This window comes from Schistocerca nitens, chromosome 3 (genome assembly GCF_023898315.1).
Source record: "Schistocerca nitens isolate TAMUIC-IGC-003100 chromosome 3, iqSchNite1.1, whole genome shotgun sequence".
In the NCBI taxonomy this organism is placed as follows: domain Eukaryota; kingdom Metazoa; phylum Arthropoda; class Insecta; order Orthoptera; family Acrididae; genus Schistocerca; species Schistocerca nitens.
The window spans coordinates 557,692,903-557,764,991 of NC_064616.1; positions in this window are offsets into that span (position 1 = coordinate 557,692,903).

Sequence of the window (72,089 nt, forward strand, 5' to 3'; positions counted from 1 at the left end):
CTTTCCGTTAATAATGATACGAGTTGTAGTGAATAATCATAACGCTCAGTTGCATTTGAAGCTTTAGTCGAAGGAAGGAAAGAAGGCTTGGTGAATTCCAGCAGGACAATGCGACACCCCATACGTCCAGAATATCTACAGAATGGCTCCAGGAACACTCTTCTGAGTTTAAACGTTCCCGCAGGTCACAAAACTCCCCAGACGTGAACATCATTGAGAATATATGGGATGCCTTGCAACGTGCTGTTCAGAGGAGATCTCCATCCCCTCCTACTCTTACAGATTTATGGACAGCCGTGCAGGATTCATGATGTCAACTGCCTCCAGCACTACTTCAGACATTAGTCGAGTCAATGCCACGTCGTGTTGCTTGGGTCGTCGATAGGTAAACAGGTACAGAGCTTTAATAGCTTTCGGAATGAGCTTCCTTTTGCAAGTTCATAGGAAAAACAGTAGTCTACTGAGCACAATGTAGGGAGACTGGTTTGTGCATGTGAGTGAGTCTGTGTCTGTTCGAGTGCATGTTTTTCCTATAACCCTCAGAAACGAAGTTCATTCCGAAATGTACCAAAGCTCTGTATCTTTTGTTTGTGTACCTATAGACGACGCAGCGATTCTGCCTTTCGGTGAGTCGTCTCCTATATCCCCTCAGTACTCGATTTTTACTTGCGAACTCGTGTATTCGTTCTAATTTCTATGTTTATACCGTCATTCTGTACCTAACACCAGGACTCGAGTGACAAGTTTTCTGTTAAATGAGTAGCGGGCGGATACTTGCGAATTGAGTCTCCGAGCGTTAATGAGACGGGGAGTCGGAAATGACGTCATAGGTCTCGCTGGTGAATTAAATGTAGTATACAGTGCTCATTTCTTATCTCTACAGCCGTGCGCAGTGGAGCACTGGGTTACCTCATGTTACGCGTTTCTGGCCTACGTATGTGTCCAGAAGCGAAGCCTTGTCATACTAGAAACTGGCCGAGCGAGTATGAAGAATGCCCGTTGCAACCCGGCAGGATGTGTCTTCGACTGGTGCTTAGGTCGAGAGCTACTCCAGGCCAGGTCATCGAGTCTTGTCTGCAACTTGCCGCTACCTCCGCTAGCGGCGCGTACACTAAATGGCGCTGGGGCTCCAACTGCAGCTTACCAGCTGCGGCTTCCTCCAGGATGTCACCGACCGTTCCTGGGCGTCACCGAAGGGTCGTAGGTTCACATTCTGTGCCCGAGTGTGTCTACCGCCTCACCTACTCCGAGTTGCAGGCTGACCATCGCATTCGCGCTCTGCTATGGGGCGCCTGATGTAGCCACCCATCTTATAATTTTGAGATCCATGAAAGCACATGCGTATCCCTGTATGAAGTAGTATGCGGCTGGAAAATGCCGTCGCCATTTGAGATAATTAAACACAAAGTGAGGAAGAATGGGCAGCCAGTGTGAAATTTCACAAGGATGTTATGAGAGGTATGGAATCACTTTAAGAAAGCCACTACTAAGGCCCTTGGCTGTCAGGAGCGAAAAAGATAGTGCAATGCAAAACTACTGGAGTAACGTGCAGAGCAACTGTTGATGTTAACTAGACTGTACACTTCAAATGAGAAAATAATGAGATATGTCACCTGGCCTCAAAATGTTTAAATGACGTCTCCGGTGAAAGTTAGGCTACAGCTTCCGACGCATACAACGGTTGTACACGTCGAACATGTACATTCTTTTCAGGGTGCGCCGGATGCATTACCACCGTTAATGTTCTCAGTCTCAGAGGGAAGCGATAGTATGAGGAAGGGAAGACACCCCATACCCGTGCAAGCTATGAGCGCATTACTATATTTTTTAAGGCTGTGGAAGTGATAGTGTATTGAGAATTATTGAGAGTTTATTAAGTGTATTTCTTTTTGTTTATCTCATGTCGTATACCGCAGTAATGAGAGTGTGGGGAGTGGATATTGTACAAGTAATGATGGGTCTTAAATTATTTAAATTCATTCTTATATGAGGAGTTTCATTTTCGCGTCTTTGCTTGAGATGTAGGTTTGCGAATTACAACGTGTGGGTGGATTTCATTTTTGTGGTAGTTTAATGATAATTTCCGGGGGAAATCATGTTTGCTGTTTACTTGAGTTGTTGTATCATCTTCGTATAGCAATTGGTGCGATCGTTGTGTGCTTTTCCAGGACAGTCAGTTGACAGGGTGGAGTTTGATCACTTTATTATGTGCATACCGTGTGCGTAATGTAGCTCCATGTATTTTTAGATGGTAGATTAAGGCCGAGGATATGGGAGTGGTAAGGGCTTCACTGCTCCGGGTGACAGTACCAGCAAGACCCAGGAACAGAAGAGATGCTAGTGTGTCCAGCAGAACTACTGCGTAGTATTCATCAAAATATTATAAAATATATATCAATAAAAGTCCTTTATTGTTGTGAAATAATTAGTACAGACTATATGAATTACGGTAATTTGATGGCTGGACACGGAGTTATAATTTTTAATTATATTTGTGCTAGAATAGCTAAAATTATGTTCCATAAGAGTGAAAAATATTTAATAATGCAGCTGAGATTGCCAGTTGCAGATATTTGAAAGTCAGATACAACGCTTGTTCTGTTTGAATTTTACAAATTGTCTATACAGAGTAAAAGCGAGTGAAGAAACGCATGTAGCATTCAAAAATGCCGTCTCAGAAACACATGAGGGATGTGTTGGATGTGAAAGAGATAATTTAACACAACATTGGCCAAGAAAAATACAGCCAAAAATTTAATTATGAAAATTAGGAACTAATGAAATTATGTGCTCGGTTTCATAGAAATTATAAAAGCCCCAAGTACCTGCTGTTGCCAATTGTATTTTCAGACAAGCAAAAGGATTGAGAAACATTGATAAAACGTAGAATGCAGTGAAAAGATATCAGGACGTCTACTTGTCAGCTCTCTACACTCAGATATTACTTCCGTAAAACACTAATGCGTAAAACGCTCATAATTTAGCGAAGGTATGGACAACATTTAAGATCACAAATATGTCTCAAATGTATGACAAACATGTGTTTAATAAACAAGCCAGCAGATAATCTGTTAGGCAGTCGCCACACAAGGGTAAAGAAAATAAAAAAAATCGGTATACACTGCTGATGAAAATGTAGTGAGTGCTAATTTTTCTTCTGAAGACTAATCTGTCGTTTGTTCTCATAGTATAGGCTATTATGTAAAGCATAATCACAATTATTGTACAGGTAATCAAAGTACCTACACTGAAAACAGGAAGCCAAGGAATTACTGTTTTGTCTGTTCTGGTCGTAGAAAATATGCAGATGAGAATACACATTGACGGTTGTGACTATTGCAGCGCCATGAATTATACATGTGACTGAAATTGACATTATACCGTAGACCGAGTACATGACACTATGTAACTGATTAAAATTATAGCGCTGGACATGATGTTTAATTTTAATGGAGAATGATGCAAATATTTCACGTGCAAGACGTATATCTACAGGAACTTGACAAAAATATGGAAACACTTCAAGAAATACATGCTTCAACGTATACGGAGATGCTAGCCACGCCTATTGTATTTGACCACGAACGGCAACTATGCAATGTCATCATTACGTTGCAAATGTCATTCGTGGTCAGTACAGTGATTTGTGTAGTTTTTTGTGCATGATATTGGAGCTAAGTGAATTAGAACGTGAGCAAACTGTTGCGCGCGTATGATGAGTGCTCTCGTAGCCAAGCACGCCGAAGTGTTTGGTATTTTAAGTGGCACAGCATCGAAGATTTGTACCGCGTACAGGAAAAGCGAAAAACATCCGCTAAGTGACAATGTGGACGATGGTGTGTGTTGAGTGATCATGGCAGACGGTCATGCAAGACGACTGTAACTCAAGATAAGGAGGCGAGGGGGAGAGGACAGCCAGAGGGAAGGGGAGAGGGAGTAAAGGTATTAAGTGCTGCAGTCAGAGGCTATGATCGTCATCGTGTGGAATCAGCGAGGTTCTGCATATAGTCCTGTACAATATCCCTACACAACGGTTATGTACGAAACCACAAAGCGTCAAAATTGATAGTTGGAGGGGGGGGGCGGGGAGTGGGGGGTGGAACAGAAAATTGTGAACAACCGTATTCAAGATGTGTTCGATGAGTGACTTTTTAAGTTAACTTGTGAGCCATGGAGGCAATTACACCCTGTCGTATTTCAATGAAGACTTGATATTCCGTGCTACAGTGGAAAGATATTGTAGTGCTGAAGCACGCAATGTAGAAGAGGCAGTACCATGACTTTCAAAGATTCCTTGGAACAGAAGTGACGGTTCAAACGAACCTCGGTAAATAAGTGTCGTGATCACATTTTGTACCAAATGATGTTTAAATCCATGAAACTTGGACATTTTCTGTTACTTAGCTTAAAAATGTAGACTGCCATATTCTGGTCACCACGCTAGTGTTTAATACCCCCATTTCGCCCGCTACAGAGGCGTCTAACCCTCAAGTTAAATAGGTCCACACTAGCTGTAATACTCCAGCCTCGAGTCAACACTACGGAGGAAGCTGTACGTTCCGTTGGGAACGTATCAGCACCAGATTCAACACTGTATTCCGTGTCGTAAACATTACTAATATTTGTAACAATTTCGTGATAATATCGGATTAAAACGATCGACGTCGACAATGCCGCAAGGTACTGAGTGCTTTATTTATGTATTTTTAAGCTTCTCTTTAAAACAAAAGTGCTTATGTAGAATGTAAGTAAAATTTTAAATATACTATGTTCGTACTAACCAATGTAGGTGTAAAGCAAGATACAAATACAAGTAATACAGAACAGATATTCCAACTAAAAACGAAAATATAGGCTTTGACGCCAATTGTATTGTATACATACGTGCCATTACTACAAACAAAACTATTTTCAAAGTGTGAGGAGATGTCCACTTGAATATTTCTTTCTGTAATAAGTTGCTTAAAGATATGAACTTTTCCAAATGCTCGCCGGAAGTCAGCTTTCGAGAAAGGACGTTCACAAGACACTGTTGAATAAATTAATACTGGCCCGTTCACATACTCCAGGGGCAACTGTCTTCATGTTCTCCCATTCTGCTACAGGATTTGATTTCAGAAGTTTCACTGAGTCTTGAAACTACGAGAATATCATTGATGACTCATAACGCCTCCCGTTTTCCAGGCAATCGTGCAGTCCATAATATATCCCTAAAATCAAATGTTTTTACATCAAGTTCCTCGAATTCGCTTGCAGATTTTCTCTAACAGTAAAACTTTTTAATTTACTAGTTGCTCCGGCACATGTAACAAGATTCTCAAAACATATTCTCTTCAGTCATGACAAGAATTGTACTCATCGTAATTCTGGATTTTTCTACTATAAATCATAATTGCTTCGACTTTTCGGCTACCAACAGTTCTTTACATCTTAACTAGTAGCACTGTCAGATGAGCATTCGGCCAACTCGCCGTTCAAAACATTTTCGATAATGTCACTACTGAGACTTCGACAGTAACGTACTCAAGTGACTCAAGAAATACAACAGGTTGTCAATGCATTAGATAACAAGAAGAAATAACATTTTCAGGAGAAAGATCAGACTGTCAGTTCTCATCATAGTTAGGAATATTTCGATTTTATAACAGATTGAATTACAGCTCCTCTTCACAGGTAGGATTGTTTTCTGAATTTGACTGTCGATTCGAGCTTTACTCGGCTTGCTCTGATATGCTGACATTGTTTTATGCACTTGCCGCTTGTTGCTGGCTTTTGACACTACTGTAGCAACAACAGCATGAGTCATGGCAGCAGTTGTAATTAAATTTTAAAGTGCTGGCGGAGCAGTTTATGTGTTGGTTTGCAAATTTTTTTCGCACCTGCACCAGTGTTACCCTCATTGTCTGTTTTGATACCAATAATTTTGTCTTGTTGAGTATCTCAGTAATTCAAAGTCCCTATCACTATTCTTTGAAACAAGTCCGCAGTGTCATTTGGGAACTTTTTTGCTGCTGTGTTAATATACATTATGTTGGTGTCTTCAATCAAATGTGCTACAATTCCCAAGAGGTGAAGAGATGAATACAATAAGCAGTTTCAAGTGGATGTTGGTTGCAGCAACTATTAGGAGAAGAGAAGCAGCGCATAGGATAGACTAGTGCCGGCCGGTGTGGCCGTGCGGTTCTAGGCGCTTCAGTCTGGAACCGCGTGACCGCTACGGTCGCAGGTTCGAATCCTGCCTCGGGCATGGATGTGTGTGATGTCCTTAGGTTAGTTAGGTTCAAGTAGTTATAAGTTCTAGGGGACTGATGACCACAGATGTTAAGTCCCGTAGTGCTCAGAACCTTTTGTTTTTTATAGACTAGCATGGACAGTTCCTTCATACTAGTCTTTGGACGGAAGACCAAAACAACAAGAGAACGATGAGTAACACCAAATACGACATGTTACTTTCCTCAACCCTCAAACCAACATGGCGACTGTACTACGACGACTCTCAGGAATGCCGGCCGAAGTGGCCGTGCGGTTAAAGGCGCTGCAGTCTGGAACCACGAGACCGCTACGGTCGCAGGTTCGAATCCTGCCTCGGGCATGGATGTTTGTGATGTCCTTAGGTTAGTTAGGTTTAACTAGTTCTAAGTTCTAGGGGACTAATGACCTGAGCAGTTGAGTCCCATAGTGCTCAGAGCCATTTGAGCCAACTCTCAGGAATAATAATGTTTTTGGACAACATACTACGTGGAGTGAAGATCAGTTTCCAATCGTAGACGCAAATTTGTATCTTTGCACCGAAGTGAAACACTACTTTAAGAAACAAAAATAGTATGGTGCTATTTTTCTATAACAGTACAAAACACAAAAGTGTCTCATTTATTGTGTTTAATATTCGTACGAAAGTGAAACAGTACGTTAAAGAAATAAAAAATTATCTATATTAGGTATTAAAAATATGTGAAAATTTGTTCATTGCCGAAACACGACTGTGCTACGGTCTTTGCACCCACTTTGGTTCAAGAGAAAATGTACCCCCAAATTAAGTGTCACAGTGTTATTTCTACGCCTAAGCTGTTTAAATGATGAGGGCACAGCATATGCAGTGATTGGAGCTTTCCTCTGCGTTACTGGAATCCGCACAACGCCGGACACCTCACTTGCCTGCCGCACATAGCTTTCTGATAAAAGACCTAGCTGTGTGGAGGCAAGTAAAGAATATGCATTGCACACAATCAAGTGCAGACGTTACGAAAATGCCACCAGTACATGACGAGCATGATATCACGCCGCCCCCACACCTTATCGACCACTGACTTAGCTCTAGTCGTATTTGTGCGCCAAGTGGGAGCTATAGAGAACCAAATAGTTGACTCTGGGGTACAGTACATACTTATTGGCTAATTCGTTTTACGGGCTGTGACTAGAAGAATAAAATATCAGTGTGTTGGCTTGGAAGTTCGTTTCTATTTCCAAGAAAGGGGTGCAGCAGTTCTTACATTCAGCAGGTATAATGTATTTGAAAAATTATCGTCTTTTCGATAAAAGTTTCTTCATATGTCAAAATTTTATAGTGCCAGAAATTCAGCTTCTCAGAGAAGCTGCCTGTGGATAGAACTCAGCTTCTTGCTTTAGAGGGGAGAAACTTACTGAAGTGAACTCAATCGTTTCTTTATTTTGGTTTGTACCATTGTATAGAGAGAAATTAAAATATTTTAGAATAATGTCAATGAAAATCTAATATTTTTTACATAAATATCGGCCCATACAATGTCTGTAGATTAATTTCATTCAACTGTTACCCATTCTGGATTTGGAACACTGCGATTGTCTTGTTAAAGGTTTGAGGAATTACTGCAACCAATCGCCGTTTCCACATACAGTGCTCACTTTTTCGTGTCTGTATTTGCCACAGCTGCACGACCCCTACAATACTCCATACTGAATTGTACCATCTGATGATGAATCGCCAGGCGATTAGAAACTGGTCACGAATAAATAACAATTCAAGAAAAAACGGCAACTGGTTGCAGTAATTCCTGAAACCGTTAATTTCATTCAGTTGCGTAATCAAGAACCAAATAGATAATGGAAACAAAATATCCTTATTCGCATTATATTGGCCATAATATTTGTTTTCAATATTTGTAAAGATGCTGTGGACGAACAGAAAGTTTCTCTTTCGGAATCAATTGTGGCCTCATCCCATGCGCCTTCGGAGTAAATCGAGCCGTCTCGTAGACAGCTTTGCACTAGAACATTGACAGCTGCCCTCTTTATCCCACATCTGACCGATAGCATCAGGTTTCGTTCCCTGTGATGATGGTTTTCAGAAACAACGAATAGTGGTGGCCCATTCAGTGAACTTTTTAAAAGTTACTTCTCTAGTTCCTGCTCATAAGTGTGTTTGCACATCACAAATCGTCAATAGTCTTCTAACCAATAATATGATAAGAACCCGAAGTCGATATCGTCCTTGCTGATCTTCAGACGTCCGCTTATATTTTGATACCATCTGTTACTCTTTCACGATGCGGTCTTTCGTCATGCTTGCTGATAGTCGAACCGGTCGTGCACCATGATCAACAGTTCCCCTCTGTTTCTAGAGGCGTCTGAACTGATCTTAAACGCATATACTGCTTACGGCAGCTATTCTGTACATTAGCACCGAAATATGTTTATGTGTCGTCAGTCCCCGAAATATGTAACAAACCTTTACCATTATGCTTTTTTCGATTACTCTGCTGCACGAGTCGACACCCATCACATTCGACTGACCGCAAGAGATAAATGTGTTTCAGTTTAGTGACGTAACTTCGTGCTTCTTGATACAACATTCCAGACGAATATACATGTAACATTTTAATATAATTTGCCGTTTAGAAGCATTTTGTATTTATTTTGATCTCCACAGCTTGCTTCGCAATTCATACTACAGACTTTCAGGGTTCGTAGAGGTGACTTAGTAGGTAAGCTGCTCCGCGTGGCGCCCCTACTGTTCGTTGCTGAAGGTGTATCCGAGACGCATACTTTCACGGTCCACAAACACTGAGACGTGTCTGTGAAGACCACTGTCAACCCACCTTTTTCCCGATTGAAGTGTCTACATCTACATCTACATGATCACTTCGCAATTCACAATTAAGTGCCTGGCGGAGGGTTCATCGAAACGCTACCTTTCCACTCGCGAAGAGTGCACGGAAAAAACGTACACTTAAATCTTTCCGTGCGAGCTCTGATTTCTCTTATTTTGTTATGATGATCATTTCTCCCTATCTAGGGAGGCGCCAAGAAAATATTTTCATACTCTGAGAAGAAGGTTGGCAACTGAAATTTCATGAGAAGATGCTACCGCAGCGAAAAACGCCTTTGTTTTAATGACTGCAAACCCAATTCGTGTATCATATCTCTCCCTTACTTCGCAATAATACAAAACGAGGTCTCTTTCTTTGAACTTTTTCGATATCCTCAGTCAGTTCTATCTTATGCAGAGCCCACACCGCATAGCAAAACCCCAGAAGAGGGCGGACAAGCGTAGTGCAAGCAGTCTCTTTAGTACACCTGTTACATTTTCTAAGTGTTCTGCCAATAAATCCCAGTCTTCGGTTTCTTTATCCCACAATATTATCTACGTGGTCGTTCCAACACAGATTATTCGTAATTGTAGTTTCTAAGAGTTTAGTTGAGTTGACAGTCTTTAGAATTGTTGGATTTATGGTGTAACTGAAATTTAACTGATTCTTTTTAGTGCTCATGTGGATGACTTCATACAGATATCTTGTCTAAATCATTTTGAAATGCGTTTTGGTCATCTGACGATTTTACATGCCAGTAAATGACTGCAGCATCTGCAAATAATCTAAGTGGACTCCTAAGATCGTTTTTTAGATCATGAATAACAATGGGCCTATAACCCTTCCTTGTGGAACGCCACATATTACTTCTGCTTTAAGAACTGTGACCTTTCTGACAAGAAATCACGAATTCAGTCACAAAACTGAGACGACAATCCATAGACACGTAATTCGCTGTACCGGTAATGGGGAAAAAAGGGGGCATTCGAATAACCCCCCACATTCTCCGTTATTTCTTTAAACCGGAATGAAGATAAGCGAAAGTATGTGCTATTGATTAGCAAAACGCTGTCAAAAAAAACAAAAACTAGTTCAAAAGCTGAGCAAGATATTCTCTCCTCAGCAGTTTAAAAGAGTTACTATATTTTCAGAGAAATGACGCAAATGTCTTTCTGCATCGAGGTCTTGCAAGATTATTTTTATCTATTTGTCTAACGTAAACAAGTATCGCACATGTTCAACGAACACTTACGACTGTATATTCAGAGGTCTGTTGTCCGCGGAATTACTTTCTAAGAAGAAAACTTCTGCTGTTATTGTACTCTTGGCTCTCGCAACAAGTATTATCTTTTAATTTCTCCTCAGAAACGAAGGAAAATTTCTTTAAGTTCTGTAACGATATGGAAGAAGCACGTTCTAAGAAAATATTTTCGAATTTTTTTTTTCCATAGGCTCTCGTTCTACCTACAGTTACTGACTTTCATTTGATAGCAGATTACAGATTTATTTTGTACTCAATACGTCAATGATTTTAGTTACTGAGCTGTTAATCGTTGTGTTCTCATCATTACAAATTTTTTGTGGAAGTAAAACCATAGGAGACGAGACGGAACCGTCTGACCTAGTGCCGACGAGTGTAATCCAGTGGAGCCGGGAAAATTAGATTGAGCAGGACCAGATGTAAAATTGCAGGGATGTCTTCCCAAATGAGAATCGAGTGCCGCAGCGCTGCTCTACTTCGCTTCTTATCGAAGTAGGGATCTTAATGAGAGGGTACGTTCTACGAAAAAGACGACTGGCTGACAAAAATATACGGAAGAAACTCCTTATCATCCATTAATCGTAGCTGTCATGATTTCTCTTTAAAAGTAAAGTCGTTTGTCTCTGTAAATTACTGTCCTCCAGCTTTCTTCCTCAGGGCACCACATCTCCGCGTGGTACTGCTAAAGTATGAGTTCCTCGATGTGACGTGATTTTCCCCGCCCAGCTTTTTAATGCACGAAGTTGGCTGTTGTAGTTCGTTACTTCTGTTGATGTCGTTTTAAAACAGACCCGAAGTAAGCAACATTTTAGAGTTCACGTTCTTTACGTATGTTTTTCTCGTAAACTTACCAATAACTCTAGAAATTATTGACTAAATTATATTTTATCACAGAAATAATCACATTCCTCTCTGTGAAGTAGAACGCGTATTGAAATACAATTTAACTTGATTGTTATGTATAAGATAGTTGCGTTATCCTATAGCTATTCAGGACGCTCGGCTTAAATTGTTTTGTTCATGTTCACGTCAATCACGATTATAGTTTTTAGTATCAATATGTCACGTAATAAATTGTGACATTCATTTCAACATCTCATTTATGTTCAAGTTTTGAACATGCCTTAATATGAATATGTAGGACTTTTCTAGTTACATGACGTTACCTGACATCTGAAGCGATGGTACCATTTGGACGGATTTTATCCATGACTTAAAAATGGTTCAAATGGCTCTGAGCACTATGGGACTTAACTTCTGAGGTCATCAGCCCCCTAGAACTTAGAACTACTTAAACCTAACTAACCTAAGGACATGACACACATCCATGCCTGAGGCAGGATTCGAACCTGCGGCCGTAGCAGTCTCGCAGTTCCGGACTGAAGCGCCTAGAACCGCACGGCCACCGCGGCCGGCGGAGCTCTGTTACTTGGACCAGAGTAACAGAATCCCTGACGGGACTTCAGTAATTCTACAACGTAAGTATAAAAGACAACGTCGCAAATGGCACGACAGTGTTTAGAGTATCGTACTTAGCGAGGTAGTATCGCGTGACGGATACGGTCAGTGCGGTATTGAGTGTGTGTCTGTAATTTCTCCGATATCAGTCACATTACGTAAGAATGTCGACGCTACTGCAGCTCGATATAAACAGGAAACTCTGTTGTCGTACGCTATGTAGACAATACAATTTCAGTCAGGTTAAGCTAACAAAACCTCTTAACTTCTGAAATTGTGTCTAGTCCACAAATATGTTACTAAGTTTATTATATTCATTTTGAAGCTATATCCGTAGACTTAATTCAGGTAGACAGCATTAAACGAAATTCGATTGACAGAAGCTTTCAATGGGTAACGCACCAACAAAGGGAAATGAAAGTCAATTTGCTTCATTTCAGAATATTAGCGTCTGATAGATAGCGTAAATGGCTTGTTAGTTTATTTGTGAGAATTCAGACGGATATAGTTTATCTGTCTGAACATCAGTGAACTGTAGGGGTAAAAATCGTGTAGTAAGTGGCTAAAATTCGCTGCATATTCACGTATGCTTAGTATGAATTAAGGAGGAGTTGTAACAATAATAAAAATGTATAGAAATGCAATAATATGGACAGCAAGAAAGGAGATATTCCTCAACACAATTTTAAATTACAATTAATACACCTTAAGGATCGAAATAAATTATTCATGTTACTCAAGTTTTGAATTTACGTGTAAATGGATGAGTAGGGACCCCGGCTTCCTCACGTTCACCGTTGGTGTATTTAGAACTTGACAGACTCCAAAATATTCCAATTATAACTGCAGAGCACTACGTCTTCCAGAAGGCGCTGGAACAGATAAAGACCTGATTTGAGTAACAGATCTGTCTTACAAAGGCGTTTCAGCCCGCTGAACAACTCAACTATTTACGAACAACGGTCCAAAACCGTCATCAAACAATTTTTTTCCAACACAGGTATGAGACAGTGCCTTTATCCTGTGGGGCACCAGTGTAAGTGAAAGTTGTGAATTATCTGATACCGTATCAAAAACAGGCGCATTAGGTTTAAGGCTATTGCGTCACAATATCCGCATTAGTCAAGGAAGTTTTTTGGAGAAACTTTATAGAAATTTTGGAGAATGTTTGGCCGACAGACATCTTTGCTTAGCTTGCTTATTGTGTACAGTGAAACGAATTCCAGTTACTCTTGAGATGAGATGCCGCACTGGAAGTCCGGAATAACGGCATTTGGAGGTGTCATAACTACGCTTTTCAGTGATCCCACCTGTTAGTGAGTGTTGATCTTGAATCATTTGCATCAGTAAGCCACATCTTAAATTGGTTGGGTTGGTGAGAGAATACGTTTAGGTGACAATAAAAGGACGTTTTTCGGGTATGAAGCTTTAATGTAAGTTTTGAATTCCTTCTGGAACTAAAATTTGGGTTCCCTGTCTCTCCACTGTCTCATTAACGCAATTTTTAAAGTAAGCGTAGTAAGTAAACATTATGAATGATCATTTATGTGATTTAATACCGAGGAATGATAGCCCATTCTTCTTCAATAGCCGAAATCAGAGAACCTGGTAATGTTGGACGCACGGATCTGGAGTGCAGACGACGTTCTAATTCATCCCGAAGGTGTTCCTTTGGATTTAGGTAAGGATACTAGGTTGGACAGTCCATTTCAGGGATGTTATTGGCCACAAACGATTGCCTCACACATGCTGCTTTACGACGGGGTGCATTGTCACGCTGCTACAAACAACCGTCGTCTTCGAACTGTCCCTCTAATGTAAGCAGAACACAATGATGTAGAATGTGTTCATATCTCTCCGCATTTAGGATTTTCTTAACGCTACAAGGAGACCACACGGTAAACACGAAAAGAGTCCCGATACCGTAATACCACTTTCTCCGTGCTATGCGGACGCCGATAACCTTGCTGTTTAACGCCCTAACCCACAAATTTTCGTCATCACCATTATCATCGTCCGTACTTGACTGTTGGTGCTAAACATAATGGCAGCTAACTTTCGCTAGGCGTTCGCCACACCCAAACCCATACACTGGATGCCAGAGAGTATAACGTGATTTCTCACTCAAAATCCTCCGTTCTCAGTCAACCACTGTCCCGTGGCGTCACTCTTACACCCCTCGAGCATCGCTTAGCACTGATATATAAATGTGTGACTTATGAGGAGCTGCTTAACCATTTGTACCTCGTTCTTTTTAACTCACGACGCACAGTCATTGTCCTAATAGGACTACTGGTAGCATTTTGGAATTCACACTGATTTCTTCCGCTCGTTTCATGCGATTTTTTGCAGCCATCCCCCGCAATACTCGACAGCACCTCTCCACCTGTTCATAAGGTCTGCCTGGTCCTAGTTTATCTATGGCTGCTGCTCCGCGTTTACCCTTAACCATCACGTCACCAAAAGTCAAATTGGGCAGCTTTAGAAAGACTGGATGTCCCTGATGGACATACTACTCAGGTAACATCCAATGATTAGTCCAGGTTCGAAGTCACTGAGCTCCGCTGACCGATCGATTCTACTGTTACTACTTCTGTATTGACAAAACCTAACTCCCACCTCCTGCTATACTGGCGGTCCCACCTTTCGTGTCATGTAGTAGTTAGCTCCATATTAAATAGTGGCATCCGGATGCTTTTGATCAGATAGTGCCAGTCCAGAAATAAAGGGCATCTATAGCACTGCGTGTCCTCATACGCGTATATTTTCCGTAATTATTTCAGACATTTTAACCACACTGAGTTTGATATATTCTTATAATGTATTTATAAGTACGTGATAAAAGAGCAAATTATGTTGTAATACCCTTTTCTCACTTTCACGCTGGTGTACTACCTATTTATATGAAAAGCGAAGATGGATCTGCTTGGTTACACGATAGTGAGCACTACATCCCCAGCATTTATCGGACAGCTTTGGAAAAAATACAGAACGAATCACTAAAACCCAATTACTTCCTACACGTTTATTGTTATACAGAAATATTTTGTGGTAAATCATGACGGTAGTTTTACATTACTAAGGCAAAAAGTTTATCTTTAAGATAACCTTTAACTTAATGTAACGGTTAACAGATATTTACTTCTCAGGATAGGTCGGTGAATATTTTTACCATAGGAATAAAATACGCCTTGAAGGAAAACAACATACGTGAAACAGTCGCAGTGCAGAGACGAGCTCCTTTGTATGCACGTTCCTGATAAGAATGACAAGCGATAATAATCTCTTTAAGCGAGTTAATGAGTTGCTTGGTACAAACGATCATGTACACATTGTTTCAAAGTTTTCATTTCCGACATCACATTTTCGTAACATGCATATCTGTTACTTGACAACGAAGTTTTGTAACTCCTGCCAACTGCTGCACTGGCAGAAAACTTTGTTACGTCAGAAGAATACCATTCATAAAATGCTCTTTAGGTAGTTAATGTTATGTTATATTCATTTCCGTCAAATATTTTGGTGGAAGTGAATTCACCTACGAATTTTCGCAGTTATATGTCTCTTCATTCTTGTGGATGTTTTTGCGGAAGCAATCTCACAGATACGTTGTCCAGGAAGTGGATCCCAGATGGCTGGATGGAGGTCTTGTTGTGTATACGATGTCTCGTCGCTCGGCAAAGTGCCGGGAACTGAAACACGACAAGTCACTCTCGAACTGTTTGTATAGCTCCGCAGCCAAAGGATCTTTGACTCACACTGGATACGTCCATCTACGTAACAGTCAATTGAAGCTGTAAGGCAAGTAAATTTTAATGATAGAGGAAGTTACGAACTTGAAAGCAGTCAATATCCATTGCTCCGTCCAATCATTATCTTTGTGTTACCTTTGACGACCATTCTAGAATTTTTCTTCTACGTTTAGAAAGGAAGTAAGATTGGGTTTCACATCCCGTCGACATCGAGGTCATTAGAGACAGGGCACAAGCTCGGACTGCGTCAAGGATGTGGAAGGAAATCGGTCGTACCCTTTCCACATTTGCATAATAAGCAAAATGCGTATCAGCGAATCAGTTTTGTAGAATAAATGATTTCCCTAACAATACCTTTAAGTGGAACGGCCATAAACTAGCTCTCTCGAGACAACCGAACTCATTCAGTACGACAGTGTCAGCGCGATATGAGGAACGTTTTGCGTGTCTACATTTTAGTAAAAACGGAGTCTGGAGCAGATCAGGGCTCAGAGAACCAGTTTCACATTTTCTTAGATCTAGATAACCGCATACTAGGAAGCTCCCTGGAAGGTCAGAGCGGAACTTTTCATTTTTCTGATACAAGGTGTTTCTGACAGCTAATAATCTCTTTACTCCTAGGAATCGTCTATATTGACATCATTATAGCGATCTGTAACTAAAATGTCTGTTTCTGTCTTTGCAACATTTTTCTAACCAACTAGTATTTAATTTTATCATCTCTTACAGCTCCTTGGGCAACACCCTACACTTGCCAGTTTTTTGATAGCAGGACGTCTAGATTGCTTACATGTTTCGACAATCACTGTAAATAAGATTACGTCATTAAAATTGTTTTTGTCCCCTCCAATACGGAATAAACTTGTGATCAGGAAATGAATCAAACTAACGTAGATAATTCCAGATGCATATTGTACTTAGAATAAAACTAAAACAATGTTCATTGGTTGGTTTGGGGAAGGGACTAAACAGTGAGGTCATTGGTCCTATTGGATTAGGGAAGGATGGGGAAGGAAATCGGCCGTGCCCATTCAAAGGAACCACCCCGGCATTGGCCTGTAGTGATTTAGAGAAATCAATAAAACAGTGTATAAGCTGAAGAAGCATCCGATATTTAGTATAGACGTCCACTCATGTACACTAACAAATCACGAATGATTTGCCACTCTTGGTGTGTATGTTTTTCGTTTCTGGCCACAGGTGTTTTCTTTCTATCTTATAACGATATAATCTCAAGCAGAGCTCTTATAATGCGGCATATATTTAGAATTCATAAAATATTAACTTATTGATATACAGCGAATTGTAACGTCATTACAGATCTCAGTCTTACATCGCCAAGAATAGGCTGAAATACGTCATGTACTTGAATGGAAAATGAGAATTATTAAAACGTGGCGACAATATAAATCATATGTGATCTGAGGCTTTAACGGCGAATGTGGCGGATCGGTCTGGACACCCGAGAACCTTGGATACAATATAAATCATGCTATCTTCTGTTAAATAGTCTTTTCGTGTTAGTCATGTAAGGCAGCATTCGTGAATCCTGAGACAGAAAACAATAATAAAATCTAGAAATTTGATATCTAAACGTTGAATAAAATAAGGGAAAAATATTACAACCTTAGGTTTTTTTCCTTAGGGTAACAATCATACCTTCAAGGTAAGGTCCTCTGATGGTATACCGAATTCTGTTATAATGTATTTCACGACGAAAATATTCAGTAGCAAATGCAAAGTTAGTGAACAAAAATTGGTTTTTGTCTGCGATGTATCTATATAAATGCGTAATATTTACTTACACACTAGTTTTTCTACGAATGGGTATTTCTGTTTGAATGTTCACTATTCTAATTAAACAGGGAAAAACTTAAAACGATATTCTTTTTATATGAAGCTCATTAATTATTCAACTGCGAACTAACGGCTATTCCCATGCGTACGTGACTGTTGCATGTTAAGGTGTATAACCATATAAAGCTGTTAACACCACAACTTGAGAACTCTGCGATGGGACCCTTGACGCTCGTAACACGCAAGTAAAATCAGTTCTCCGCTCTCAGCGAACCGCTGCGACAGTAAACAGGAGGAGCACAGGAGCGGCAGGCCACCTGATGTTAAACAGGTGCACGCAGTGCGCTAGTTGGAGTCTACTCCCAACATAAGTTTCGAAGCTAACTGTACTTCTTTATTGGAGACTTGAGGTACTTAATAGTAGAAACGATGTTCGCTATAAAACTGGTTTCATTTTAGGTTTATGCTCGTTCCAAATGGTAACTGTAAATTATGTATTCATACGGGTTTATAATACTGAATTAATATTGATGCTAACGTCTTCGCCAGCTTACAGCTCGACCAAACCACACATCTCGTCAATAATTCTATACTAGAACGAAATGGAGGTATTTGTCGGAGTTGTGATAAAAACTAGCGGTAGTATAAAATAAGATCAAATACCGCAGTAGTACAATTTTATTAAACATAAGTCGATATAAAATGAAGTTCCAGATGAAATTTATCATTATTCACTGGCTGGTGGAACAGCAAGCAGTACACTGTCGTTGCAAGTACTGTAATTAATAATTGTGCTTCGCAGTGTGCCACAGATGATCGCCTGGTGTATTTATCAGTGGGAATAGCCAGGTCGTAGTCTTCCCTTGTTTCAGTACCAGAGAGGAGCTATCCAATTAATCAAGTGCGGCCAATGGGCGTGATTGCGAATTTCAAGTGGCTTTTGGCCGGCTTCCAGGTGCTTGTCGCCAGCTCCCGCCTGTCGTCCGGCTTATATTTTCATCATCGTTTAATTACTCCCCCAATCCCTATTCCTAGCTTTAAAGGAGATCAATACTAATTTCGTCGTCGTGTTTAATGCGAATTGCTGCTCTGTACTCAGCTTCGACCAGCAGCTCCACAGATTTTTATTTTTTTTGCATTTGAGTGAGGTGTTAACGATGAAAGATTTCAATGCGAACACAATTGAAGTTATTTGTCTAACTACAATTCCTGTTAATGTAGTAATTAAAGAGGAGTAGTGTTGTCCGAATTAATTAGGCTCATGAAAGTCATATCTCTCGCATCTTGAAGCAGCAACAACTCTAATCTATCATAGTTCTTCGATGATTCTATATGTTGAATATCATTCGTCAGAAATACATCCCTTCCACCGGTATGACGAATGACTTTCGGCACCTTGTAGCTCCAAGTGATAAAATTTAGTTCGACGATGCAATTTACCTACACCTACGTCTACACTCCACAAATTCCCTTGCGGTGTGTAGCGGTGGTTACTTTGTGTACCAGTACCACCTTCCCCTTTTTTCTGTTCAAGTCGCGAATGGTTTGCTGGATGATCGATTCTAGTGAGCCCGCCACGGTGTCTGAGCGGTTCTAGGCGCTTCAGTTCGGAACCGCGCGACTGCTACGGTCTCAGGTTCGAATCCTGCCTCGGGCATGGATGTGTGTGATGTCCTTAGGTTAGTTAAGTTTAAGTAGGTCTAAGTTCTAAGTGACTAATGACCTCAGATGTTAAGTCCCATAGTGCTCAGAGCCATTTGAACCATTTGATTCTAGTGAGCCTCTGCGTGGGTCTGAATCTCTCTAATTTTATCTGCATGGTCTTTTCGTGAGATATACGTAGGAAGAAAGAATATATTTGTTTACTGTTCCAGGATCGTACACTCTCGGAACTTCAACGGTAAACCCCACGGTGATGCAGAAAGCCTCTCTTGCAGCGCCTACCACTGGAGTAGGCTGGCCATCTTCGTGAAGCTTTCTCGCTTGCTAAATGAACCTGTAACGAAACGAGCTGCTTTTCTTTGTGTCTTCTCTGTTTCCTCTGTCAGTCCCCTCCTGTACGGATCCTAGACTGACGAGCAATATCCGAGTACTGGTCGAACGACAGTTTTTTAAGCTACTCCCTTTGCTGAAGTACTACATTTCCAGAGAATTCTTCCAATGAATCCAAGTCCTGCGTCTGCCTTACGCGCAATTAATTTTACGTGGTCTTTCCACTTCGAATAACTCCGTACGCTTACTCCTACATGTTTTGTGGAAGTAAGCGTTCCCTGTATACAACAGCATCATCCGCGAAGAGCCTCGTCGAGCTTCATACATTACCTACCATATCATTTATATATAGTATGAAAGGTAACAGTTCTATAACACTCCATACGGGCACGTCGGAGGCTACTTTTACGTCAGAATACTTATCTCCATTGAGATGTACCGTGTTCAATTTGCCAGAAACTCTTCAATCAGTGACACACTTCGTCTGAAATTCGTGGGCCCGTATTTTGTTCATTATGTGACAGTGCGGAACTGTATTGAACGCCTTCGATATGTTGAGGAACGCGGTATCTATTTGGGCACCTGTATCTACTGCTCTCTGAATCTTGTGGACGAACAGAGCGAGCTGGCTTACGTTCGGTCGTTGCTTCCGGAATCCATGTTGAGTCCTACAGAGAATATTTTCAGAATCCGGAAATGTCATAATACGAGAGCATAAAACATGTTCCAGAACTCTACAGCACACAGACGTCACAGAAATAGGCCTAAATTTGAGCGTTTGCTCTACGACCCTTCTTGAAAACGGGAATGACGAACACTTTTTTTCAAATCATTAGGAAATTAGTGTGCTTTATTGTCGCAAGAATCATACAAGCGATCCATGTCTTGCTTTTGAGAGAAAAGTGAGCGAGTTCTCTACTAGGTAATTAAATTCCTGCTGCTTCAAGTAGCTCACTTCATCCCAGCGACTTACTATCTGGTTAACTCATTCTACCACTATGATACATAGAGACTAATATCCACGAGTATACCTTCGTTAAAAGTTTCACAAAACTGACACGGCTGTAACGACGTTTGATAATGAAGACATGGAAAAAACTAGCTTGTGTTTGCTTTTCGCTGTTGAGCAATAGAATTACAAACAGTTATTTGTTGTAATGTTATTTCTCCTGTTGCTACATGGTATGGGATATTTCAAAGCTGCGTAGTGTGATGTCATAAGTGATCACCATTGTGATCATTACGCACATAATATGCAAGAAATGACTTATCAGGTCATTTCTTCGCCGTGAGATCATTTCGTCCAAAAGCGAAAACCATGTAATTTCCGATATTGTACAGGCAGCAGTCTTCTCACGACCCGTTAAACCAAGGATCTGCAATGACTGCCTCGACTCTGTTAAAAACCGTTGTAACTAAGAATCAGTTGAACTAGTGAACAACGAGCAGAAGATATCATCAGGTTTACAACCTTATAACAACAAAGGAAACGGCCATTCTTAAATTCAGTGCTGAGATACATCTGATTTGACCTATCATACAAAACTAGCTCATTATTGGACACAGAGACTACTATCCACAAGAATAACTCTGTTGAAAGTTTCACACAGCACAGAGATTCGCATATATATAGGATTTGCTTCACGTTGTTGTATATGATTATGGATAGGCACTTGTGGCGATGGCCCCTCTTTTAAGCGGAATACAGAGTGTCTGAAGCCATAGAACAGCACTGGTAAACTGAATGGTTGCGATGTAACAACTTGTACTACCACCGCCTTGCCGGCCAGAGTGGCCGAGCGGTTCTAGGCGCTTGAGTCTGGAACCGCACGACCGCTACGGTCGCAGGTTCGAATCCTGCCTCGGGCATGGATGTGTGTGATGTCCTTAGGTTAGTTAGGTTTAAGTAGTTCTAAGTTCTAGGGGACTGATGACCTTAGATGTTTATTCCCATAGTGCTCAGAGCCATTTGAACCATTTTTGAACCACCGCCTTCCCTTACAATCGACCGAGACGGCAAATACACTGCCTGACATAAAAAGTGAAGCACCCGTAAGACAAGGTCCGGTGTGTGTGTAACTTCATACAAGTAGACACCACAGGCAGGTATATAAATGGATAGACTTGAAATTCTCTGTGAGAGATATAACGGCCTCCAGATTGCATTACCGTTATTCATGTTTAGTGTTCCGTGAACAACATCAGATGTCGAGTGATTGCTCTGATGGACACGTGACTGGCTCGTATACGTGTGAGACAGCTTTATCAGCGCTTGACAGAGTTCGAAAGGGGCCTGTTTGTGGGCTCGCTATTTGGCCAGCCGGCCGAATCGTGCAATATCTAGATTTACAGAACATTAGGATGTGACAGGGGTCCGATATTGCAAAGCATGGAAACATGGGAGCAGGCATACTTGTAGTTTCTGCCATGTCTGACCACCACTAGGGAGGATTGCCGTATTGTACATCAATCACATGGCAGCTCCTTCGCGTCTGCGCCTGCAATCCGTGAGCACGTAAATGACACACTGCAACATTCTGTCTCATTACGCACAACTGGTCAGAGACCAGCAGCAGACGAAGTAAGGAATTACAGTCCCAAGCGGAGGATGCTGTTAACACAACACAGTAGGTGCATTTAGATTCGTACTGTGGCCAGGAAGCATGAACTGCTGATGATTGGCATCGCATTGCGTTCACCGAAAAGTCACGGTTCTGCACTACCCAGAATGACCATCGTCTTCGAGTATGGTGACGATCTGTGCAGAGGTCCCAATCTTCAAATTTTTTTGACGTGAACAGTGTTATTGTCCTAGCGTTACTGTGTGGGTACCAGTCGGGTATGGCTTCAGGTCATGTGTAGTAGTGACTGAGGGAATTCTAACGGCACAGTGGTACATCACGGACATGTTGCGTTCTCATGTGTTACTTCTCATACGATAGTATAATGGTACCATTTTTCAGCGGAACAATGCTCTTCCGTATATGTGTCACGTGTTTCTATGAACTGTCTGCGTGATATTTAGGTACTCTCGTGGGAAGCAAGATCTCCAGATCTGACGCTGTTAGAACATGTACGTGACCAGCTCGGATGTGAACTCTGTCCCAGCGCCAGTATCCAGGATATCGCGGACAAACTGAAACAGATGTGGGCCAGGTTGCCTAAGGAGAGAATTTAATGGCTTTGTGACACTCCTCCTAACCGAATCAGTGCTTGCATACAGGCAAGGAAGGCTCAACGTCGTACTGATTAATGCGCTTATATTGCCATGTTCTAGGTACATTTCACTCGATATTTTAATCACTGAGGTAATATCACACATCCTCTCAATCGCTATGGTCGCAGGTTCGAATCCTGCCTCGGGCATGGATGTGTGTGCTGTCTTTAGGTTAGTTAGGTTTAAGAAGTTCTAAGTTCGAGGGGACTGATGACCTCAGAAGTTAAGTCCCATAGTGCTCAGAGCCATTTTTGGACCATCCTCTCAATCCGTGAGGTTTCATTTCGTTTCCTCTTCAGCTTCCAGATGCTTCACTATTTTTGTCAGGCAGTGTACACGGCAGATCATGTACGCTCACTCTGTCGTCTACATATGGCTATTAACAACCGGTAACGTCATGATTCTCGCCTAATTCAATCTGACTCATTTGATAAATGCTCCAAGGAGTGCATGGCCATAGTCTGTAAGCACAAGTCGTCTGGATTGGCTCTGTCGAACATACAGTTGGGAGTAGTATTTGGATCTTGAGCTTTGCTCCGGCGACTCTTCACGAGTAGTAGGTGGTTGCCGAATGGTCAGAAATCAGTTCTACAGCGGTTCTGAAGTCTTTTTGGAATCCTTATCAACACCGCTCTTAATTGTCATCAGGATTAAGCAGATTGCTACTTGCTTGTCTACACTACGTGATCAAACGTTTCAGACACAAATAGCTACCCGTATGTCTCTTGTGTTTGCTACAGTCACAACATTTATTCTTTTCAGCTGTGATACAGAGACACGAAATTTGATACTTACTGAAGTACGGTGACAGCTCTCAGTTGATTTTGGCCGAATTAATGAGCAGTGCAACCAGTGGTGAATCAGGATGGATAGGCGAGTAGAAAACACAGTTTTCTAGTTCTCGAATTGTTCAGTGGAACATTTCGGGATAATACAGAAATTTTCAAATCCCGAAGTGTTGCCACAGTTGCCCAGTTACCTAAAAGATTTCCATAAACACGTTCCTTCTGCATCAGCAGACACAAATGTTTCGCTCCAAAAACAGGAAATACAACCCCAAACCATTACAGAGCTTCCACCGACTTCATATGCCACTGCAATATGCACAGGCCGTTATTCTTCAACAGTCATCCACAATTATTTATTCGGTAACCCACTTCCTCTCGTAAAGACCTGTTGAAAAACTTATCAATTATTCACATAAACACTACATTCAATTTAACAAGGAATAGAAACGTGGATTTTTTATGCCATTTTGAAGTACTGCAATCTACCGTGGCCATGAAAAGGGGTAGAACTTTCAAAGATGCTCGAGCTGGTGAACATGGACAGTGATACATTGGTCCAAGCGTCATATAAAAGAATTCATCGTTGCTTCCAGTGTTGCCTGTTGACGTGAAGTAGAGGCAAGCACTATACTTTCCTGCATCTTCTCTGGAGTTAATGGAATGTTGCGATGGACAATCCATCTGGCAGGATACCTTGGTCTCAGACCACTAAGTGCACACAAGGCATATGAGATGGACATCCATCGCTGTCGTACCAAAGAAACATTCTGGGTCTTAGCGGCACTTCATCTAAAGGGCAAGGAAGAAATCGCGTGATAAATTTGGTAAACGCCCTGCCGATCAGGTTACCATAGATGAGATAAAAGCCTATAATTGTTGTACCAAGTATCCCACACCATACGTCAACTCTCCATTGACGTTGATGTTTCATTTGTCTAACGCACCTTGGGTTTGTTCTATATCAGTAATGTATGTCCTTTGTATTCATAGGTCCTTTTATTCAGAAGGAAAATTCATCGGGAGAATAATATCGGAAAATTATGATTGGTGAGTATTTTCTGTTGTACCCACTGACAGAAACGAACACGAAACTGGCAATCGTTTCCATGGAATTTGTGGTATAACTGTTCATGATAAAGATGGAAGTACTGACGTGTTACAATGATATGTACACATCTTTTTTAGGAATGGCAGTCTCCTGGTCAAGTTGTCGCGTGCTCCAGTGCGGATTCTGTGTAACAAATCAGAGAATAGTAACTTCGCCGACTTCGTCTGTGCGAGCTCTACGATGGTTGTGTTGCCTTACTTTGAAACTTACCGTTTCCTGATGCGTCACAAAAAGACCAGAAAACAATCGTCAGAACGGTGGTTCCTTGTCTCGACGTAGCCTTTTGTAGGGTTCCTCTGTCTGAGTAGCTCGACGCCTACCTTCAACTACAATAAAAGAAAAGTAACGATGATACAGTTCTTAATCAAGGACGAACTTTACTGTACAGAACGTATCGTTTAATATTAGTATAGTTCTGTACTACATGAACCATTATTGTAAATAAAAAAAACTTTATTGGAACTACTGTTCTGCTATCTTACGTTCTCCTTTCTTTACATTGGTTTACAAACCCTCAAATGAGGGCGGTTGACTGACTGATCGGTGTGCTCTTTCCTTGTGTTTCCATTTGCTTACTGTCATTTCCAGCTAGTGTACGAATTATATTACCCCAGGCACGTGCACTGTGTGCAGCACAGGAAAGTAGAAATAAATTTTGTGTTATGTTATTAATAAAGTCATGTTGAAGTGGAAAATACACTGTGATACGTATGGGCCCTACCGAAGAGTGCGACACACAAAATGTTTGCCGGCCGTTGTGGCCGAGCGGTTTTTTTTCTCAGTTTTGTTTCAGCTTTCCTATGTGATCATATTATTTCCATTCTCTCAGAATGGACTATTGTCCCTTTGTCAGACAAAATTGTTCCATTCTTCTCGGGTTTTTCTGTTAAGCCAAATCTGCAGTTGTGAAATTTCTGCCTAAGTGCTCTCCTGTCTTGTACATCAAGTTGTGTTATTTCTGATAATTTCACGTCTTGCTTTACTGCACCAATCAATTTTATAATTTCGATTTTTGTTTTGCTGTGAGTTTCATTGAATTCCACAACTTGTCTAGTTAATCTGGTTGGTTTCAAAATTTTGCTTTTGGGCATGAGTTCCCTGGAGGACTCCGATTTCCTCTGATTTGGAATATAACGTCTTAGCATAGTCTCCGAAGAACCTGATAAAGTTGAGCCACTGAAGATTTGTTACCTCCTGGGGTAATATTGTCATTACTACAACTTTCATTTGTTGTTGAAGGAATTATGGGGTTGTGTTTGTTAAGACTGAAGAGGTCAGTTTCAGAATTTTAGTTACGGCCACCTCTCGTGAACAGATGCTGATCACATGCCGCATGATTCAGGACAAACGCTAAGTGGGTATTGTTAAATGAGATGGTTCATCTGCTAATTCCATCGCACCGCAATCTATTTTTCTCCGCCTTCACTACCGCTGAGGTGTTCGCTGTGACCCTAGCAAGGGGCCCTCACAGGCTTCTATCACCTTGGTCAGGTGAACCCTCCTCGTCACCTGCACACCTGCAGACCGACTATACATACAATATATATATATATATATATATATATATATATATATATATATATTGTGTGTGTGGGGGGGGGGGGGGGGGAAAGCTCAGGACTGGAAATTTTGGAACAATTTCAGCGAAAAATCGTACACCTGTGACTTACTAAATGGGAAAAAGCACCGCGGGCGACGGACACGTCTGCGGCACTCCAAAGTATGGAGGTAGGTATGAGGAAGGAAGGGAGTGACGTATAAGCACACCTCTGGCATGCATAGAGAAATTTCAGTCAATCATAGTACATCTATGGCTGAATACTTAGGAAAAACTACTTTCGGGATACGATACTCCTAGCAACACTATTCGTGGGAGTGAGTGTGATAGTAGGGTCGCGGGAGGAGGGGGAGAGGGAGAGTGCGTGGGTAGTGACATGTAAATATAGCGCTGAAACGACTGGATCAGTTGCAACTAAATCTAGTATGTGTATGTTCTATCACTTGAAAAATGTATATATTGTGGTAAGACATCCCCAGTAGCCTAACGGGTGGGATATAGCTGTGAAGAGTCTGACGTAAAACAATAAAAAACGAAGTGTGTTAGCGTTGAATCAATAGTTTTCCGCGTGGGTTGGATGATTCGTGAGGACATGTATACCCTAGCGGTGGGAGTGGAGGACGGAAGGAGTGATGTATAAATTACAGCTCTGGAACGCTTGGAAAAACGAAGGATTGACGGAAAATTAGGGTTTAACGGATCGTCGACGATGAGACCATTGGCGACAGACTACAAGCCCAAAATGGTAGGGAATCAAATCCACCAAGTTCGTTCAGCGGAACCATCTCGATTTAAGGGAAACCTAAATCTGGAGGCCTGGACGTGGATTTGAACTGTCGTCCTCCCGAAAAACAGAACTTTTGGAACCATTTCAACAGACTTGGGACAATGTGACGTATTGCGACGGAAGAAAGTACGGTGGAAATTGGAAAATCGTAGAGAGAGAGGAAAAAGTAAATGGGCAGCACCAGGTAATTCGCTAGTCGAGTTGCAATAATAATATTCATCTAACCACAATTTCTCACATACAACGGTATTCTGTTCTGTTCCGTTCTGCACTGTACGTTTCTTTCTCGTTCACTGGTGCACTCATTTTACTAGCTTAAGGTACTGCAAATAATTTCAAAGCAGCGGGGCTTGTATCCATATCCGTCTCTCATAATTGAGTTCTTCGGTTGTTATAGGTCTAACCCGGAGAGTGCTGGTACGCTTCCTTCAAAATGGCCGTGGCCATTTTCTTCTTGCATCCTCTCCCAATAGGAAATAACGCCAATGTTTGATGATTCCAACGTCAACGAAATCTTCCTTTCGTACCTGATTTTTACGAAATTCTAATTCATCAAAATCATAGTGATATGATTACCAATAATCCTAACTGTTCAGTGCTGTCGAAATCTCTCATATTTGTAAGTTCTGTCTGGACTGAAATTATAACAATAAAAGGCTAGCATTGTAGTATTTTATTAATGTTTACACGAAAAGATACTCACCGGGAAACACGTAAAAACCTCATGTTTTGTTTTTAATTACTTACCAAGTAAGCCGATAAACATTTATACTATAAAATATAAATTTGAAGTAACCCTTACATGAGTGGAAGAGCAGATAATACTAGAATTTTGTGTTACTTCGATTTCGACATCTTTACGGATTAGTCACTGACTGAGTGACATGTCAGTAGGTAAAAAATCGGTCATGATGAAAGAATGGTTTCGGTGCATGTATGGAATTGTTTAGCTACGCAACAAGGAACTTGAATCACCGCAGTAACGCAGGATTTGAATTCAGTGTCTTCATACAACTCGCCTAGTGATTACGCACAGATATTGTTGTGAAAGACTGTAATAACTGGTGGGAAAATATGCGAGGTTCTTTTCATTTAAATTTGACGCACATCTTTGCTACCTGCGACATCAAACTGTAACAATACTGCGATAAAGCTGTGGAAGATAATATGCATTTTCATCGTCACACCGGATTGGACTGAAGTTACACAATCCCTTAAAAACACTTCACCACTTAAGCCACGTAATTTTGTGATTTATCACGAGAGGGTGATAACTTAGATGGAAAAAGTGGAATTGAACGTCGAGCGGCTTAACGCGAAACACCCGTAAGCCATGTGGAGCGTGTAGAGGCACGTTCCTGCGCTCCGGCCCCGCCCGACCTAAGTTCCCATTTACAAACATGGAACGAAACTGCCTTCAGGCGTTCCTACGGATCCTTCTATTCCGCATGTCACCTCCCACCCTTTGAATAATAGCCGCTAGACTCTCCTGTTTCCTCACTATGCGCTAAGCGCCGTGTTCGCCCGACACGTGAACACGTTTCTCGAGCACTGTTCGAAACTTTAACTGTACTTTTTCCTGTAGCTGATTGATTTGTTTCTCAGACACATTGAATAGTATCATACAAGGCCAGTACCATGTTAGGTTTTGCAATAAGTACTCTTTACAAATTAAAGTCATCATCCAGGTGAACGCCTTGTTAAATAACAGTTTCTACTATTTTTCTGAACTTGAATGTATCAAAATACACGCCTCAACAAAAGTTAGGAATATCATAGTGTTTACTACAATGACTTCGTATAGTACACCCACTGAGATTTGTGCAATACCTTATTAACCAAATAATTCCTTCTGGAAACAAGAACTATTTTCGTTAGTTAAAAAAATCATTAAAAAAACAAAGCAGGCTCTCTCCTAAGTGTACATCTGGAAAACAAAAGCAGTCAAAATCTTTATGTCCTGATGATGATTATCAGTCTTTAGTAGTGAGTGTGTCCTCCTCGCACACGGATGAGTTCTTCCACTCTGCGAGGCATGTTCTGGATGAGACCGTCAAGTTTATCTTGGGGTATGAGGTCCCACTTCTCAATGGCAGCTTCAGAGAGGTCCGGAAGATTATCAGGTAGCTTCGGGCGCTGTGCAATGGCCACGTAAAACGGGTCCCATGCATGCTCACTTGCGTTCATGTCTGGGGACGGTGCTGCCAATGCATTCGGTTGATGTTGCACGGTGCGGCCTTGTACTGTTGACGATTAGGATGAAGTTGTCGCCGATTTCACGTCTGTAGGGCTTTGAAATCGTTTACAGGATCTCTTAGAGGTATCAGAGACCAGTAAAATTGCCGTAGATGAGAATTAGAAGGGTCCGCCTTTTCATCATTATTGCCACCCAGAACATTACACTTCTACCTGTAAACGGATGGACTTCTTGAACGTGTCTGCGTTCCTGGTGTCGTCTAGCTCTTCTCCAACCTCTAACGCGTCTAGTGTCCGGTTGCAAACCAATCCTGGTCTCGTCAGCAGACATGACATTACTCCATTCTGCAATGGTCCGCCGGTCGTGGTGGCCAAGCGGTTCTAGGCGCTTGAGTCCGGAACCGCGCTTCTGCTACGGTCGCAGGTTCGAATCCTGCCACGGGCATGGTTGTATGTGATGTCCTTAGGTTAGTTAGGTTTAAGTAGTTCTAAGTTTAGGGGACTAATGACCTTAGATGTTAAGTCCCATAGACCTTAGAGCCATTTGAACCATTTTTTGCAATGGTCCAATGTTGATGTGCAAGACCGCAGGTCGTTCGATTACGTCAGTTCCGTTGGTTCAATGCAACACTTCTCATTTGTCTTCTGGAATGAAGAACACCCCATGCAATCTTCTAAGCAATGTTCGGTCTGAAATACGATTATCTATTGCCTGGCAGAAGTTATTTCCAATATTTCTGGCAGTCGGTGTTGGGCGCCTACGAGCCGACAGTTGGAGAAAAAGATCCTGCATAGGAGTTGTCATACGAGGACGACCACTGAGAGGTCTATCGTTCACATTCCCCGTCTCTCTGTACTTTCTCCACACCTTAGATTCACCATTTTGACAGACGCGTAACCGATCGGCAACATCTGGCTGTGTATGGCCTGCTGAAAGTAAAGCCTATATCCTGGCTCTATCAAAGTGTTCTATATCTCTACGTCACATGTTACTGCAGTGCTGAACACAAACTGGGTGAAGCTGTTGTTGACACACGACTGCTCGCATTGTGTCGCTGCGGCAGCCGTATTCTTACATGACTGGGAAACGACAACAAAACATCCCAGTAGTAAACTCCGTCCAGTATATGGGCTCTAACAGGATAATGGGTTGGGTTGTTTGGGGGAAGAGACCAAACTGCGAGGTCATCGGTCTCATAGGATTAGGGAAGGACGGGGAAGGAAGTCGGCTGTGCACTTTCAAAGGAACCATCCCGGCATTTGCCTGGAGCGATTTAGGGAAATCACGGAAAACCTAAATCAGGATGGCCGGACGCGGGTTTGAACCGTCGTCCTCCCGAATGCGAGTCCAGTGTGCTAACCACTGCGCCACCTCGATCAGTAAACAGGATAGTGCATGAAGTGCCTAGATCAATGAGACTACATTTTATGACAGTATTCCAAACTTTCGTTGAGAGTGTATTAGGATACATGTTTCCTGTCATGCACCTTAAATCTTAATGTACCAGTTTTTGAATCTACCTTGGACAATGTATTTGTCGTTATGGTTGTTGCCGGCAAGAGTGGCCGTGCGGTTCTAGGCGCTACAGTCTGGAGCCGAGCGACCGCTAGGGTCGCAGGTTCGAATCCTGCCTCGGGCATGGATGTGTGTGATGTCCTTAGGTTAGTTAGGTTTAATTAGTTCTAAGTTCTAGGCGACTGATGACCTCAGAAGTTAAGTCGCATAGTACTCAGAGCCATTTTTGTTATGGTTGTTCTGTTGACATAAGCTGTAATGAAAGCTAAACTACGAGCAGGTAACGCAGCTGTTAGAGAAGAATGTGCATGTTGGTATCTCCATAATTACAATCAAATGGAAATCTCCTCCCTATGCACAACGATGTAATGCTATTTTATTGATTTTGTCCTCAGATACAGGTAACAGATTTAGCATTATCATTCACCATCAGTCATTATCCAAGTCACTGTTCTCATTTAGCTTAGCACCATCTTACAGAAGAATAAAAGCTCACCACCACAGCATGTAGATAACAGTCTTCTGTATGAGCAAAGGAAAGCAGAATAAATACACTCCTGGAAATTGAAATAAGAACACCGTGAATTCATTGTCCCAGGAAGGGGAAACTTTATTGACACATTCCTGGGGTCAGATACATCACATGATCACACTGACAGAACCACAGGCACATAGACACAGGCAACAGAGCATGCACAATGTCGGCACTAGTACAGTGTATATCCACCTTTCGCAGCAATGCAGGCTGCTATTCTCCCATGGAGACGATCGTAGAGATGCTGGATGTAGTCCTGTGGAACGGCTTGCCATGCCATTTCCACCTGGCGCCTCAGTTGGACCAGCGTTCGTGCTGGACGTGCAGACCGCGTGAGACGACGCTTCATCCAGTCCCAAACATGCTCAATGGGGGACAGATCCGGAGATCTTGCTGGCCAGGGTAGTTGACTTACACCTTCTAGAGCACGTTGGGTGGCACGGGATACATGCGGACGTGCATTGTCCTGTTGGAACAGCAAGTTCCCTTGCCGGTCTAGGAATGGTAGAACGATGGGTTCGATGACGGTTTGGATGTACCGTGCACTATTCAGTGTCCCCTCGACGATCACCAGTGGTGTACGGCCAGTGTAGGAGATCGCTCCCCACACCATGATGCCGGGTGTTGGCCCTGTGTGCCTCGGTCGTATGCAGTCCTGATTGTGGCGCTCACCTGCACGGCGCCAAACACGCATACGACCATCATTGGCACCAAGGCAGAAGCGACTCTCATCGCTGAAGACGACACGTCTCCATTCGTCCCTCCATTCACGCCTGTCGCGACACCACTGGAGGCGGGCTGCACGATGTTGGGGCGTGAACGGAAGACGGCCTAACGGTGTGCGGGACCGTAGCCCAGCTTCATGGAGACGGTTGCGAATGGTCCTCGCCGATACCCCAGGAGCAACAGTGTCCCTAATTTGCTGGGAAGTGGCGGTGCGGTCCCCTACGGCACTGCGTAGGATCCTACGGTCTTGGCGTGCATCCGTGCGTCGCTGCGGTCCGGTCCCAGGTCGACGGGCACGTGCACCTTCCGCCGACCACTGGCGACAACTGTGGAGACCTCACGCCCCACGTGTTGAGCAATTCGGCGGTACGTCCACCCGGCCTCCCGCATGCCCACTATACGCCCTCGCTCAAAGTCCGTCAACTGCACATACGGTTCACGTCCACGCTGTCGCGGCATGCTACCAGTGTTAAAGACTGCGATGGAGCTCCGTATGCCACGGCAAACTGGCTGACACTGACGGCGGCGGTGCATAAATGCTGCGCAGCTAGCGCCATTCGACGGCCAACACCGCGGTTCCTGGTGTGTCCGCTGTGCCGTGCGTGTGATCATTGCTTGTACAGCCCTCTCGCAGTGTCCGGAGCAAGTATGGTGGGTCTGACACACCGGTGTCAATGTGTTCTTTTTTACATTTCCAGGAGTGTTGAACGTCCGTACCGGTGGGCCTTCCAAGGCCTGTTCGGAATGAGTTTTATGTGCCTGCAGAAAAGTCGTGTACATCTGTTTAGCACTGATCGACACTTCGTATGACTATCTGGCTGGGATTTACTTTCTGCACTATACATTTCGTGGAGATACGACGGGTGAAGAGCCAAAAGAATTTGCGCGACGTACGTATCGAAACTTGAGTATGAAATGTGAGAAGCAAATACTTATCTAGTAACGAATGAAGTAATAATTTGATGACAGCATTCATGGAAGGTAAAGAACGTACATATGAAAAGTGACTCTACAGTTTTTTTCCGAAACTAGTCGTTCAAATTAATACAAGAGGTAGAGAGCTTCAAAACGAATATATTTCGAGATACAAAGAAATGACTGACATTTGCTGCTGCTGAGCATTGATTTAAATCAAGGGGGAAAGTTGAAAATGTGAGCTGAACCGGGATTCAAACCCGAGTCTCCTGTTTACTAGACAGATGCTCTGATGACTGCACCATCCGGCACAGTGGTCACCGCAACTGCACGGACTATCCTAGCACGCCTCACGTCAGCCATAAATTCTCAACTTATCCACAACTTATCTCAACTTATGACCATATATATCATAACTAAATATATTTGTTTTGATGTTCTTTACCTCATATATTAAGTTGAACGAAGAGTTTCGGAAGACCCTATCTTTACATGCAGAGATGTATGGCGTGAAAAATAATGTTCTCATTACAAAGGAATTACGAGTATGTTCATAACGTGATCTTTGACCTTGAGGTAAAAAATTTCTGAGCTTATAAAGAGAGATATAATGACTTGTTGAATGATGTCTCATGAACACTGATATCTGCATCTAGATCAGTAGAATGGATTTCTCTCTAACCCACTGGACTAAAAAAAAAACGTTAAAAAATTTGCTGGAAAATAAATTAGCGGCTGGGGGTCCTATTTATGATCAGATCGCTGGTTCGATGTAAGTACTTTAGATTATTTCTAGATTAAACCTATTCCTAAACATAACACAGTTACACCACGAAGATGTTGGTGGAAATGTTCCAAACTTGATGATTAGGCTCCAGACTGACGCAGACTTTAACGAGTCTTCCAACATCCCTGTTCACACAGAGATCCCCAACAGAGTGCGTGTTCTGCGTCAAGTATGCCTGGCTGCAGTTAGAAATGTTGTAGCACGTATGGCCTGTGCAGGTAACGGATGGACCAGATAAGGAAATCAAAACACACAAAAAATGGTTCAAATGGCTCTGAGCACTATGGGACTTAACAGCTCAGGTCACCAGTCCCCTAGAACTTAGAACTACTTGAACCTAACTAACCTAAGGACATTACACATATCCATGCCCGAGGCAGGATTCGAACCTGCGATCGTAGTGGTCGCGCGGTTCCAGACTGAAGCGCCTAGAACCGCTCGGCCACACTGGCCGGCAAACACACAAAAGAAACGTGTTAATTACATCCGAATTCAATAGGTCAATAAAAATGAAACGACATGTAGATATGGCATTTATGGCCGGGAGTCCTCTTGTGTTGAGTTCGGCCGCGCAAGTCTTTTTCGTTGGCGCAATTTCACCGACTTGAGCCTCGGTGATGATGAACCGATGATGAGCACAACACACACGTACAGCCCCGAGTGGATAAAATCCCTGTCCCGGCCGGGAATCGAAACCGGGACCACGTTAGAAACATTTAGCAACGCTAACAACAATACCACGAGCTGCTGACAATTCATGAACAGAAGCCACTACATATCTAGAGCAGAAGGAATCAATATCATGTTTTAACTTACATCCAAATAGTAGTAAGGAGGTAGTGGCAGCAGCAGCAGCAGCAGTAGCGACTGTCACTGCTGCTCATTAAAGCGCCTTTTTGGCAATACAGAATATGCATCGAAATATAAGAGCGATACAAACATGGGTCTTACGTAATTCTATATAAATCTGTTTCCTTACAGGTCGCAACGGCTGCGCCATTCACATGTGACAATGTTAGAAGCATTGCCTAAGAAAAGGCATGCGCCATCGATGGGAAAGGTTTGGAAAACTTGGCAGCCCACACAAAAGCCATTAGATAGATTGCCTGAAGGGCTACAATTGAACAGTCCTTCTTATTTTCAAACACTGAAAGAAGTGAATCTGTTTCATATGATCCATCGTCAGTATTCCCCGTGACGTGGAGTCGGTGCACAACGTCTTTTGAGACGACTTCCCTTGACCAATAGACAAGGACAGCAATCGTTGGGATACTGTAACTTCAGGTGGTGAGGACAGAAAATTTCTGTGTGGAGGCCTTATGAACGTCAAGTAACAACTTTTTTTTTGTCAAGAGCAAAATAGTGCGAAAACTAGCTGTCAGTCTACTGAAGAACAATTGCCACTCCTTTTGATATAATAAAAACTCGAGTATGTCTAAAGTATCTATATTTTACCTATCACATATCATCAGCATCCATGTCGCTCAGGCGTTTATCGGTATCTTGAAACAACTTCGCCACTTTTTACACTCAGGGTGACAATTATTGAATTGTTGTTGTTGTGGTCTTCAGTCCTGAGACTGGTTTGATGCAGCTCTCCATGCTACTCTATCCTGTGCAAGCTTCTTCATCTCCCAGTACCTACTGCAACCTACATCCTTCTGAATCTGCTTAGTGTATTCATCTCTTGGTCTCCCCCTACGATTTTTACCCTCCACGCTGCCCTCCAATACTAAATTGGTGATCCCTTGATGCCTCAGAACATGTCCTACCAACCGATCCCTTCTTCTGGTCAAGTTGTACCACAAACTCCTCTTCTCCCCAATCCTATTCAGTACCTCCTCATTAGTTATGTGATCTACCCATCTAATCTTCAGCATTCTTCTGTAGCACCACATTTCGAAAGCTTCTATTCTCTTCTTGTCCAAAGTATTTACCGTCCATGTTTCACTTCCATACATGGCTACACTCCATACAAATACTTTCAGAAATGACTTCCTGACATTTAAATCTATACTCGATGTTAACAAATTTCTCTTCTTCAGAAACGCTTTCCTTGCCCTTGCCAGTCTACATTTTATATCCTCTCTACTTCGACCATCATCAGTTATTTTGCTCCCCAAATAGCAAAACTCCTTTACTACTTTAAGTGTCTCATTTCCTAATCTAATACCCTCAGCATCACCCGATTTAATTTGACTACATTCCATTATCCTCGTTTTGCTTTTGTTGATGTTCATCTTATATCCTCCCTTCAAGACACCATCCATTCCGTTCAACTGCTCTTCCAAGTCCTTTGCTGTCTCTGACAGAATTACAATGTCATCGGCGAACCTCAAAGTTTTTATTTCTTCTCCATGGATTTTAATACCTACTCCGAATTTTTCTTTTGTTTCCTTTACTGCTTGCTCAATATACAGATTGAATAACATCGGGGAGAGGCTACAACCCTGTCTTACTCCCTTCCCAACCACTGCTTCCCTTTCATGTCCCTCGACTCTTATAACTGCCATCTGGTTTCTGTACAAATTGTAAATAGCCTTTCGCTCCCTGTATTTTACCCCTGCCACCTTCAGAATTTGAAAGAGAGTATTCCAGTCAACATTGTCAAAAGCTTTCTCTAAGTCTACAAATGCTAGAAACGTAGGTTTGCCTTTCCTTAATCTTCCTTCTAAGATAAGTCGTAAGGTCAGTATTGCCTCACGTGTTCCAGTATTTCTACGGAATCCAAACTGATCTTCCCCGAGGTCGGCTTCTACTAGTTTTTCCATTCGTCTGTAAAGAATTCGTGTTAGTATTTTGCAGCTGTGGCTTATTAAACTGATTGTTCGGTAATTCTCACATCTGTCAACACCTGCTTTCTTTGGGATTGGAATTATTATATTCTTCTTGAAGTCTGTGGGTATTTCGCCTGTTTCATACATCTTGCTCACCAAATGGTAGAGTTTTGTCAGGACTGGCTCTCCCAAGGCCGTCAGTAGTTCCAATGGAATGTTGTCTACTCCGGGGGCCTTGTTTCGACTCAGGTCTTTTAGTGCTCTGTCAAACTCTTCACGCAGTATCGTATCTCCCATTTCATCTTCATCTACATCCTCTTCCATTTCCATAATATTGTCCTCAAGTACATCGCCCTTGTATAGACCCTCTATATACTCCTTCCACCTTTCTGCTTTCCCTTCTTTGCTTAGAACTGGGTTTCCATCTGAGCTCTTGATGTTCATACAAGTGGTTCTCTTATCTCCAAAGGTCTCTTTAATTTTCCTGTAGGCAGTATCTATCTTACCCCTAGTGAGATAAGCCTCTACATCCTTACATTTGTGCTCTAGCCATCCCTGCTTAGCCATTTTGCACTTTCTGTCGATCTCATTTTTGAGACGTTTGTATTCCTTTTTGCCTGCTTCATTTACTGCATTTTTATATTTTCTCCTTTCATCAATTAAATTCAATATTTCTTCTGTTACCCAAGGATTTCTACTAGCCCTCGTCTTTTTACCTACTTGATCCTCTGCTGCCTTCACTACTACATCCCTCAAAACTACCCATTCTTCTTCTACTGTATTTCTTTCCCCCATTCCTGTCAATTGTTCCCTTATGCTCTCCCTGAAACCCTCTACAACCTCTGGTTTAGTCAGTTTATCCAGGTCCCATCTCCTTAAATTCCCACCTTTTTGCAGTTTCTTCAGTTTTAATCTACAGGTCATAACCAATAGATTGTGGTCAGAGGCCACATCTGCCCCTGGAAATGTCTTACAATTTAGAACCAGGTTCCTAAATCTCTGTCTTACCATAATATAATCTATCTGATACCTTTTAGTATCTCCAGGGTTCTTCCATGTATACAACCTTCTTTCATGATTCTTAAACTAAGTGTTAGCTATGATTAATTTGTGCTCTGTGCAAAATTCTACCAGGCGGCTTCCTCTTTCATTTCTTAGCCCCAATCCATATTCACCTACTACGTTTCCTTCTCTTCCTTTTCCTACACTCGAATTCCAGTCACCCATGACTATTAAATTTTCGTCTCCCTTCACTATCTGAATAATTTCTTTTATTTCATCATACATTTCTTCAATTTCTTCGTCATCTGCAGAGCTATTTGGCATATAAACTTGTACTACTGTAGTAGGCGTGGGCTTCGTATCTATCTTGGCCACAATAATGCGTTCACTATGCTGTTTGTAGTAGCTTACCCGCGTCCCTATTTTCCTATTCATTATTAAGCCTACTCCTGCATTACCCCTATTTGACTTTGTGTTTATAACCCTGTAGTCACCTGACCAGAAGTCTTGTTCCTCCTGCCACCGAACTTCACTAATTCCCACTATATCTAACTTTAACCTATCCATTTCCCTTTTCAAATTTTCTAACCTACCTGCCCGATTAAGGGATCTGACATTCCACGCTCCGATCCGTAGAACGCCAGGTTTCTTTCTCCTGATAACGACATCCTCTTGAGTAGTCCCCGCCCGGAGATCCGAATGGGGGACTATTTTACCTCCGGAATATTTTACCCAAGAGGACGCCATCATCATTTAATCATACAGTAAAGCTGCATGCCCTCGGGAAAAATTACGGCCGTAGTTTCCCCTTGCTTTCAGTCGTTCGCAGTACCAGCACAGCAAGGCCGTTTTGGTTATTGTTACAAGGCCAGATCAGTCAATCATCCAGACTGTTGCCCCTGCAACTACTGAAAAGGCTGCTGCCCCTCTTCAGGAACCACACGTTTGTCTGGCCTCTCAACAGATACCCCTCCGTTGTGGTTGTACCTACGGTACGACTATCTGTATCGCTGAGGCACGCAAGCCTCCCCACCAACGGCAAGGTCCATGGTTCATGGGGGGGATTTTTTGAATTATATGAAATAAAATCGTCATAAATTCTGAACGGTTTGCGTTAGAACGTTTAAACAGCACGGTTGGCCGTGGGGCATGATGGGAATTAGTATGCGCATGAATGGTTTGGTTTAGCGACGAAGCCTACTCTCATTTGGATGGGTTCGTCAATAAGCGAAATTGGAGCATTTCGCGATCAACAAGTCTCTCTACCCTCAACGAGTGGCTGTGTCATGTGCAATGTCCAGTCATGGAATGTTCGGTGCGATATTCCTTGATGGCACCGTGACTACCGAACGGTACGTGAAGGTTTTAGAAGATGATTTCATCCCCATTATCCAAAGTGACCCCGCTTTCGACATGATGTGGTTCATGCGAGACGGAACTCGACACTGCCGAAGCACGAAAGTGTTTCATGCCCTGGAGGAGCACTTTAGGGACCTCATTCTCGTTTCGGGGTACCCAGAAGGCACTGGCATGGGCCTCGATTGGCCGCCATATTCTCCGTATCTGAACACATCTGACTCCTTTTTGTGGGGCTATATTAAAGACAATGTGTTCATCAATAGCCCCAAAACCATTGATGAGCTAAAAAGTCATTCAGGAGCTCATCGACAGCATCGATGTTCCGACACTTCAGTGGGCCATGCAGAATTCCGCTATTCTGCGTCAAATCATCGCCATTGATGTCAGGCATATCGAACATGTCATAAGCTAAATCCGAATATCTGTAGTGACGTTTACATTGTGAATAAAGTGTGTGCACCCCGTACTTTGTAACTAATTTACGTTTCTTTTCATATAGTTCAATAACTGTCGTCCTCTATTTCACTTATTCGGTTTTCATTACTTACACTATCGTTACTTAGTGCCCTCTCGACTATCGTGACTTAGTGCCCTCCGGCCGCCAACTAAGCTCCTCAAGGAAGAATGATTTATAGCTCTCTTTCGTTCACTCTAAATTAATTTTGACATTAAAATCCCCTTGCTTCTTCCAGTACCGCAGTGGTAACGTGAGACTGTGTTGACACAACCAGTTTTATTCTACAGGACGGCTGTTTGTTCTCAGTTTATGTCGTATGTTTCCCTTCTGAAATTATGACTACTCGGATACTGATTATTTTGCCACCAACACAGATTTCGTTCCAAAATAAAAAATGTCGCAGTAAAAGTAGTTTGAATCCATTAAAATCTAATGATCTGATTTTTCGCATACATCAGAACTGTTCTAGGACTAATGCTGGTCGTAAGTTGCTAATATTCTGTCAGTAAACATGTTTTAATCCTATATTTACACAATGTGTACCAATACGTCAGTATATGTAACTACATATCTAATAGGTAACAGCCAAAAACGTCCGAATATTTTAGTTTGTACGTTCATTGCAGTCACATATACATATAATTTATCTGTAAAATGATGAAAGAAAGTTCAATACAGTAGTTATTAAACGGCCTACGACTCAACTTGGTGCTTAATCAAACGTATCCGATATCCACTTAGCCATAACGACAAAAAGAATAAATACTGTATAATTTTGAAATGAAGTTAAAGAGGATGAGCTATGACGTTACCAAGTAGTTACGACCATCCAGTGTAAAGTACGTTATTGATTATATACTGGTGGGCAAAATCCAAAACTCAAGGATGAAAAGAAATTACGCATAATGTGGAACAATCAAGTATTGTAGCTCGATGAAAATTTGACCACACAGGTAAAGAACTGCTACTGCACAGAGAATGTAACTAAAAGAAATACACAATGACACAAGCAGAAATGACACATTTGCTCAGTGACAGCAATTGCGCTGGAGTCTACGTGATTAATTATGGTCCCTTAGACGTTAAAAACGTCCATATGGCTGTTAGTAGGTTGTATGATCACCATGGAAGGCACTGCAAACGTGCCGCCATGCTGACCACTAAGTTCGTTAGGAGTTCTTGTGTGCCGGCCGCGGTGGCCGAGCGGTTCTAGGCGCTTCAGTCCGGAACCGCGCGACCGCTACGGTCGCAGGTTCGAATCCTGCCTCGGGCATGGATGTGTGTGATGTCCTTAGGTTAGTTACGTTTAAGTAGGTCTAAGTTCTAAGGGACTGATGACCTCAGATGTTAAGTCCCATAGTGCTCAGAGCCACTTGAACCATTTTTGAGTTCTTGTGGTAGGCTGTTACTTTCCTCCACCAACGATGTTGACAACTGCTGGACGGTTGTTGGGTGCATGTGCACGTGCTGCTGTAGTCTCCCGAACACCCCCACGTGTGCTCGATAAAATTTAAGTCGAGGGACGGGCAGGGCAATCTATTCGCCGAATATTCTCAGGTTCCAAGAGATCCTCTAAATGTGCTGTTCGATGCGACCCCCAGTTGCCGTACAAAAAACTGAAATCTTGGTCGATTGCACCCCTGAAAAAACGGACATGGGGAAAGAGTGCAGTGTTACAATAACGTTCACCGGTGAATGTCTTGTGTTCAGATGCCCGTGCAACATTATGCCCAAAGTACATCAAAGCCTCAGACTACTAGAACGACTGTGTAGAAGAATGCTGATATGGCGAAATGTGGGATCACGTAATGCATCCAGGCCATAGACCAGGTTCATCATCTTGTATACACCATCAGGTATAGTTTTTCCTTGTCATACAGAGTCAACAGCAGTTCTACCTGAATATTAAAGATGAGCCCGAGATATGAAATCGTGTCAACAAACGAATTTGTACATATAACAAAGCTGCAAAATTAGTTGCGTGGCAATGGAAGGAACGAAGGAACACTGAGGTATAACGTCCCGTCAACAACAAGGTCATTAGGGACGGAGCACACACTCTCATAGTTTCAAGGATGGGAAAAGGAATCAGCTGTGCCCTTTCAAAGAAACTATCCCGGAATCAGCCTGCAGTGATTTAGGGAAATCATGCGAATCCTGAATCAAAATGCCCGGACGCCGATTTGCACCATCGGTCTGTCAAATGCGAATCGAGTATCGTAACCATTGTCCCACCTCGCTCGGTGCATGGAATGCAGAAGAGGGTGAGGTTCTTCGCAGAACCAACAAGGAAACTGTTATGCAAACACCTTTGCTAGACGGTCTCAAAACCTGTAGCCAGGCGAGCCAGCATACTGTCTGGGATATTCCACTGACGGACCGGACAACTCTGATCGCAAGCCACCACTCTGGCAGCAGATGTCAAGTCCTGACACAGTGCTGCCTCTTTATGTGATTAGAAGCAGTGTGTTTTCATAATGAAACCATGACGAGCAAGTACAATTACTAGTCACCCAGACCTTTCAGTATCTGTCATCGACTGTTGCCTCCGCCGAGAACAGCTTCATGCTAGGACACGGACCAATGTGGGTCATCCAGTGCTGCTGGCGTACGGTCGACGCCTAGACCTGATACTGCAGAGGCCTTAAGTGGCGCCATCCGCCAGGGGCCTCCTGCAGACTGATATCAACAAACTCCCACACATCTCCAAGGGGTCCTTCGTTCGCAGGCCGCTCCTAGGTAACTCCTGCACCTCTCCTATTATCGAGCCGCCACCTCCCTGCGCAAACGCACTCTACTGCCACAATATCGCGTCGCGGGCCACTGACGTTGATTCTCCACCGCAGTCCAGGGTTCGGGGAAACACCCGTATCGCCTCTGCGCTGCCGCTTGGTCAACGCCCATCAGCTCCTGTCACTGCCGGCCAGCGCGCCCGGTGCAGGCCCGGCCGTGCTGCGTCAGCATCTGACGCAGCGCCACTGGGGAATAGTTAGCGCACCAGGCCGCCACGGTGCTGTGCTTCGCTGAGCGGAACAAGTACAGTTCCGCCACATGCTAACGTGTGTTTTTCCGTAGCGGGCTCTGCAATCCAGGATCAATGTACCCCATCACGACGGCGACGCCTGCAACTTTCAGTTCTTCCTGTATAAAATATGTTGACGATATTGCTCCCGTTCTCATTCCACGATGGACGAGCAGCTGGTTCTTCGCACCTGTCATCCAGCCTACCAGCCTTGGACGTCGTGTTGGCATTTTACGGTGTAAATAACGATCAGACTGTCTTGGCACCGTCATGAAGGGAATATGTGAAGAACATTGGAAGAAGTCACAGAACATGTATTACGGCAACAAAGAAAAACTTGCGTAGTGCTATAGGGAGTCTTAGAGCGCAGGAATTTTACAGAAACACAAATATTGATATATATCTGCTCAATTATACAGGACGTTGGTACAAGTACTTTTACGACACTCTGAGATGACGATAATGTCACAAGAGGGGAAACCGCATCAAATCAGTGCGAAAACTGATGATCTAAACCAAAGAAAACGGAGATGACTTATCACGAATCTGAACAAACTTATAACTTACCAGTCACCTGCTATAGAAACTAATAGTTAAACTAATTCTTTTTTATGGAGGAGGCAGTAATTGTTATCTGGAAGTCTACTGATTTGTTAATTCATTCTGCGTAATTCGAAGGTATGGTTTATGTTATTTTCTGCTATTGGAGTTCTTCTGTATATAATTAAATACAACTTAAGTTTCTATAAGATGACGATTTCACGACAGACTGCTAATAAACATCCATGTGAAACTGGAAATATAATGTAGCGCTCTTTCCGGAGAAGAGTAACATACGAGTAGTACCGTGTACTATTATTTTAAACAGTGTGAAATAATAAAAATGTTCTTCTTTCTCTTTGACAGTTTAACGATTAAATATCGATGTCCAGCGAATAAAGTTGATTAATGTTACCAACGTTTTTTTGTCAATACTAAGAGATGTGTTTCGTGAGTTATCATTACGGATCCATAATCCTAAGCAACAGTGGGGCACAGCTACAAACAGTTCACGTGAAATTATCCTTGTTTTTTAGAAAATAGTTTTTTTTAATCCACACAGTAGCTGCAGGATAAGCGCGGTAGAGCTGCTCGCCACGGCCACCTTCCTACCTGGTCGCGGCCCAGCGACACACATAAATCATACACAGCCACCGTTATCGCGTGCGCCGGGGCATGATTGGCAGTAATTGGTTCAAAGGCTGCGTCGAACAATAGTATCTGGATGCGTGCAGGTGATTAATTGTGCCTCTGCGCTCTTCTGATCTGCTCTATGGTAGAAATATGGGCGATCCAGTAACAATATGTACCGCACTGTAGTAACCCGTTACCATTGCATCCACAACGATTATCATCTTTTCGTTCTGTGTAAACCGCATAAATACTGAACGCCCATGATTAAGGGCACTCACCTAAGTTTTTACACACAAATAAATAAATAAATACATGTTACGTCTTATGATACTACAAGACATTGATGTTGTTATGGTTTTTGCTCCGAAGAGTCGTGTGAAACATATCTCCATACTAGCCCGTCCTGCGCAATTTCCTACGTTAATTACTGCAGCCTACTTTCACTTTTGCCTATAGTCGAAACTTGGCCTCCCTTTACGCTTTATATCCACCGTACTTCCACTACCAAATTCATTCCTAGTGTACTATCAAACTATCGTTGCTTTTAGTCAACTTGTGCGATAAAGATCTCTTCTCCATTAAGTACACCTTCAATGGTTATATTATTCACCCACCAGAATTCTTCTGTAACCACACATTTCTACAGCTTCCGTACTCTTCTTGTTTCTACTGTTTATCGTCCAGGTTACACTCCAGACAAATACCCTCAGAAAAGACTTCCTAACACTTAAATTTACATGCTGTGTTGACATGTTCCTGTTTTTCAGAAAAGTTTTCCTTGCTATATGATGTCTGCTTTTTGTATCCTTCTTATTTCTGCCATCATCAGGTACTGTGTTGCCCATGCAGCCAAACTCACCTACTAATTTTAGTGTCTCATTTTCTAATGTAATTATTTCAGCACTGCCTGATTTAATTCGATTACATTTCGTTATCCTCGTCCCACTTTTATTCATGTCAATCTTATAATTTCTATTCGACACTATCCATTTCACTCAACTGCTCTTCCATGTTCTTTGCTGTCTCTGACAGAATTATGAGAGCGTGCTGAAAATTAATTCCTCCGGTTTTTTATGTGAAAACTCTTCAAGCTTTTTAAATAAAACTACCATTATCATCATTCTACAGCTTCATTCTTCGTATTTATATATCTGCAGCTCTCTGTAGCTAGAGGTGAATTGTAGCGTGTAGCACTGATGTGTGTAACATAACGATGTCGGTGCTTCAGAAACAGCGTGTTGTAATCAAGTTACGAATCCGAAGAGCTCGTCAATGTGTGGAGTACCCTCTCCTTCAGCATAACAATGCCTGACCACACCAGAGCACTGCCACGTCTGCAAAACTCCGACGTCTTGTGTTCACTGCCATCCTTCACCCTCCATACAGTTCCCACTCGTGCCCATTCGATTTTCATCTGTTGCCAAAACTTGAAAAACACGTTCGTGGACTTCACTTTAATAGTGATGAAGTGGTGCAAACAGCGTTGAGGTTGTGGCTCTGTCAACAAAGTCAAACATTCCATAGTGACGGTGTCAACAAACTGGTCTCTCGTTGGGAAAATCATGTTCGTCGCCAGGATAAATATGAAGAGAAGTAAGTGTGTAGTCATGAAGAATAAAGGTACAGATTGCTAACAACGTTTGTTTTATTTAAAAATCTGTAAGAATTTTCACATAAAAAGCTTGGAGGCATTAATATTCAGCTAGCCCTCGACAGTGCCATCGGCAAATTGCATTTTTTAAGTTGTCTCTGTACTTCAGTTCCCTTTCCAAACTTCCCTTTGAGTTTCTTTACTATTTGTTCAATACACAAATTGTTTAACAGCGGGATAACTTACAACAGTGTTTCACTCTCTTCTCAAGTACTGCTTCTTGTTCATGCCCTTCAGTTATTAAACTGCAGTCTCGTTCCATTAGAGTTATAGATAACACTCGCTAGTCGTATTTTATCCCTGATAACTTCGCCATTCCAAAGATTGTATTAGAGTCAACTCTGTCAAGCTCCTTTCGTAAATCTACCAATGCTATGAATGTAGGTTTGGCTTTCTTCAATTTATCTTCCAGTATAAGTCGTACGGCCAATACAGCCTCGCTTATCCGGTACCCCAAGTGATTCTCTTCTAGCTCGGCTTTTACTAGTCGTTCCGCACTTCTGTAAGTTATTCGTTTAAGTAGTTTGCAGTCGTAACTTGTTCAACAAACTGTTTTGTAATATTCACACTTCTCAGTGCGTGTTTTCTTTCGTACTGTCGTACTGGTACTATTTTTTTTTTTTTAAGTCTCGGGGGTATTTTCCGTGTCTCTCAAAACTGGCATGGCAGATGGAACAGTTTTATCATGATTGGTTCTCCCCTCATAGTAATAATTTTGAGGGAATATCATCTACTCCAGGTGCTTTATTTAGATTTAGATCTTTCAGAGCTCTGTCAAAATTTTAGCGCAGTATAACATCGTCGTCCACCTCCTATTTCCTTTCCATACCACTGTTAATAAATTGCGGTGAGCAGTTGAGTCGCTTATTCAACGAATGACAATACACTGTACAACAGAAACCTATCCCGAAGTCCACAAGAAATACGATGACCATAATTCCTTAGAATATAATTTAGTCTACATTTTCCTTGTCGGTAACTGCGAATAAAATATTGTCATGAATGAATTAAAAAGTAAGAGATCGGTCATTCAATATCTTTGCCCGAGAACAGAGAGAATTTCGATAAACATTAGTTACCGTAGAATTGTCTTTCTTGCATATCGTACATGAGCATGTCCTGGTCCAAAACCGTGTTATACGACCTCTTCTACGAAGAAAAGCTAAGCTAGCTACCTCAGTGCATCCATTTACAAAGGCAAGCCGCTGACCATCTAGCGTCTTCTGTATTACGAAGACTTACATAGAAAGTAAGCTCTTAATAGGACAGTAGATGAAGGGGGAGTCTTGATTTTTATCCTGGTGTATTCCATGAAAGAAAATCACCGTACGATGTGAAGAACCGAGAAACACCTATGGAAAAGTAATTTATGGAACAAGAATTTACAACTGCAATTAATATACGAATAGTTGTCCTGGGATACATTGTACACTCCTGGAAATGGAAAAAAGAACACATTGACACCGGTGTGTCAGACCCACCATACTTGCTCCGGACACTGCGAGAGGGCTTTACAAGCAATGATCACACGCACGGCACAGCGGACACACCAGGAACCGCGGTGTTGGCCGTCGAATGGCGCTAGCTGCGCAGCATTTGTGCACCGCCGCCATCAGTGTCAGCCAGTTTGCCGTGGCATACGGAGCTCCATCGCAGTCTTTAACACTGGTAGCATGCCGCGACAGCGTGGACGTGAACCGTATGTGCAGTTGACGGACTTTGAGCGAGGGTGTATAGTGCGCATGCGGGAGGCCGGGTGGACGTACCGCCGAATTGCTCAACACGTGGGGCGTGAGGTCTCCACAGTACATCGATGTTGTCGCCAGTGGTCGGCGGAAAGTGCACGTGCCCGTCGACCTGGGACCGGACCGCAGCGACGCACGGATGCACGCCAAGACCGTAGGATCCTACGCAGTGCCGTAGGGGACCGCACCACCACTTCCCAGCAAATTAGGGACACTGTTGCTCCTGGGGTATCGGCGAGGACCATTCGCAACCATCTCCATGAAGCTGGGCTACGGTCCCGCACACCGTTAGGCCGTCTTCCGCTCACGCCCCAACATCGTGCAGCCCGCCTCCAGTGGTGTCGTGACAGGCGTGAATGGAGGGACGAATGGAGACATGTCGTCTTCAGCGATGAGAGTCGCTTCTGCCTTGGTGCCAATGATGGTCGTATGCATGTTTGGCGCCGTGCAGGTGAGCGCCACAATCAGGACTGCATACGACCGAGGCACACAGGGCCAACACCCGGCATCATGGTGTGGGGAGCGATCTCCTACACTGGCCGTACACCACTGGTGATCGTCGAGGGGACACTGAATAGTGCACGGTACATCCAAACCGTCATCGAACCCATCGTTCTACCATTCCTAGACCGGCAAGGGAACTTGCTGTTCCAACAGGACAATGCACGTCCGCATGTATCCCGTGCCACCCAACGTGCTCTAGAAGGTGTAAGTCAACTACCCTGGCCAGCAAGATCTCCGGATCTGTCCCCCATTGAGCATGTTTGGGACTGGATGAAGCGTCGTCTCACGCGGTCTGCACGTCCAGCACGAACGCTGGTCCAACTGAGGCGCCAGGTGGAAATGGCATGGCAAGCCATTCCACAGGACTACATCCAGCATCTCTACGATCGTCTCCATGGGAGAATAGCAGCCTGCATTGCTGCGAAAGGTGGATATACACTGTACTAGTGCCGACATTGTGCATGCTCTGTTGCCTGTGTCTATGTGCCTGTGGTTCTGTCAGTGTGATCATGTGATGTATCTGACCCCAGGAATGTGTCAATAAAGTTTCCCCTTCCTGGGACAATGAATCCACGGTGTTCTTATTTCAATTTCCAGGAGTGTATTTGTTGATTAATTTCCCCGTGTTTCCTTCACCGTGAAGTAATTCAGGGAACAAATATGTCTAGAGACGAATTCTTTTTTCTATTTTTTTGCTTGAGGTATCGCATATTTGACTTTCCCCTACTCCAGACGGATATTTACTGACCTCGTTAAACGCCCATTTCACGACACAAAATTATGCACGATAAGGATATCAACAGAATTTCTGTCGGACTTCAGTACAAAATACAAAAAAATAAGTTCTTCATATACATTGTAAGTAAAATCGCGCTGATAAGGCATTGATGGTTTCTTGCCGCTAACATACTTCACATACGACTAGAATCTCTTTGAATTTTTTACCAGATTTCGAGACAACGTTTCGTTGTGGAAACTGTTATAAATACGTCGCATTGAAGTCCGCTCTAAATTTCGAGCTTCTATTAAAGGTCGCCAATCTTGAGGATTTTGCATCTGTTTAAATTTGGCATGTTTGTTTCGTTGTTTCTGCAACGGTGTTCTAACCCGTTTTTTGTACCAAGGAGGATCAGCTCCGTCGTTTGTTAATTTAGTTGGTATAAATCTGTCAATTGCTGCCGATACTATTTCTCTAAATTCAAGCCAGATATGGTCTACACTTATATTATTAAATTGGAAGGAGTGGAGATTGTCTCTCATTAAGGCATCAAGTAAATTTTATCTTCTTTTTTGAATAGGTGTATTTTTCGTTTATGTTTGGAGGATTTGGGGGTTACAAGATTTAATCTCGCTACGACAACCCTGTGTTCACTAATCTCTGTATCCGTTTTGATGCTTGTTATTAACTCAGAATTATTTGTTGCTAAGAGGTCAAGTGTGTTTTCACAACCGTTTACTATTCGCGTGGGCTCATGAACTAACTGCTAGAAATAATTTTCAGAGAATGCGTTTAGCACAATTTTGGATGATGTTTTATGCGTACCTCCTGAATTAAACATGTGTTTACGCCAACATGTCGAGGGTAAATTAAAGCCACCACCAACTACACTCCTGGAAATGGAAAAAAGAACACATTGACACCGGTGTGTCAGACCCACCATACTTGCTCCGGACACTGCGAGAGGGCTTTACAAGCAATGATCACACGCACGGCACAGCGGACACACCAGGAACCGCGGTGTTGGCCGTCGAATGGCGCTAGCTGCGCAGCATTTGTGCACCGCCGCCGTCAGTTTCAGCCAGTTTGCCGTGGCATACGGAGCTCCATCGCAGTCTTTAACACTGGTAGCATGCCGCGACAGCGTGGACGTGAACCGTATGTGCAGTTGACGGACTTTGAGCGAGGGCGTATAGTGGGCATGCGGGAGGCCGGGTGGACGTACCGCCGAATTGCTCAACACGTGGGGCGTGAGGTCTCCACAGTACATCGATGTTGTCGCCAGTGGTCGGCGGAAGGTGCACGTGCCCGTCGACCTGGGACCGGACCGCAGCGACGCACGGATGCACGCCAAGACCGTAGGATCCTACGCAGTGCCGTAGGGGACCGCACCGCCACTTCGCAGCAAATTAGGGACACTGTTGCTCCTGGGGTATCGGCGAGGACCATTCGCAACCGTCTCCATGAAGCTGGGCTACGGTCCCGCACACCGTTAGACCGTCTTCCGCTCACGCCCCAACATCGTGCAGCCCGCCTCCAGTGGTGTCGCGACAGGCGTGAAGGGAGGGACGAATGGAGACGTGTCGTCTTCAGCGATGAGAGTCGCTTCTGCCTTGGTGCCAATAATGGTCGTATGCGTGTTTGGCGCCGTGCAGGTGAGCGCCACAATCAGGACTGCATACGACCGAGGCACACAGGGCCAACACCCGGCATCATGGTGTGGGGAGCGATCTCCTACACTGGCTGTACACCACTGGTGATCGTCGAGGGGACACTGAATAGTGCACGGTACATCCAAACCGTCATCGAACCCATCGTTCTACCATTCCTAGACCGGCAAGGGAACTTGCTGTTCCAACAGGACAATGCACGTCCGCATGTATCCGGTGCCACCCAACATGCTCTAGAAGGTGTAAGTCAACTACCCTGGCCAGCAAGATCTCCGGATCTGTCCCCCATTGAGCATGTTTGGGACTGGATGAAGCGTCGTCTCACGCGGTCTGCACGTCCAGCACGAACGCTGGTCCAACTGTGGCGCCAGGTGGAAATGGCATGGCAAGCCGTTCCACAGGACTACATCCAGCATCTCTACGATCGTCTCCATGGGAGAATAGCAGCCTGCATTGCTGCGAAAGGTGGATATACACTGTACTAGTGCCGACATTGTGCATGCTCTGTTGCCTGTGTCTATGTGCCTGTGGTTCTGTCAGTGTGATCATGTGATGTATCTGACCCCAGGAATGTGTCGATAAAGTTTCCCCTTCCTGGGACAATGAATTCACGGTGTTCTTATTTCAATTTCCAGGAGTGTATAATAGTATGAGTCGGGTACATGTTTGAAATCAAACTCAAGTTTTCTGTGAACCTTTCAGCAACTGTATTACCTGAATTGGGAGATCGGTAACAGGATCCAGTTATTATTTTATCCAGGTTTCCGACAATGACCTCTGCCCGTATTTACTCACAGGAACTATCTACTTCAATTTCGTCACAAGATAAATTACTTCTAACTTGGATTTCTGGTACTTTCCCAACACAGCTACGACAATTTACATCTGTTATACCCATGGTTCCCGTATCTACGTTTTTCCTGTGTTCGGCCTGCACCTTTTGTCACTGAAGTCCTTCTTCTGTTTTCCCGAGACCATCTTACCTAAAAAACCGCCCAGTCCACGCCACACAGCCCCCTATACCCGTCTATCCGCCGCCTGCGTATAGTGGACACCCGACCTATTCAGCGGAACCTGAAACCCGGCCACACTTTGGCGCAAGTCGAGGAACCTGCAGCCCACACCGCTAGACAACCGTCTGAGTCTCTGATTCAGACCCTGCACACGGCCCTGTACCAGAGGTCCGCAATGGGTCCTGTCACCGATGCTGCAAATGATCTGCTACGCTTTCATCTTGCAAGCAAGACTGGCAGCCTTTACCACTTCTGTTAGCCGCTCGAAACCAGAGAGAATCTCTTCTGATCCAAAGTGTCACACATCATTGGTACCGACGTGAGCAACCACCTACAGTTGGCTGCACACTATGCTCTTCATAGCATCCGGAGGACCCGTTCCATATCTGGAATGATTCCACCCGGTATACACACGGAGTGCACATTCGTTTTCTTTCCCTTTTTGGCAGCCATGTCCCTAAGGGGCCCCATAACGCGCCCAACGTTGGTGCTCACTGTAGCACCAGTTGCACTCGCATCGATAATAATCATGAACCCGCAGCGCTGAGATTCTCTCTGACGACTCCTGGGTCCTCTTGTTCTGTCGTCTCTCTAGGTTAAACACTTCCTTCTTGACGCGTTATTCGGCCATTGTTTACTCATTCCCTGCCAACATCGTCGAATAGTGGCATCGCTGCTATTCAAATGTCGAGCGATTCGCCGATTACTCGAACGGGCTTCTTTGAGTCCAGCTACACGTCCTCTCTCAGATGCTGATATCTATGTATATTGCCCACGTCCCTGTCTGCGAGTCGTATTTACTGTCCAACTTAGTACACGGAACGGAATTCCCGAAGCCCTTATGCCCTGGTATCGACATGTCCTCTGTTTATTATCGCTGCTAACTGCGCGATTAAGCCGGCCGTTGTGGCCGAGCGGTTCTAGGCTCTTCAGCCCGGAACCGCGCTGCTGCTACCGCCGCAGGTTCGAATCCTGTCTCGGGCATGGATGTGTGTGTTGTCCTTAGATTAGTTAGGTTTAAGTAGTTCTAAGTCTACGGGACTGATGACATCAGATGTTAAGTCCCATAGTGCTTAGAGCCAATTGTGCGATGAAATTGCGCTGCAGCCCACAAAAGGTGGGGTGATATCCCATATGAACATCTTGTGGTTGGGTTGTTTGGGTGGAAGAGACCAAACAGCGAGATCATCGGTGTCGTCGGATTAGGAAAGGAAGCCCATCGCACCCTTTCAAAGGAACCATCCCGGCATTTGCCTGGAGCGGTTTAGGGAAATCACAGAAAACCTAAATCAGGATGGCGGGACGCGGGACTGAACCTTCGTGCTCCCGAATGCGAGTCCAGTGTGCTTACTATGAAAATCTTACTTATGGTCTATGGAATATTAAACTACACCTACCCATCTGCGTATGGGGCCGGACATTTACGGATGTAATTCTCACACTTCCAATACGATTATTATACTGTGGCAGCGTTATCCTATATTTTTATCACTGTTCAAATCTGGCTGGAAAACCGCAGCAATTATTTTAATTTTAAAACTCTGAATCCTAATTACTGAATAATGCGAATACGATTCAGATAACTTACATCTGGGTATACGAATATTCACATGATCACCTATTCAGACAATATACTTTGTTATTTTGTACACATAAGTATAGGGAACAAAGACTTCGAGCTCATACTTCGCCATAATTTATTTGAACATCCATTGTATCTCCACGGGCACAAAATTTCCTTTGATATGCTGTAGCAACACGTTCCCCTACAGTTGTCTAAGTTAGACTTATTTCAATGAATATATTTTTTCTTAAGGTCGATAAAGTTCGAGAATCAAATAACGAAAAAATGCCATTAATACGTATTTATTCATTTTAATTGTGTATCGTTGCCTACCATTGTGACTCATGTTCGATCTATCTTTCTCCAGTGTCATTCGGCTGCACCGAAGCCGATAAAAGGTACGAGGTAGATTCAAAAATTAAGTTACACATGTCGTCCTACGCTAAAACCAGTCCCCAATTCAAATGAACGTCACTTCCGTACGTAATGAAATGGTACCAATAATTTGACCTAGGCTACACAGATGTGGGTAATATTGATCTGGAAGGAAGGCTATCGATATCGACAGCGGACGACAATACCCTGGAGCCGGCGAACTGATTTGCAGCAATCACAGAATTTTCGGCGATGAAGACGTTCACACGGCGGTTCTCAAATGGCTCCGTGATCAAAGACCGAATTTCTGTCGTCGAGGAATTGAATGTTAGGTAGATCGTTCCGACCGTTGTTTGCAGTGAACACTTGACAATGCTGAAAAATAATCATGTACCTCTCTCACTTAGGTGTATAACATAACATTCAATAAAGTTACTTAGTTTGCCATAATAACGTCAATTTATTTTTTGAAGGCTCCTCGTACATTACATAGGCTTAAAGGTCCTATCGCTTCGAACTTTATGATGGACAGTGCTTTAAAATTAAAATTTTGAAGGTGATATGAATGTGATGCCGTGGCAGGACTGCAGGCAGATTTACGGGGGTCTGTTTTTCATATTATTGATTCTAAACCAATGAGAAACCAGAACTAAATGAATCAAAAATTTAATTCAGCGTTGATATGGTGGATGTGCGGAGTATTTCTGTTGTCTTCATATTCAAATGCAATCTGCTTACTACAGTGTGACAGTCCCGCTGTAATTTTTGGCCATGGAAAGCTCTGATAATGGCTTAACAACACTGTGTCGTAACTGCCCGAAAATGAGGCTGACAGTTGTGTGCATGCGGACAATGTTTACTCCCAATTACCAGAGCAGTATTATACAGGTTTGCGGTCCATTTTATCAGTTCGAACCTCACTGCTGACGCAAGAGCACTTTTTGCGCGAAACCTTTCTATTCACTTCTCTGAATTATTTTTCGGAAACAGTACTGTTTGGCCGGTTACCAGAATCTGCTCAAACACAAATTTATGCGGGCCCAGATCTCGCCTGTCAAGTTTGACATAGTGGAAAGACAGTTTGAAGCAATCTCGTCACGTAATTCTGGTTTCTATATCTATTTCTTCGTATGAAACATATATGTTAGAAACTCCTAGGAGACGAAAATATAGTCACATAACGGTTCTACCGATAATAACTTCCTTTTTGCAACAGAAGCAAACTTAAATGCTAATGGACTACAAGTGAACAGTCTTTGCACCTGCCAAGTTTAATGAGAAGAACTCGTGGCAGTCGTTTCATACGCGTGCTCTCACCCACACTGTAAACCTGATCAATTACTAATAATTAACAGAAACCTTTTCATATATATTACTAAACTTGGTAACTAAATGTTAGTGTCACCAAAGTAATGCAGTGGTCTTCTTTCACACGCTTGACGAAAAATGGCATCCACAACAGCCTGAACCCTCCCGTGCATCGATGCTTATAAATGAACAACGCTTGCCTGTTGGATTCGTATCACTCATTCCTAGCAAAGAAACCGTCGCAATTCTATGAGAAATATTTGGGTAGGGTAACCGAAACAATACTGTTTTCCGTACGGTCCGTAATTGCTCGCTAACATTCAAACTTAGTAATTTTAAGGACCAAGGGGGACACCATGATCATCAAATAAGCATTATCATACTGGAAGGTGCCATTTATTACTAGGAAAAATGTTTGTGCCATTAAATGAAAATAGTCATCTGGAATTTATCCGTGGGCTATATATTTCGTTTTGTTTTGACAACAAAACCCACAGAAAACCACGATATATCTGACAGTTACCGAACTTCCTAGGTCACGTGTACAAAGGAAGGTAAGACTATGGCTCCTTGGAACACATCATATGAATTCATTGGCCGGTATACCAGCTCCTGGGTTTCTTGCACCACTAAAGACGGTTATTTGCATTATCACGGTTTGCAAAAGGTTCGCCGGTACTAGTAGCTCAATATGTTGTGTTCCGACGCACGCTTTTCGTAGACGCGTACTGACATAACTTGTCATTTTCTTGTCAGAGGCCTTCTTCAGGGAGCTAACAATCATGTTTAAGATCTTCGCGTCAATCACAGTGTTTAGTTTTTCTTGCATTATGGCGTTGAATAGATGAATACTGCCGTTAATGGAAAATTCTATCATGATTCTAGATGCGAAATTGTAGAGAAAACCATAACTTTTTCCACTGATTTCACGGCTACACCGACTACGAAGGCACCGGCATTTTGTCAAACCTGTACTGGCGATACGTCGAACCACTACCACAACAATAACAGACGTACTAGTCGCTCACAACATCTGTAGATATTTTGCATTACAAGCAGAAAACAACTTCACCAGGTTTTTGTTACGAATACATTGAAAGACTCTCTCTGTAAATTTGTCGTTTCCACTATAAGTACAGTTGCAATAATAATATTTATTATGTAAATTGAACATGGAGGGAAGAATAAGGAAAAGGAAGGGAAGGAACTATTGATGGCCGGCCGGAGTGGCCGTGTAGTTCTAGGCGCTTCAGTTTGGAACCGCGTGACTGCTACGGTCGCAGGTTCGAATCATGACTCGGGCATGGATGTGTGTGTTGTCCTTAGGTTAGTTAGGTTTAAGAAGTTCTAAGTTCTAGGGGACTGATGATGGTTCAAATGGCTCTGAGCACTATGGGACTTAACATCTATGGTCATCAGTCCCCTAGAACTTAGAACTACTTAAACCTAACAAACCTAAGGACATCACACAACACCCAGTCATCACGAGGCAGAGAAAATTCCTGACCCCGCCGGGAATCGAACCCGGGAACCCGGGCGCGGGAAGCGAGAACGCTACCGCACGACCACGAGCTGCGGACAGGGGACTGATGACCTGAGATGTTAAGTCCCATAGTGCTCAGAGCCATTTGAACCATTTTGAATTATTGATGTCAGCTGCATCGGGAATTTATCCGGTATCAGCGGCGACGAGTGAAAATGTGTGCTGGACCATGATTCGAACCCGGAATCCTCTGTTTATATGTAGTTACGTTAACCACTATGCGACCCGGACACCGTGTTTACCGCACTTGCACTGACGATGTCGGCACGCCTCTCGGGTGACCCACATTGTCACCTAGCGCTGCCTATCTGCAGTCCGTGTCCATGTCCTCCATGCTCTCTCCTTTGAGATTCCCACAGGAGGTCGGACGTAATTCAGCATACGCACTCAAGGTGATGGATTCATTGCCCATCGAGGCGAATCAATTGTATGCCATCAGTAGTTCCTTCCATTTCCTTTCTTTTCTCCCAGCTCCACTTTAAATTTACATAATTTGTATGACAGCTGTGGATTCTGTGTGGTGTCTATTCTTTTGGAGATGTCCGAAAGAACAGACACCACGCCTTCATACAATAAAATTTATTTCCAGCGTATCGAAAATAAAAGTGTGCAGATTACTAGTAAAGTCAAAGAAATAGTGGATGAGATTTTACATTCAGGACAGTTCATTTCAATAACAGGACGGAAAGGAAAAGATACAAACAGAAGAGTAAAAATGACCTGGAATGATTTTGGTATTCTAAGTGGGATTTCAAAAAGTTAGGTTCAGGTGTTTGTGACACAGCGACTACTTTTGACTTACGGCACAAACGGTTAACGCAAAAAATACAACTTTTTTCAGCGAGCCGTACAGAGATGCAAGGTTGGAAATTACTAAAAGAGACAGGAAAACAAATAAACTGATCAAGAAATAGTTCGGATAGGAAAACGTAATTTTGATTGTAATCAAACGGTATGAAAGTAGGCGGGACTGCAGCCGGGTGACAGGATAACGGATGTAGCAAGAAAGTTATCTGCTTGATTCCAAGAGATGAAAAAAGATCGAGATGACGACTTAATGGAAGGTACGCAGATGAATGACGAGGGTGTATAGATGAAGACTGCAATTGAAAATTGTAGAAGCAGTGGATGTCGAATAGCTCATAATGACGATAATGATGAGGACAATAACGACAAAATAAACAGGGATTCGTATGAGAAATTTCTTCATTTTTCAGTTAACTGGCTAGAACTGGCAGGAAAATGAAGCACTAGTTGAAAAATTTATTGAAAATACAAACTTTGTCAAAATTTTGGGATTTTTGGGGTGTTAGGTATACGCTTGATGTATCAAAATGGCGGAAGGCTATGAAATTACGTTTAAAACTAATTATCTATTACTTATCACTCTTGGAAACAGCTTGAAAGGCCTGTTGTAGCTTTATATAAAAACCGGGGAAAATAACCACTAGAATGAATCCTATTTCTGTAACAGAAAATGCTGTGATAAAAGGTAATTGAAAGAAACACTAGAATGAGAATATACGAGAAATAGTACGTAGACCCTCCCCCTCACGAAAATCTCCCAGATTAAAAACAGACCCTACTTGATTAATTATGTCGGTCTCTAGTCAGATTCATTTATCAACGGGAATGATGTATAGTGACGCGCTTCTCCCTCCTCCCTAAATGTCTGAGACCGAAAAAACAAAAATAAACTGCTGAATAATGGTCATTAATCAGCTGTTTCATAAATCCTCTTCCTGAAGTGATGCGGGAAACGGGACATACTGCTACATTTGAAACCACAGACGCATATATTGAGAACTTATTACTGGTTGAAGCTGTGATAGACCGTACTGAATGTAGAAGTATGCGCATATATAGTAAATACGAGAAATATGAATAAATAAGATCGTGAGAACCCGAAATCCTCGACTTCTTTTTAATTTATCGTGACTGGCGAGAAGATAACTTTCGCCGCGGACTTCACTCTTCGTTCACGGTTGTGGTAATGTTACATTGGACAGAGGAAACAGTCTTAATGGGACTAGCCATGTGGGTTAAAACTTTAATACTACGGTAAAATAAGTTGTTGCGCAAATAGCTGAAGAATGAGGTTGCCGAGTGTCTTGAGATGAACACTCTTTAATTCCCAAGCACCTTCCTGAACATAAGAGAACTGAGTTACTGTATTGACAAAATTGGCCACATATCATATAGTACGCAATGGAAACCGTTTTACTTGCGATGAACATCAGAAAAGAACTGCGTATGTCTGCCATAGGTTAAGTTAGGGCTTTTACGAAATATTCGGAAGCTATAAAGGAGGACAGGTTATTACAAAAAATAAATAAACTGCTGTTTTATCAACGGTAAACACTGATAGAACGTTTTCTCCAGGGCTGTTTCAGTACTCTTACAAACGCTATAAAGATCTAACAGTACGTGACAGTAATCTAATTCGGTAATCAAAATAACAACTTACGGAGGTATAATTTCATTTTAGCTGTTTATTGGAGCTTTAATTGTGGTGTCAATGCTAAGGAGTTTTAGCATAAAAAACGCGACTTCAGTGAAGTTCTACTGCCTTTAAAATGCGCAAGGCATTTCAAATCCATTCTGTGGAAAAAGAAAACTAGTTTGAAAACTCATGATACAATCTTACAAGACGTTACAGACAAAATTTGATTAGATTCCACGAAATAGTATTAAATGAGTAATATAGGAATATAATGCAACCCTCCTCGAATCGATCCTGTGGGGACTGCGGATACAAGATTAAATTAATTACACCGAACTCAGAGGATGTCAATAGCATTTATCCAGAGCGTCAAGCTCCAATGAAACAGGATGTAACCCCAGTACATGGAGCAGTCGGATGTAAGTCTACCTTGCTGTAAACCAGTGGTAGTCAATCTGGTCCCTACCGCCAAGTAGTGAATATTCCAGTTTTCATGGGGGGACATAGGCGGTACGTGTTTTAACAACATTTTAATTATCTAGCCATAAAATCTTGACAAAGTATTTGGCGAGGTCCCGAGTTCGAGCCTCTGTCCGGCACACAGTTTTAATATGCCAGGAAGTTTTATGGTAATTTTTTATCGTCCCTTTGACAACGAAGTTATTACAGACGAAGCATACGCTCCTACTAGGAAGGGTTGAGGCGGGAAACTGGCCTGAAGCGATTTAAGGAAACCATGGTAAACCTAAATTGAATGGGGGGACGATATTTGAATCCTCGTGCTCCCAAACGCTAGTACGGTCTCTTACCACTATAACTCATAATCATGTCTACTTACAGGTAACGTGTTGTGATGAACAAAAAGTCATGTAGTAGCTGGTGGTAACTGAACGAAATTATGAATTTGTACCGATAATACGCTTGTTGGAACAGAAGCCCTGAAATATTTATGGGAGATCGCTTATAATCCATAAAATTGTGATTTCTCTTTTAGTATTTAATGATGACGCAATTTTTGTTTGTACAATAGTGCATTTATTTTGTCTTAAAAATAGAGTTGCTGTGCAAATCACGGAAACGTCCTCCGCTTTTAGCCAGTCCACAATTAAATCTTTTCTCGTTTCAGCTGCACTTCGTATACTTGCGCAGAACTAAATTGTGTCAAGTTTTTAAGTGTTTATTACGCTTCAGCAATTCAATTTACTTCTTTTAGAATCCATAAAGATATATTTAAGTTATTCGTGCCGCTGGATTACAAAGCCGTGCGAAGAGAGACAATAAAATACGACGATTTTCCGCTTTGATGGGAGCAGTGTTGCCACAGGTGCGTGAAATTGCTCTAATATGCGATCTCTCGCTCGTTCCACATCAAATATACAGTGGCATGTGTAGATCAAAGGAGAGGATCGACAATAAAAAAACAGCATCACAAGACGACGGGAAATGTACTTTTTCCTCTGTTAAGGATAAAGGCTTCACGCGTTACAGTGGAATGTTATTTTTTCACCACCACAAAGAATCAGTGAGCAATTTCAAAATTTCTTTGATGGAATTACTAGTACTGTTTCAGCGGCGACAATTCTCTCCTCTGACGGAAAATAATGTTTTCAGTCTCTCTCTCTCTCTCTCTCTCTCTCTCTCTCTCTCTCACACACACACACACACACACACACAAATACGCTTATTATTACCATATATCACCATTCTTGAAAATATCTCTACCATAGTTTGTCGCGTAGTGGTGGTGATGCAAGTAACGAAGTAAATTTTTGTAAGGATCAGTTCACCTGATGGCTGTGACAGTGCGTCACTTTCCGTCTGTGTTGAACAGTTGTTGACACACGTAATGCGGCTCTCACTCTCTCACCTCGAATCTGCTAACCTTGACATTCATTGTGGACGGGAATACTTATCGCGATGTGTGTGATCTTTATTACAAGTATTTAACTTCCGTCGTTCATTAGAGTGCGTAATATCTATCAAGAAATTAAATACGTTAGTTTGAGAACTAGCTTTCTTGAATACCGTGCGACAAATCTCTTCCTATTTCTATTCGTAATGCTATCACACTTCGCAGAGTTACAGTTATTACAAATACGATTAAATATGTTGTAACGGCAGAATCTATTTAAATTGACCCACTTCGTATTCGAGTACTTTTTCAGTATTATAACTTCATTTCCATATTGTGCAAACTCGTAAATCTTCGTGTTATTAACACGGACAGGGTCCGAAGCAAAATTATATGGTTTTAACAACTTCAAGATGAAGGGATCACAAATAATACTCGTCAAGGTGCCTGACGAGAAACGCTGACTTCCCGAAGGCACGTCGATGATAATGGTTCCCTCACTGATCATCAATAAATTAGATGCGAACTCGCCATCGGTGCACATATTATGGTAGATCCTGATATGCGACGCAAAATGTATTGTTGTTGTTGTTGTTGTGGTCTTCAGTCCTGAGACTGGTTTGATGGAGCTCTCCATGCCACCCTATCCTGTGCAAGCCACTTCATGTCCCAGTAACTACTGCAACCAACATCCTTCTGAATCTGCTTAGTGTATTCATCTCTTGGTCTCCCTCTACGATTTTTACCCACCACGCTGCCCTCCAATACTAAATTGGTGATCCCTTGATAGCTCAGAACATGTCCTACCAACAGATCCCTTCTTCTAGTCAAGTTGTGCCACAAATTTCTCTTCTCCCCAATCCTATTCAATACCTCCTCATTAGTTATGTGATCTACCCATCTAATCTTCAGCATTCTTCTGTAGCATCACATTTCAAAAGCTTCTATTGTCTTCTTGTCCACACTATTAATCGTCCATGTTTCACTTCCATACATGGCTACACTCCATACAAATACTTTCAGAAACGACTTCCTGACACTTATATCTATAACCGATGTTAACAAATTTCTCTTCTTCAGAAACGCAATTCTTTCCATTGCCAGTCTGCATTTTATATCCTCTCTACTTCGACCATCATCAGTTATTTTGCTCCCCAAATAGCAAAACTCCTTTACTACTTTAAGTGTCTCATTTCCTAATCTAATTCCCTCAGCATCGACGGACTTAATTCGACTACATTCCATGATCCTCGTTTTACTTTTGTTGATGTTCATCTTATATCCTCCTTTAAAGACACTATCCACTTCGTTCAACTGCTCTTCCAAGTCCTTTGCTGTCTCTGACAGAATTACAATGTCATCGGCGAACCTCAAAGTTTTTACTTCTTCTCCATGGAATTTAATACGTACTCCAAATTTTTCTTTTGTTTCCTTCACTGCTTGCTCAATATACAGACTGAATAACATTCGGGAGAGGCTACAACCCTGTCTCACTCCCTTCCCAACCACTGCTTCCCTTTCATGTCCCTCGTCTCTTATAACTGCCATCTGGTTTCTGTACAAATTGTAAATAGCCTTTCGCTCCCTGTATTTTACCCCTGCCACCTTCAGAATTTGAAAGAGAGTATTCCAGTCAACATCGTCAAAAGCTTTCTCTAAGTCTACAAATGCTAGAAACATTGGTTTGCCTTTCCTTAATCTAGCTTCTAAGATAGGTCGTAGAGTCAGTATTGCCCCACGTCTTCCAATATTTCTACGGAATCCAAACTGATCTTCCCCGAGGTCGGCTTCTACCAGTTTTTCCATTCGTCTGTAAAGAATACGCGTTAGTATTTTGCAGCTGTGACTTATTAAACTGATAGTTCGGTAATTTTCACATCTGTCAACACCTGCTTTCTTTGGGATTGGAATTATTATATTCTTCTTGAAGTCTGAAGGTATTTCGCCTGTCTCATATATCTTGCCCACCAGATGGTAGAGTTTTGTCAGGACTGGCTCTCCCAAGGCCATCAGTAGTTCTAATGGAATGTTGTCTACTCCCGGGGCCTTGTTTCGTCTCAGGTCTTTCAGTGCTCTGTCAAACTCTTCACACAGTATCATATCTCCCATTTCATCTTCATCTACATCCTCTTCCATTTCCATAATATTGTCCTCAAGTACATCGCCCTTGTATAGACCCTCTATATACTCCTTCCACCTTTCTGCTTTCCCTTCTTTGCTTAGAACTGGGTTTCCATCTGAGCTCTTGATATTCATACAAGTGGTTCTCTTTTCTCCAAAGGTCTCTTTAATTTTCCTGTAGGCAGTATCTATCTTACCCCTCGTGAGATAAGCCTCTACATCCTTACATTTATTCTCTAGCCATCCCTGCTTAGCGGTTTTGCACTTCTTGTCGATCTCATTTTAGAGACGTTTGTATTCTTTTTTGCCTGCTTCATATACTGCATTTTTGTATTTTCTGCTTTCATCAATCAAATTCATTATCTCTTCTGTTACCCAAGGATTTCTACTAGCCCTCGTCTTTTTACCTACTTTATCCTCTGCTGCCTTCACTACTTCATCCCTTCAGTTTTAATCTACAGTTCCTAACCAATAGATTGTGGTCAGAGTCCACATCTTCCCCTGGAAATGTCTTACAATTTAAAACCTGGTTCCTAAATCTCTGTCTTACCATTATATAATCTATATGATGCCTTTTAGTATCTCCAGGATTCTTCCATGTATACAACCTTCTTTTACGATTCTTGAACCAAGTGTTAGCTATGATTAAGTTGTGCTCTGTGCAAAATTCTACCAGGCGGCTTCCTCTTTCATTACTTCCCCCCAATCCATAATCACCTACTACGTTTCCTTCTCTCCCTTTTCCTACTACCGAATTCTAGTCACCCATGACAATTAAATTTTCGTCTCCCTTCACTATCTGAATAATTTCTTTTATTTCATCATATATTTCTTCAATTTCTTCGTCATCTGCAGAGCTCGTTGGAATATAAACTTGTACTACTGTGGTAGGCGTGGGCTTCGTGTCTCTCTTGGCCACGGTAATGTGTTCACTATGCTGTTTGTAGTAGCTTACCCGCACTCCTATTTTTTTATTCATTATTAAACCTACTCCTGCATTACCCCTATTTGATTTTGTATTTATAACCCTGTATTCGCCTGACCAAAAGTCTTGTTCCTCCTGCCACCGAACTTCACTAATTCCCACTATATCTAACTTTAACCTATCCATTTCCCTTTTTAAATTTTCTAACCTACCTGTCCGATTAAGTGTTCTGACATTCCACGCGCCGATCCGTAGAATGCCAGTTTTCTTTCTCCTGATAACGACGTCCGCTTGAGTAGTCCCCGACCGGAGGTCCGAATGGGGAACTATTTTACCTCCGGAATATTTTACCCAAGAGGACGCCATCATCATTTAACCATACAGTTAAAGCTGCATGCCCTCGGGAAAAATTACGGCCATAGTTTCCCCTTGCTTTCAGCAGTTCGCAGTACCAGCACAGCAAGGCTGTTTTGGTTAGTGTTACAAGGCCAGATCAGTCAATCATCCAGACTGTTGCCCCTGCAACTACCGAAAAGGCTGCTGCCCCTCTTCAGGAACCTTAAGTTTGTCTGGCCTCTCAACAGATACCCCTCCGTTGTGGTTGCACCTACGGTACGGCTATCTGTATCGCTGAGACACGCAAGCCTCCCCACCGACGGCAAGGTCCATGGTTCATGGGGAGGCAAAATGTATTATCCGAACATAATTCCACAAATTCTATGTGTTCAAACGGCGTTAAACATGCCTACCGGTATATCTCACTGTAAGATTTTCAATATTTCCAGGAAGTTCCCAGTTGACAAAACGACTAAACCCTAAGTCCATGTTACAACTTCTTGAACAGTCAGAACAAGTCTCTGACCGAAATCGTTTTCAATTTGTTGCGTTCACCAAGGAAATCAAAACCTGCCTCAAAATGTTCAAATGTGTGTGAAATTTTATGGGCCTTAACTGCTAAGGTCATTAGTCCCTAAGATTACACACCACTTAACCTAAATTATTCTAAGGACAAACACACACACCCATGCCCGAGGGAGGACTCGAACCTCCGCCGGGACCAGCCGCACTGTCCGTGACTGCAGCGCCTTAGACCGCTCGGCTAATCCCAAGCGGCCCTGCCTCAAATATCTGTGGCTAAGTGAAAGCGACCTGCTTACACGTTAGCTACAAACTCTTTTGTGAAACACAATCACTACACAACACATGATAAACAATAACAATCATTTACAGCGAAGAATCCCCTTATTTCAAAATTAAGTATCTCGGAAACTAAGATGGACGGACGAGTGCAACAAACAGTATGATCCCAGAATGAGATTTTCACTCTGCAGCGGAGTGTGCGCTGATATGAAACTTCCTGGCAGATTAAAACTGTGTGCCCGACCGAGACTCGAACTCGGGACCTTTGCCTTTCGCGGGCAAGTGCTCTACCATCTGAGCTACCGAAGCACGACTCACGCCCGGTCCTCACAGCTTTACTTCTGCCAGTATCTCGTCTCCTACCTTCCAAACTTTACAGAAGCTCTCCTGCGAACCACGCAAAGGTCCCGAGTTCGAGTCTCGGTCGGGCACACAGTTTTAATCTGCCAGGAAGTTTCAAACAGTATGATTATTGTGAAAACTATAGGAGCTTTATATAGAACTTTCGAAAGAGTTCGTAAAGTTGCTTACAGATGACACTATGATCGCAATACGTAGTGCCTATAAACAGTACGCCGGAGCTCAGACCTAACAGTTTCACCATTGAAACGTCAAAGGAGGTCAGCGTACCGAAGGAAGAGATTGAAATATGTATCCCACTGAATAACGTGTATTTCTTGTACTAGACTGTTACAGGTTAGAACAAAGTCCTACAGTAACAAGGTGCAGTTGTCAGACATGATTTAATATACGTATACGACCCGATATGAAAACCATTCGCAAGCTCTTCGCCAAATTCCATCGGACAGGCAGCGCTGATGATCTAGCGGGAAATGTTGGCCGCAAGCAAACTGTAGTTAGTCCTGAAAATGCCGCCATGGTTCCTGGAATTATTTAGAAAATCTAAGGATATCCGTCTGAAGAACTGCTGCAGAGATTGGTTTGAAGCATTCCAGCACGCGCTAAATACCGAGACGGAGTCTACACATATTGCCATTCAACATCCAACGCCACCAGGTCCTACCTGTACGAACTGTAAGACAGACTTTGCAAACCAAGTTCTCATAGTGAGTGATTATGAAGGATTTGATGTTGGCTGCATCTGGTTCACAGACGAAGCAGTCTTCCACATGAAGGGAGTCTTCAGTAAACAAAACTGGCGATTTTCGGGTTCCAAAAATCTCTATTTGTTTGAAGTGAAACCGCTGTACTCTTCCAGAGTTACTGTTAGGAGTGTGGTATGCAGTAGACACATTATTGCCCCTTTTTTCGTGCGAGAAACGATCGTTAGCGAACTTAACGTTGTAGTTCATGGGGATGGAACCACACCACATCGCACTGAACAGCTGTTTCGTTTTCTTGGTGAATACGTATTCTTCGGTAAGTTTACTTCGGGAGTAGAGTCAATGTAGACGATTATTGGAAGTTTACTGGCGCAGGGATGAAGTGACCTCCGTATTCGCCCGATCTGACTCCTTGTGACTACTTTTTGTGGAGCTCATAGGAAGACACTGTTTATCGGAAACCTTCCCCTTCGCTGGACGAGATTGAATCGACAGTCTGTGTGGCATCCCAATTCATTTCCGTTGAGTCACGCCAGGATGTGATGGCAGCTGTCATAGTTCGTTTGTGCCGTTTCCGTACTGCGAGTGGGAGACGTTTCGAAAAGATTATCATGTGATTTCAAAGACTATTTGCGGAAGACGGTTTAATTATTGCACAATGATATGCATGAGCTGCATCTACTACAACGCCATGTGTTAGCAGCTTTTCGAACTATTTCGATACATTTGTGTAACTTCTTTGTAGCATTCTTACAGCTTTCACAATAAATATATTTTTTGTTGCATTGCCACGTGTAGTGGCAGCGCGGTTTGAGGTGCCACGTCACGAAGCAGGCGGCCATTTCCGCCGGAGGTTCGAGTCCTCCCTCGGGCATGGGGTGTTATTGTCCTTAGCGTAAGTTATTTTAAGTTAGTTTAAGTAGTGTGTAAGTCTAGGGACCGATGACCTCAGCACTTTGGTCCCATAGGAATTCACACACATTTGAACATTTTTTTGTGGCATTCGTCTATCGATAATTATTAGATATTTATTTATGAAATCAAAAACTCGTTCGCTGGACACCCGTATTAAGATTATGTACGTGAGGCTTTTCCTTTGTGAGCCTGATCCAACCTAACTCAGTAGATGATTACAAAGCTGACTGAAGTTCATTATGGACTGCAGTTTAAAGAGTTAAGGTTCACACTTTCAGTAAATAAGCAGTATTTTGATTTATGTTCAATACTCAGAGTAAACTGTTCTCAGACTAGAACTGATGGGCACTGCAGATAACTTGTAGGAATCTGTACACCTGAATAAACGGAAATATTGAACTGGAGCTGCATGAACTGACCAGAACTGCAAGGAATTGTCTGGGTTTCGCCGTGCCCTCGCTGAACACGTTGATTACCACTAGGCCGCCGTGGCCCGATCTGGAGTGGTGGTGAAACATTCATCACTTTGTGTGCGGCAGTCAACGTGTTATATTATGCATTGGGTGTATTAATATCATCCTGCGAACTATTTGGAGGGTGCAATAAATAGTTCCAAGTTTCAACGCTTTCTGTGGTCGCAGAAGTAACTATTTGCCCACTAATGACGTTTGCGAATGTCTTGTGCGGAAGCATAAAGTAGATGCTGCTATAAGAGTCGTCTAGGAGGTGACTCAGCATACTACATCTGAGGGCCGACGCTGTTAGTGCCTGGTGTGAGGCGCCTGGTGGAGACTAGAGTTGCGCTCTACCAAACCTACGATTCAGTAATTTTGGTAGACTACATGAATAATGACGTAGTGAATCGTAGGATTACCGGTGGTATTAGTAGAATTGGCGGGGAAAGGAACATTAGTGAATGAGTAAGAGAGACAATGGGAACCAAGGGCTTCTCTTTGTATTTTGTTTGTTTTGTCTTTTTGTTTTGCTTATAATTGAAACGGCCCAACATTCAGTGTCCATAGTGTATTTCATATCGTTACAGAACATAAATTGCGTCTTAAAAGTGATAAAAATTAGTTGATAGCGTAACTACTGCGCTTTTGTGTAAGCAAAACAATTACTTTTGATACAAGTATATTATACAGGTACAAACAAAAATACATATGTAATTACTGTTGTTATTTCGTACTCAACAGAGCTTTCTTCGTCATGATCAAAGAATGAGTTCCTGTTATTACTGATAAATACGAAAGTCGCTTATGAATGACAGGAAAGTATTTTATATAAATCGACGAAGTATTGAAGTGATGTTTGATATATTTTTGTTTTGTGGCTTTTTTATCTATTTGTAGGGAAAATTGTATTTTATATCCCTATATGATACATCTGTGTCGTTTTCTATGTTTTTACTACAACATTTCCCTGTTTCACGTTACAAATGAGCGATTTTCGAATAAATCCTGAATCAAACATTTCCAATTTCAGTTTTGCTATAAATACTGTCCATTCATAAGTAACAGACAGGAGGATAGCTCTGTAGAACGAAAATGTTATGAGTGCTGCCAGGCCACTTGTATTTCCACACTCAGTTTGTAGATAGTTTTTAGGGGAATCTAGTAAGATACTGATCTCATACATAAAGGAATCGATCGTTGTGAGGTAACACCTGACAGATATGCAACACACCCAATATTGAGGTAAAGTGGATACGACCTTAACTGACCAAAGCTACTAGGAAAACTACTGTAGTCTCCGCTTACTTATTGGTAGCTTACTATGGTAGCCTCCAGTAGTTTTACAGCTCTGTCCATATCTAGAGCCTAAATCCTCAGAAGACTTTGATTTGTTCTGCATTTCTGGCGATTATTCAAGCAGAGCTTTCAGTTTACGTGAAAGTCAGATGGAGTTTTAACGTTTAGTGGTCTTTGTTTCTCTTGGGTATAGTGTGGACGTATTTTGAGACGACGTTGCTGGAAGAAAAATTTGACCTCCTTGACAACTTAATTTCAACTGAGACAGAGATACATTTATTACAAAATCATTCCAATTCCACCTATACCCTACACCATCTAAGAAATTTCTTGCTGTAATCTATTATGTCTGTGATTACGTCAAAGACGAATTATTTATCGCTTAAAAGATGAGGTAGCATCATCTGTAGAAGATGCTTGTAGGACATTTCTCTGAGATGGTCAAAATTTGAGAAGTAAATAGACAGAAAACATGAGACGTAAGTGAGGTTCTGAGTAGATTATTAGGTCCAGTTCCATACTGGTATCCCAGTATTAACCATTTACAAGTTCACTGGCTTGAGTGTAGATTTAATATGAGTGGTAGTCAACAGATGTCCACTTTGTGGAGAAGGAGACCGAGATGGAGACAAACGCATTGCATCTGCCGGAAAAGCGAAGTATAAAATGTTTAATGCAAGAAAGTATTTAATTTGTGGATAGTTAAGAATGCAATGCTTTTTGCTACTGATCTCTCAGCTGTAATAATGAGTGACCTTCTAGGTAGAACTGTGGCTTAGTAACTCATCTTGACGTCATAGCTGGGAGAACATGATCAGCCTGGTTTGTGGGGCTTCTGTCATTGTACTGGGCGTTATTTTCAGTGAGAATTTCTTTGTATGATGAAATTTGATATAGTAACGGACACAGCTATACCATGTTCGGAATACTTGAATAGAAAAATTTTTCTTTTATTTTATAACATATTTCACTCTATAGGCTGACTGTGACGCTGCACAATGGGGCTTTTTACTTGATAACCCAAACGTTTTATTATATTGCGCATCTTTTGAAAGTATCTGTATAAGCTATACGTTTTTTATATTTAACATACTATTTTATCAAGACAGACTTACAAGGGACGGATTAACTATGGAAACAAAAGAAACGCAACACATTACCATGCCTAATGCGGTGTAGGAAAACGATTTGCTATCAAAACAGCTTCCATTCGTCTCGGAATGGGTAAATACAGTTCCTGCATGACTTTCGGTTGACTGTGCAAAACAGCAGCAAGTTAAGGTATCAATGGTAGAGGTGAACAGCTATCACGCACTCTTCTCTCCAAAGCAGACCACAAAGGCTCAGTGCTACTGAGATCTGGTGACTGTGTGACGAGGGGAGATGCGGCAATTGATCCTAGTGCTCACAAATCCAGTGATGGATAATGCGAGCTGTGTGAACACAGGCCTTGTCATCTTGGAGTACAGCGTCGCCACTGGGGATCAAACGTTGTATCAGGCGACAACAGACTTGACCAGCCAAAATCGTCATATAATCCTTGGTAACAATGTGACCTCGCACCGTTACCAAGGGTACATTCAGTTCCACGATATGGGTGCCCAAAACATCAACGAACCTCGCCATGTTTCACTTTTCGGATCTAAACTAGGCAAACAGTTGGAATCAATATGCGACAAGCATCATTATCGTATCAAATTATTTTCTTCATTACTCCATAGGGCAGGTTTTATTAGTTCGGCACTACGTTTTCCTGCTACGAGTGTTTGCATCACATGCGTGGTTTTGGAATTTCAGTTCGCTCTGAATTTTTCTGCTTATGAAATTCCCTTTGGCGCTGACAGGAATCGTGAGTGCGACATTCAGTTCCACAGTGACTTTTGCACCATTAGTCCTGTTACTGTTCGTCACAGCCATCTTCAATATCTATGGTCCACATTGTGACTTAGTGGACGTTTTTCCGCTTTGCCTGTATGTGGTATAAGTGTTAGATCGGTGCCTCTTGAAGCACCAAGCACTTTGTCTCCCTTGGTTACGGAAGCAGCCCCCACAGGAGCACCAACAATGTGTCCACTTTCGAATTCACTTAGCTCCGATATTATGTACTCAGCACTACACACAACACTATTCTGACCAAGACTTATACTTGCAACGTATTGACGACATTGCACAGGTGCCGTTAGTGGTCAAATACAACAGCGCAACCAACAGGCTTGCTGGTATCCGCATTTATGACCAAGCATGCATTTCTCGCCGTGTTTCCATATTTTGTCCAACCCCTATATCTAATAACTATCGTGTGGATCAAAATCTGTTATAAAATAAAATTTAATATCTAGGATCAAAGACTGTTTTAAATTCTACAAATTCTAGGTATCAGTTTAGATAAATTGTGTCTACAGATGCCAACGATCAATGTTATAAAAATAGGAAACACACGTATTTGTAATGAAACACTGCAAAAGTAATCAAAGTGAAAGGTACTATCTAGCAGAAGGAAGGAGGGAAAGAAAGACGGAAGGAAGGAAGGTTAGAGTCTAATGTCACGTCGACTGCGTGATTTTTGAAGAATGGTTGAGGAGAGGGAACCTAGTGGAAGATGCGTATCGGCAGATTTGAACGAAAGCAATCGGCAGCACAACTGATTCGGTAATCTTGACTGGTAAGAAGTAGAAACAAATCATCATCATCAACATCATCATCATCATTTAAGACTGATTATGCCTTTCAGCGTTCAGTCTGGAGCATAGTCCCCCTTATAAAATTCCTCCATGATCCCCTATTCAGTGCTAACATTGGTGCCTCTTCTGATGTTAAGCCTATTACTTCAAAAACATTCTTAACCGAATCCAGGTATCTTCTCCTTGGTCTGCCCCGACTCCTCCTACCCTCTACTGCTGAACCCATGACGTCTTTTGGGTATCCTTGCTTCTCCCATGCGTGTAACATGACTTCACCATCCAAGCCAGTTCGCCCTGACTGCTGCATCTATAGAGTTCATTCCCAGTTTTTCTTTGATTTCCTCATTGTGGACATCCTCCTGCCATTGTTCCCATCTACTAGTACCTGCAATCATCCTAGCTACTTTCATATCCGTAACCTGAACCTTATTGATAAGGTGACCTGAATCACCAAGCTTTCGCTCCCATACAACAAAGTTGGTCGAAAGATTGAACGGTGCACAGATAACTTAGTCTTGGTACTGACTTCCTTCTTGCACAAGAGAGTATGCCGGCCGCGGTGGTCTAGCGGTTCTAGGCGCTCAGTCCGGAACCGCGCGACTGCTACGGTCGCAGGTTCGAATCCTGCCTCGGGCATGGATGTGTGTGATGTCCTTAGGTTAGTTAGGTTTAAGTAGTTCTAAGTTCTAGGGGACTGATGACCACAGATGTTAAGTCCCATAGTGCTCAGAGCCATTTTAGAAGAGAGTAGATCGTAGCTGAGCGCTCACTGCATTAACTTTGCTACACCTCGCTTCCAGTTCTTTCACTATGTTGCCATCCTGTGAGAATATGCATCCTAAGTACTTGAAACCGTCCACCTGTTCTAACTTTGTTCCTCCTATTTGGCACTCAATCCGTTTATATCTCCTTCCCACTGACATTACTTTCGTTTTGGAGATGCTAATCTTCATACCATAGTCCTTACGTTTCTGATCTAGCTCTGAAATATTACTTTGCAAACTTTCAATCGAATCTGCCACATCCGCATATGCAAGACTGCTTATTTTGTGTTCACATATCTTAATCTCACCCAGCCAGCCTATTGTTTTCAACATATAATCCATAAATAATATGAACAACAGTGGAGACAAGTTGCAGCCTTGTCTTACCCCTGAAACTACTCTGAACGATGAACTCAATTTACCGTCAACTCTAACTGCTGCCTGACTGTCCATGTAAAGACCTTTAATTGCTTGCAAACGTTTGCCTCCTATTCCATAATCTTGTAGAACAGACAATAACTTCCTCCTAGGAACCCGGTCATATGCCTTTTCTAGATCTTCTCCATTATTTGCCGTAAGCTAAAGATCTGGTCCTGACAACCTCTAAGAGGCCTAAACCCACACTGATTTTCATCCAATTGGTCCTCAACTAATACTCGCACTTTCCTTTCAACAATACCTGAAAAGATTTTACCCACAACGCTGATTAAATTGATACCTCAAAATAAATGTGAAAATGAAAACGATAATCGATAAAGTCGATGGCATTCACTGCATCATGAAGTAGGGCAGCAAAAGTTGTAGAAGACAGAAACAGTGTAGATTGAATATCTGTTCTGCCAACTCTTAACAGGTCCCATTTGTCTGTGAGCTACGGAGCCAGCGGAATGAAAAAGGACGTGAAGAGAAAGAAAGCGGAGATTAAACGAGTCGGTGACAGTATCGCGGTAAATGAAGAGCAAAAGATACAGGCTAGAGCAAAGCGCGGAATGAATAATCAAATAGGCGGTCTGCGGTGATAAGAGCGGTATGGTATGGGTGCTTGAATGCGTAATGTGTGCGAGCGCGCCCGCCTGGGATAATAAGCTGCGCGC